Source organism: Phoenix dactylifera, chromosome 14, assembly GCF_009389715.1.
Source record: "Phoenix dactylifera cultivar Barhee BC4 chromosome 14, palm_55x_up_171113_PBpolish2nd_filt_p, whole genome shotgun sequence".
Classification (NCBI taxonomy): Eukaryota; Viridiplantae; Streptophyta; class Magnoliopsida; order Arecales; family Arecaceae; genus Phoenix; species Phoenix dactylifera.
Genome location: NC_052405.1, coordinates 12,431,973 through 12,504,061, shown reverse-complemented (window position 1 = coordinate 12,504,061; position 72,089 = coordinate 12,431,973). Strand labels below are relative to the sequence as shown.

At 39.6% G+C, this 72,089-nt stretch overlaps 5 protein-coding genes across 6 annotated transcripts in view; 3 read left to right on the top strand and 2 right to left on the bottom strand.

Moving 5' to 3' along the window:
• LOC103702926 (receptor protein kinase-like protein ZAR1) overlaps nucleotides 1-4,146 on the top strand; it is a 5,160-nt gene extending 1,014 nt beyond the window's left edge. The window contains exons 1-2 of the mRNA XM_008785567.3: nucleotides 1-701; nucleotides 3,062-4,146. The exon at nucleotides 1-701 is cut by the window's left edge and continues 1,014 nt beyond it. Coding sequence (XP_008783789.1) covers nucleotides 1-701; nucleotides 3,062-3,723 — 1,363 coding nt within the window. The 3' untranslated portion in view covers nucleotides 3,724-4,146. The remainder of the gene's footprint in view (nucleotides 702-3,061) is intronic.
• Nucleotides 4,147-5,273: 1,127 nt separating this feature from the next.
• Nucleotides 5,274-11,811, bottom strand: LOC103702925 (transcription factor bHLH129-like). Of its 2 annotated transcripts, none has more exons than XM_008785565.4 (6): nucleotides 11,235-11,811; nucleotides 7,910-8,250; nucleotides 7,347-7,478; nucleotides 7,163-7,228; nucleotides 6,829-6,897; nucleotides 5,274-5,830 (listed from the first exon to the last, which is right to left on the bottom strand). In XM_008785565.4, exons 1-6 carry the CDS (start codon nucleotides 11,689-11,691, stop codon nucleotides 5,774-5,776), a joined length of 1,122 nt encoding a protein of 373 aa, XP_008783787.2. In that variant the 5' UTR covers nucleotides 11,692-11,811; the 3' UTR covers nucleotides 5,274-5,773. The 2 variants fall into 2 exon arrangements, with proteins under 2 accessions (XP_008783787.2, XP_008783788.2); XM_008785566.4 differs by having other exon boundaries at nucleotides 7,910-8,241; nucleotides 11,235-11,810.
• A 19,392-nt stretch (nucleotides 11,812-31,203) lies between these two features.
• LOC103697981 lies at nucleotides 31,204-41,462 on the top strand. Its single transcript, XM_039133959.1, has 4 exons — nucleotides 31,204-31,406; nucleotides 35,601-35,694; nucleotides 39,212-40,201; nucleotides 41,403-41,462. The coding sequence occupies exons 1-4, from the start codon at nucleotides 31,204-31,206 to the stop codon at nucleotides 41,460-41,462; spliced, it is 1,347 nt and encodes a 448-aa protein (XP_038989887.1).
• A 446-nt stretch (nucleotides 41,463-41,908) lies between these two features.
• LOC120113149 (phosphatidylinositol transfer protein 3-like) lies at nucleotides 41,909-43,051 on the top strand. Its single transcript, XM_039133969.1, has 3 exons — nucleotides 41,909-41,994; nucleotides 42,278-42,454; nucleotides 42,903-43,051. The coding sequence occupies exons 1-3, from the start codon at nucleotides 41,926-41,928 to the stop codon at nucleotides 43,029-43,031; spliced, it is 375 nt and encodes a 124-aa protein (XP_038989897.1). The 5' UTR covers nucleotides 41,909-41,925; the 3' UTR covers nucleotides 43,032-43,051.
• A 4,279-nt stretch (nucleotides 43,052-47,330) lies between these two features.
• Nucleotides 47,331-48,720, bottom strand: LOC103703032 (galactolipase DONGLE, chloroplastic-like). Its single transcript, XM_008785731.2, has one exon. The coding sequence runs from the start codon at nucleotides 48,718-48,720 to the stop codon at nucleotides 47,392-47,394; it is 1,329 nt and encodes a 442-aa protein (XP_008783953.2). The 3' UTR covers nucleotides 47,331-47,391.
• Between the last annotated feature and the right edge of the window lie 23,369 nt (nucleotides 48,721-72,089).

The window sequence follows — 72,089 nt, the reverse complement described above, 5'->3', positions numbered from 1 at the left end:
GGGCCCGACGGCGTTTTTGAATAACCCGGGGTTATGCGGGTTCCCGCTGCAGATCCCGTGCCAGGACCGCCCGGCGGGGCCGCCGGGGCGGCAGGTGGCGCCGCGCGGGAAGGAGGCGGCGCGGGAGAGGAAGGGACTCCGAACGGGTCTCATCGTTATCATCTCGGTGGCGGACGCCGCCGGCGTCGCCTTGATCGGGCTGATCGTCGTCTATCTCTACTGGAAGCTGAAAGACCGCGACAAGTGCTGCAGCTGCACCGGGAAGAGCAAGTTGGGTGGAGAAGGGGAGAAAAGCGGGGGGTGCGGGTGTTGGTCGGCGGGGAGCGGCGGGACGGAGGAGGGGGAGTCGCAGAAGGACGCGGAGAGCGGCGGCGGCGGAGGGGAGGGGAATTTGGTGGCGATCGATAAGGGGTTTTCGTTCGAGCTGGATGAGCTTCTGAGGGCGTCGGCGTATGTACTGGGGAAGGGTGGGTTGGGGATAGTGTACAAGGTGGTGCTGGGAAATGGGGTTCCGGTGGCGGTGCGGCGGCTCGGGGAGGGCGGAGCGCAGAGGTACAAGGAGTTCGTGGCGGAGGTGCAGGCGATCGCGAGGGTGCGCCACCCGAATATTGTGAAGCTGAGGGCATACTACTGGGCGCAGGATGAGAAGCTGCTCATCACCGACTTCATCTCCAATGGCAACCTCGCCACCGCTCTCCGAGGTCAGTCTTTCCTCAACCTCCCCTCCCGATTCCCTCCCCAGCTAGCTATTGCCACGTGTCATGATATGATTGGTTGTTTTTGCCGCGAGGCGCGGTATGGGGCGTAGTGGTCGGTTGGCGTTAAGGTTAGGAGCACGCGGATGCTCGATTCCTCGGTGAGAAAACTGAATCCACCGTTGGATTGATGGATCCGTTCGTTTGTTCGAGGGCGGGGGTCTATTGATTGAACGGGGAGGATTTCATTTTCGGCACGAAAGTTGATGCAGGAGGATGGGACTTCGCGGGACGACATGCCCGTTGGAGGAGGGAATGCAGTGGGACGCGCTATAACTCGATCGGTCTTCTCGTAGTTTGCACTGCCGATGACGTGGCCACAGCCTATTACCGTTAGTAGTGGTGACTTGGTGATTAGAGGTACAGGGGAATACACCGAATGGAGCTGACCCTGTCCCTCTCATTGGCCAGGGTGTGTTCAATTACCGGCCGTCGATCACTGGATGGACGATGGCCATAATTTAAGTGAAAATATTTGAGGGTAGAAAAGTCAAGACCGCAGGAATTCTAGAAAAAAAATCGTTAACTTTGGCATGGCGCTATTTGCTTTACGTTAAAAAAAAAAACAGAGGTAAACAGTTTTCTTCCATCTTTTGGGAGACAGCCAAAAGGGAAGAAGAAAAGACTTCATCAAGAAGAGAAGGTCACCTTTGTGTATAGGAACCCAAGGACAAGACCATGCAAAGGTGCCTACACTTTTTGGAGTTTTCAGAAAACCTGTCCGTTAGTTGAGGAGAGCCGACGAGTCAATTCGCAAAAGACCAAAATCTCGAAAGTTCCAAGGGGACAAACTTAGCCTAATGTAATTATGTCAAATAGGTTGCGTGCTTGGTTTTTCTTGGCTTTTTCTATAAAAATGTTATATGCATTTCATTAAGCTCATGTTTGATTTGTCCAAAGTTTTTGAATATACAAATGAACATAAGGGGAGAGAAGAGAGAACAATGATGATAACTGCAGGTCTAGTCTCATGTTTGAATTTTTATCTTTATTGAGTGGCAATCGAAACTTTTCAATTTCCTTCCAATCCGACTTTGAAGGAGAAAATAAATTTTGGAATAAATTTAAATTTTATTTTTATAATATAATTAGTGAAATCTTTTATATTGGTTCATGGGTGTGATTTTTATCCAAGCTGCAGTATTCGTGTGGGCTTCCATCCATTTTAATTTTTGAAATGGAAAGAAATCTTATCAATTTTCTAAAGTAAAAAGAAGGTTTTTTATGATGAGTGGGCCGTGTAAGCCACTGTCGTAGAAGTGGGGACAATAGGGGCTCCTCATCAAGAGTGGAGGGTCCGTTAGGGTACCTAGCCAGCTCACTCTTGGAAGTTCTTCGTACTCTGCGGTCCGGTCAAAAGTTAATAAATCCACTTTTCTAGTGGAACTTGCAAGCTTAGGGATTCTACGGTCCCTCTATAATTTACATCACGTGGACCGCTATTATTCGGTCGGGGCTAATGGATCGTTTCTGGTTGTATCTTTCGCGAGGAAGAATGTTCGTTTTTAGAAGAATGTTTTTTTTTTTTTTTCCCACAACATCAATCGGTGGATCGCATTTTGCGCAAATTTTAAAACACTTTGATTTCTATCTTCCATCTGCACGAGATACGCAATTCCAATTTTAGTTGGATTACTTGATAGCTACTATTGGAACATAAATCTGGCTTCCCAAGTCTTAAGAATTTTGGACTACAGTACTCATATTAGATAATGGAGTTTTACTCTTTTTATGTCTCTAAAATAAATAAGATGCGAGCTGAATCCAAGTTGATCTCAGTTTGCTACAGTAATAAAAGAAAAATGCTTTATTGGTAGCACAGAAATCTTGCAGGAAAAAATTCTTTTTCTTGGTCGCGCTTTAAGGCTTATAGAAATCGGATAGGGAGATGGGGTGCAAGTGATTGACACGAATAATGAAGAGAGGAGAAAACCCCTTGTTTGCATTCGGACTGGATACTTTGGATAATATGCTCGCTCTTATTTTATCACTCGTTAAAAAAAAAAAAGAAACATTAGGTGTGCCATGTATGTCATCCGTTAGTCCATGGGTCATCATGTCTTGTGCGACAATTACCAGCTAACCTTTTCCATTATTACATTGGATCCTGAATCCAATTGAAAAGCATCTCTTAAATCCCTAAAATTCACGATCGTCAAATAGAGGCATGCAAAAACCAGTCGAAATTAAAAAAAAAAAAAAAAAAATTGCACATGAATGCATTGTTTTGAAGAATACCAAGTTGAAGCATGCAACTCAAGGTCTATTTTTATTTATTAATTTCAAAATATTTTCTGATTGGGCAGGCCGATCCGGTCAACCAACTCTCTCTTGGTCCATAAGGCTTCGGATAGCCAAGGGAGCGGCCCGTGGGCTGTCCTACCTCCACGAATACAGCCCACGAAAGTTCGTCCATGGCGACGTCAAGCCTTCCAACATCCTCCTCGACGGCGACTACAACCCCTACGTCTCCGACTTTGGTCTCATTCGCCTAATCAATATAGCCAGCAGTGACCCTTCCTCCTCTACGGGCGGCGGCGGCGGCGGCGGCGGCTTCATGGGCGGGGCCCTTCCTGCCATCAAGCCCACTCCACCGGATAAGCCCAATAACTACCGGGCTCCCGAGGCTCGAGCCTCCGGAAGCCGGCCCAACCAGAAGTGGGATGTCTTCTCCTTCGGCGTGGTCTTGCTTGAACTCGTGACCGGGAAGCCACCCGAGTTCTCGTCCCCCTCGTCATCTTCCATGCCGCTAGAGCATGTGCCGGAGCTGGTGAGGTGGGTGAGGAAGGGGTTCGACGATGCGAAGCCGCTCCAGGATTTAGTGGACCCGGTGCTCCTCCGCGAGGTTCATGCCAAGAAGGAGGTGATCTCCATGTTCCATATAGCTCTTGCATGCACCGAAGCAGACCCAGAGCAGCGGCCCAGGATGAAGGTAGTATCAGAGAATCTTGATAAAATTGGGACGTAGATAAGTTCATACCATGTACGAGAAACATGCATGGCATAGATGTAGGGAATGGTCAAGCAAAAAATGGCGAAAGGAAATAGATATTGCTGGTTTTGGACAACTTATTTTTTGGGTTGGTATGGGTGGATAAAGAAGATTGTTTTTTTTCCTGATCATTCCTGGTTTTCTGAGTGGGGCTTTACCTCCTTGAAAGTTGGTGGAGTTTTTTGTTGTTGTTAAAGGATGATGTAGCATGTAGCACATATAGGAGGTTGGTTCCGAATGGGGAATCTCTTCCCAGGTTAGCAGCTGGGCTGATCAGTGTTTGCTTCCATGATTAAGTATTCTTTTAAATTGTGTCTTTCAAATGAGAGTGCGATAAATCTTGTAATACCTTCCCCAATTTATTTAGTAATAATATGTCATATCTTTCTTGTTTATTAAGAATATTAGCAAACTTATCAGTAAAAGAATTATTGTGTACTCTGCAACAAATCTTTGATCAGAATAAGAATATCTAGCTATGACCTTCAGAAGCACATAAGAAGTCGCAATTTGTCTGAAGACCTTGTCCTGAACAATCTTAGGCATCAAAGTTCACTACTTGCACACTAATGGCAGATGCCAAGTATGTACCAGATTGCCATTTCAACGGTGCATCAGAATTTCTAATTGAACACCACCTCAATACCCTTAATTTATGTGATCTGTATATATTATGAGCGCCCTTCCCCTCTTTTTTTTTTTTTTCTTTAAAAGAAGGCTGGAAACTTCCGACGCAAAGACGTCATAAGGATTATGAAATCGAGGTTAAAGTACAAAAAATATTAATAAAGGAGTTATAGATGACTGCCTCTACTTCAAGAGAAAAGTTTTTAATACTTATCTAATATATTTTCCATATTTATTCAGTACTATTTAATATTTTTATTTTATTTTTATTTTTATTTTTAACATGTATTGCACAATGCTTATTTGCTAGTATATTATACATAGCAAGTCTTAAAGGAATAGTTGATATGATATCACAATGCTTGCTACTTAATAGTTTCATTATTTTTAATATCATATTGTTTTAAAGTAGATATTTATTGAATTATTTATTTTCAAATCATAGACATCGACAATTAACTCATATTGAATATTACTTATTACTATTTGATATTTCAAAATATTGTTAATTAGTTTATTACCAAAAATATCTTTTTCTTTTTATGTGAGAATCGCCTTTCTACAAATGAAGGAATCATGATTCCAAAAGAATTATAGTTCCATCCTCTGTTGTCATACCAAGCATCAGAACAAGGCCAAGTTAGAATCCCCTTTCCATTCCTATGTTCATTCCATGGAACCAAATATAACAGTGGTAATATACCAACATCACATGCTTGTAATTATTATAATATCATACAAATTGCAGAAAATAGAATCTTCCATGAACAATAAAGCACATTGATATCGCCCGGTGCTGTTATAGAATCTTATCTTTGCCTTGCATCTACACAATTTAGAATGTGATCTCTCCACGCAAATTTCCGTCATTCTATATTGCATTTCTAATAAAATTTCGATACTTGCTGCAAATCATATATTCAGATACAGACATAGGTTAAAGTATACTAATGTGATTTTACTCCCGGTTTTATCAGGATAGAATGCAAAAAGCAAAATACATCCAGAAATACAAAAAGGTCAATTGCTAAAGCATCAATTAAAAGAACAAACATCCTTTACACTATTCAACTCCAATAAGCAAACACAGATCTGAGAAGTATAAAACCTCAATAAAACATGGAATATTAGATTCTGGAGAAAGCCCTGGAACCTGAATATCTTTGTGCGATGAAGATGCTTTTCCTTTGCCCCCGAAAGCCCTCTTATAATCCAAATGATTCCAGAAGCCAGAAATTTGGGAAATACAGAACTGCCCTTCATTATTGCCTGTTGGACTGCCAAAGATCAAGGGAAATGATAATACACAAATGGGAACTACTCGCATGTTAATACCTCCTATCCATCTAACAAACAACAACCAACATAAATTCTTATATACATAAGCATGTCTGGTATCTTAATTGTTCTCTTGCTTGCTTGCACATATGCAGTTTTCACGTTCTTGGGTAAGAATCTGCACGTAAAAGCCCATGTTTATAATATCAGTGCATTATATTTATCTAGAAAAGCTTCAACATCAGCAAGAATAGTATATAGTATTTCATCTAGGTAGCTAAACAGACATACTGGAGCTGATCATCATTAGAGATCAATTTGTAAACACTATTAAAGGGAATGATGGCTAGATGAGACCAGAAGTTAACAAAAAAAAAATCAAAAGAAAATCAAAGTGTTGCAACAACATTTAAGTTTAAAAAGGTATCACATAGTCTGTCAGAGTGCCATAATATTTTCTCTGGACTTATCATCTCCTCAAAATATATAAATTGAATGCTGGAGTAATAGAATTGAAATACACTTGTAAGCATATTCCTCAACGAGTTCATATCTACTTAAATAAGCCCATTTTTCTTGTGGAAGTACTGTACATATTTAAAAAATTGATAAAACTAAAGGTGCTTTAGATTTGCTTACTGTGCAACAAGGAAATGGCCACTGACAATAGGAGAACCTACTTTGTTTACAGCTACGCATGCAAAAATACATAATGCTCCGGACTTCCAGTTGAAATATGGTAAATAATTGGAGAATTCTTCAAGTTGCACCTCTGTATCATTTCATGAGGGATGAAAATCACTATTGTCTTTTGCTTCTTTTAAAGAAATAAATCATAACCTTTACATTGTTATAACCCAATGGATTGTGTTATGCATTTCTCGAGTTAGTTTTCCAAACATTGAAATTAAAATCTTGATGTTTTCTTTCTCCCGAACTAAATGTATAGCTTATTTGGATAAAGGATGGGGTACAGAAGACAAAAAGATGATCTATACTGACTTAAACATAGAACATGCTTGACGTCTAGTATTTTGTTGCTTGCTATTGTATAGCTCACCTATGTTACAAGAAAATGAGAAAAAAAACAAGTCTCATTTTGGATAGTTCCAGGCATTAGATTGTTGGCAGCATTAGTTATAGTTTTATCATAAAATAATGCAATTTGATACACACCTCAACTTGGCTCTGCAGGGAGTTGATGTGCTGAACTGCCAAGTCTAACATGTCTGCCGTGTTTGTTTGCTGCAAAATATCAAAGAGGAAATTGTAAAATAATTATATATATCACTTCTGTCACAACAGTTTTTTTAGGAGAGGGGGTAAAATGATAAGCAAAGATTGTACAACTAGTATATGGCCATTGAGATTTATCCATTGTACAAAATTTTCTTTCGTGGTTGTTCTATGTACAGGGCTTCATACATTTCATACAGTAGTAGTGGCATGAAAATAATGACCTCTTTAACTCCATTTGATAAGGATTATTTCTGCTAAAGTTTGTTTGTACCTTGTCCATGTTAGGCACAAGTTCTTGCAGCTTTCTCAACTTCTCACTGATTCTTGTTCTTCTCTCCTGGCAAGTAAATAAAGAATAAAGCTTAGCCTGAGAATGAAGGCTCGATCTATGAGGCACGTACTGATACAGGATTGCAGATATACACAGATGCTTTATTAGATTGGCTTAAACTAACCCTTTCGGCAATGCTCCGTGGGTGTGTTGCACATCCACGCTTAGCTCGGATTTTGAATGGAACCTGGTCTTGTTGGATCTGGAGGAACTTCTCTACTGTAGCAATCTCTAGGGACGTTGTTGGCAAACTAAACTGAAAGATCAAGTACGACATATAATTTAAGACTGTGGATCAGATTTTTTAAAGATTAATATCAGTCACTAAAGCCAATAATTCGAGCTCAATGTAACAATAGATTACATGAAAAATGTCCCAAGATATCCAAATTGTTACCAACCGAGCACGTGACGCAAACAGTTGTCCTTAAAATTTTGCTAGATGGCAGCAAGCAAAATTTGAAATTTGTAATAACAATGTCAAAGATAAGTTTTTTTAATTTTAAAGAATGAAAGTTATTACAGAACCAAATAGTATTTAAGGTCAAAGGAATGTTTTGTTGATTTCCATATTTCCAAACCATTGCAGGACAAGTAGGAACCTGACATGTATATAGTAGATCACTGAAAAGGTTTTACTGGTTATTTGTATTGTTTTTGCTAGCATCACAAAATTATTGAAATTACCTGAGACTCAATGCTGCTAAGACTGGTTATTATGTCCCCATTGTTATCTTTTGCCCGCTTGCTTGGAGGTGCAGAGAACACAATCGAATTTGTATCATCCCATGAGCCTATCGAAAAATTGCTTGAAATGTATGACTGCCCAACATTCCCAGCCGTCCCAGTGGAGTTGTTACTGCCACCAACACTCTCTCCCACATCTGGGACACTTATCTCAGATATTTGAGACAATGTTCCTTGTCTAGAGAAGTTCATCTGGGATTTAAATCTTGTGCTTGGCATCGCATAGACACCATCCGTTCCTGGTTGAGAATAGCTTCCAGTGTCCCTTGTAACTGAAAAACCTGTCACATATCAGACCATAATGCCCATAACATTGTGTAAAACATGGAAGCAAGTCCTAAATAACCTGTATAACAGCCCCTAAGTTAGAACAGGATTCTTAAGTCCGAACGACAAATAAACTGCGATCTTCTTGTGAGATTTTGTTGCTCCGGTTTGCTATAAAGGGATCCATATCATAACAATCAAACTCCACATGATAAACGAAAAAAACAATACTCGAAGGACCAGAAAATTCATTTGTAGAAGCTAGAATTTCCCAATTCCACTCATTCTAAAAAGTATCTAGTCTAAAATATAAGCTAATATATTTCAAGCAATTCATTAGGATGTGAAACCAGGAAGTTCTTTTTTATTTTCTTCCGTACCACTTCTCTGACCTAATCTATACATTCTTCCCTCCAATCTTGTCAGATTTTTCATATATGCTTACATTGATTTTTCTCTTCAAGATTAATTGCTACAACCTATGGCTCTGCAGATTTAATTGAAAAAACAATTATATCGAGCGTCGGCCAGACAAATGCTCATTGAGCAAATTTTGTCTGATTAGATGTGTAGGCTTTGGCATATAACCAATACAACCCACTAGTGGGTCATTTTATATTATATTGATTTTTATTGTGGGGATGTCTCTAAGAGACAGCTCATGAAAGGGTGTCTTTTCATAAAAGAGTTGCATGGAGGAATGCTTCTGAAGGATCATGTCCTGTGGCATTGCACCCTTCTAAACCCATAACTAAGAGATCATATGGTAGAATCAGCAAGCAATCAGAGAAAGAAGATTATGAGAATTCCTTACTGTTTCTGTCCCCATTTTTAGTGTTATGGTTTATAATTTTCTTCCTAGAATTTAGGCTTAGACTAGTTCAGATACATTTTTATTAGGGTGCACATTAAGACGATCATGAAACGGTTTGTTGTATCTTGACAGCACACTGACATCAACTATTTACACATGGACAGAGAGAACTGTACTCTCAAGAGTGCATACACCATAACATGCCTCGGACCAGCGTGATATTCATCTCACTTATTTCAACATATTTTATACTTAATATTTCTTATGTGATATCAAGCATGAATCTTTTTTGTCCAACAGGTTTTAAATTGGAGGATTACAAGCTCTCTTGCAGCAACATCTCTACGGAACAAACAAAAAAACTCCATGATAACTTTTTCGACAATATAATTCAACTGTATTCAAGGCAATATGCTACTCAACTTCAACGAAGAGGATGACCAAATAATAATGATATAACAATGAAGAATACTGCTTACAGACAACTCCAATGAAACCAAGTTAGCACTTAATCAAGCTATGGATGACAGGGCCATGTGCCTGGTAAGGTCCATTTTCATGCAAATTTTCAAGCAGGCGAGGAGTATTTCACAACAGTTGTCCATGGAAGCTTTTCATTGCCAGCATCAGTTATTACTAAATAGTAACTAGTGTTCGATGCATTCATTTTATTGATAGGAAGAAATATAGTAGACATTCAGATTGATGCAACACTATGTGATATGCTAAGGAAGTCTTTCGCACATAGAGGCATGGCGCCATGATCCTGCCACAAAGAGATCACAGGAGCATATTCCGAACTCAACTCTCTAATGGATCTCAAAAAGCAAATTCATTCCAATCCTTCCAACTAGCTAATTTATAACTTAACTAGAGGTGGGCATGTTTGATGCACGATAGGGGAAGCATAGATGTCTGTGATTCATGTGAAAGGAAGCACTCATATTGATGTTTCCAACCCAAACAACTGCACTCCCGCTTTTAGCTAGTGAATTCCTCTTGTTTCACTCACTTTACTAGCAGAGCTAATTAAGGTGAACCTTCGATATAGATGGAACTAGCTATAGATCACTTAACAGCTGCACAGGTGGTAGGTTTTAGCATATTAGAGTCATCTACATAATGTCAAAACTAAGATTCATCGTCTTGGTACTGGTACCATGCTAGCACAATGTCGGTATGGTATAGTATGAAATTTTTTTAAGTATATCAAGTACCTTCGGTACGCCATCTGTACCGGATACCGGTACTGAACTGGTATGGTATGGCACGCTCTGTACCATCAAATAGATGGCAGTCTTCTTCATCGACTAAGGTGGAGAAACCAGGGGAGAAGGTTTCAAGAATTCACCTTATGGCAGTAGAGGTACAGTAATTTTCTTTTTAAACTTTTCTCTTAAGCCAGCTAGATTAATAGAATTGTGAGCACGAGAGATACCACATCTAGAGTGACATGAACAAAAAGAGGTGGGCCAAAGATGACATCCTCCTCCATTTGGCACGAGGAGAGAGGACACGCAAGGAATCCCCAAACGTAGAAGTCCACTGAACCCGGACACCCAAAACTCCAGTCCCATCACCCCAAACAGCTCATCTGGGCCACCCATTCAATGATACACCCACCCTTCTTATAGTAAAAACCATGAAACTAAACTCATGGAACCCCATCCACATCCAAGAAAAAGTTCAATGTTACCATCACTTAGCCTGCCACCATGACACTCGGGTTCGGATCCGGATCCGGATCCGGGCCCACCCATGGGCCGATGCAAAACACAGATCACTAAATTGGATGGACCCATTGATGTTCAAATACACGGAATGAAGGATATTCTAAATATTTTAACATAATTATAGCAAAAGTAAGATAAGGAGAGAAGACTAGCTACAAGCAACCGTACCTGTCGTAATTTGTCAGCTCTCACAGGCGTTCTCTAAAACGATAAAAAAATCCGAACCCCACTTTACGAACCCGAAACCCGCCGCGAACCACAGTTTCCCCACAAAACCGTGGTTTCCGTCTTTAGAAACGCGGTTCCCCGTTTCCTAGTGGAATCGACCGTCTTACGTTCTCCTCGGGATAAAATGGTGCGGATAGCAGCACATCTTTGGACTGAACGAAGCGTTTCCCGATTCGTTTCCCGACAAAGTTCAGAAAAGAAGAGAGGGGGAAAAAGAACTGACCGTTATCGACCATGAGATGAGATAAGAATCCGGCGGGCGAGCTGCTGTGACGAATCAACGGACTCCCGCCGCCCCTCGAACTCCCATCCGCCGCCGGCGCCGCCGGAAACGGTGGAGCGAGAGCGCCGACAGAGATCTTTCCCACGCCGTAGGACCGCGGCATACCGGACCCAATTCCGCCCCCGCCGCCGTCTTTGCTTAGGCAGGGATCGAGATCCGGCGATGCGGCGCCCGCGCCGGCCTTGCAGGTAGACTCCGACGTCAGGCACGACGACTCGCCGGAGAAGAACCTCCCCATCTGGAACTCTCCTCCTCCTCCGCCGCCGGCGACGACGGTGTCGGCGATGCTGCTGAGGAGCGATCCCGGTGCCGACACGTACCTCGCCAGCCCCGCAGGCGGCCCGGCCGCCGGAAACATCGCCATCCCCTTGCTCCCGTTCGGCGGCGACCGCTCCATACTACCCACTCTTTACAGAGAGCAGAGAAAGTCACTCGGTTTTGGACTGGATTGAGAAGTGGACGAGAGAGAGAGAGAGAGAGAGAGAGAGGGAATGGATGGAGAATGGGGGGAGGGGGGGATGAATGGAGGACTTTAGTCGCAATAAAGAAAGAGGCTTGTGATTCGTCCTTCGGGATGGTGGGGCCCAGTGTAAAATGTTGAAGGGGGGATTCTTGAGGGTTTATAACTTGATTAATCATAAAGCTTTGAGTTACGTGATGCTTGTGGGAATTAATTAGCGCTAAGATTCTGAGTTCCACTGTTCATCAACGTGGGATTCCTTTGAGTGGATCGATGTGAACCCTGAACCAGGGTTCCTAATTCTATTAGGGTTGCACCGCATAGCCATCCGCACCGCCGATCATAACCATTCATTCCTATAAATCTCATTCATCAAGCATTCGTATCGGTGCACAGCTGTAAAAATAAATGGCTGCGATTGGCGTCGTACATAGCTATATGAAGGTAAATTGACCACTTAGAAGTTTATGGCAAGAGTTAATTGTACTCCACTCTTATTCGAACCCAAGGTGGATCCTATTGGTGAAAAAGGATTTCTTTGCTTGCAAGAGAAATCATATGTCAACTAGAGGGATATCTCGATTTGATTTTTTACTTAAATTTGAGATACGAGAAGATCGCCTAGGATGCAAGTTAATGGTAATTTAAACCAACTTTAGATGGAAATTGGACTTTGAGATATGTTGATATGGTCCCACAAGTTGATAGACCCAATAAATATTATTTGTGATACAACCCTACCTTGTTGACTTTAATGGTTTGATAAATAAGTCTCTTGGCCTAATAAACATCCTATAATGATTGTGCTGTTAATTAGCTAGCAACAAGAAGACTGACACCTTTAAAATTTATTGCTTACTATTGCAGGTCAATGAGGGGTAGATAATGAAAGGGCTTGTTAATATGGCCATGTGGTTATTATTGACTATGATTTTTATATTTTTTTTCCATAATTGATTATTGTTTCTATTATATTTATATCATTCATTGTGATGGCTAGGTGAAATACCTAGAGATACTAAGAGTAGAATATGACTTTCCTAAAAAGTAGCTTAATAGTAGTAAAACTGCCAGTAATTCCTTGAGATTTCATGCTTTTGGTCAAATTCCTGGTCAATGGTTTATTGAGATTTCAAAAAAAAAGGCTTAACACTACCAAAAATAGACAACTTTGTGCTTTCTATACATATAATTTAGAAATTATACGGGAGAAGTTCTTTATACCCAATACTAATTGATGGTGGTATATGTTTTATGTATTAATTTGCATCCTAACCAAATTTATTCATTAGAGCTTATATACTAGTTTGTATTTTTGAAACTGTGTTAGGATAAGAGAGTAAGAGAGAACCCAAATCCAGTACTATCTATTGACATAAAAGTTTAGGTCAGAAATTTTGACCTATCTGATTCGAACTTAAAATCTCTTGACCCAATCCGACCCGAATAGGGTCAGGTCGGGTCGAGTTTTTCATTTTCGGCTAATTTTTCTTATTGATGACATCGATCATTAGATTTTTGGCTAGTATATCCATAGTATTAATCATATAATTAAATTTTCTAATCGTCACGGTTCTTTTATGCTGAAAACTGTGTCCATCTTATACACATCTGATGGCTCAAGGATAGTTGCCTTGTCACACAAAGGTTACAGAAATCTAGAGTAATATGCTGATTTTTGGCTGCAATACTCCATTCCTCATGAAAAGTCTTCCTTTAGCTCAATTTTGCGAATTTTGGGATATTCTTTTTGTTAGAGGCATGGTGGTTAGCAACATCATCTGCTTGTCTATGCGCATGCGAGGTGATGACTAAGATTTTCGCTGATGCATTGTGAAAGTTTTTAATGATTATTTTGTGGAAGTAGATTTCTTTCTGATTGCCAACTACTATGATGTTGTCATAATCAATCCAGTAGTATCGAAATATTTGATTACTTCGATATTGATATTTTTCATATTTATAGACTTTTGCAAACACAAGCATGTTGAGAAGACATGGAATGATCATGCTAAAACCTTGATGCCCATGCCCCAGAGTGTTCAACCCAATAGAAAACATTTGAAAAATTGGTTGTTGCTAACTCATGTTCGAACTAGTCTAAGACATACCTAGAGTTTATTGTATTGGTCAAAGTATGATCATAGAACAAGACTTTTTCTACTTTAGTGATCAAGTTTATGAAAATCATTATTCCCCAACATATAATTTAGGCCAACAATTGATGATAAGAAATATCAATTACTGCTAAATGCCCCATGGCATGGCACAGAGTAGAGTCTCTTGATAGTTTTATCAGAGGCCTACCTAGAGACATCCAAACTTCACTAGAATTTGGGTAGTTAGGCATCGGAGAAAAAAAAAAAAAAAAAAAAAAGGTTATAATAGCAATGTGGTGGAGGACTGCTAATGTGAGAACCCATGTGGGCATGTGTTTAGTCCCACATCGGTTATTCGTCGAGAAGATCTTGGGTACTTATACAAAACTAAGAACCTAAAAAAATGTCTTTTGACTAGCTTTTTTGGATAAGATCCTGGATTGTTACAAATTATATTAGAGCGAACTCGGTCCATAGCCTATGTGGATTAGAAAACACTACAATAGGGGTTAATGGAGGCTGACCACGGACCGATCATGGTGCTTATGATTAGATTTGAATAGATTTTGAACTCTTAGCCTGACGAGAACATTAGAGCTTCAACGGAGGAAATATGTATGGACCCATATAGGCGCGTATTTAGTCCCACATCGGTTATTCACCGAGAAGATCTTGGATATCGTTGTTACAGCTAATGTGCACTCGAGACCGGCTCGTTTAACTCTAAACATTTGAAATCACAATAAAACCCTTGGTTTAAAGCTTTCATCCATACATGATGCATGCCCCTTCTCCATGATTCTCCTTGTAAGTGTCCAATCAAACATGATAATAAATTTAGGGGATAGAGGGACGGCTGGTTGGTCTACATTGCCCAAAAGGCAAGTCACTGTTCTATAATTTCCTAAGCAGAACGTCACTTTCTGGAGCCATCAATTGGAGGAGATAGCATTCTTAGATCGATTCACTGGCAGGAGAAGCCCAAGCCTTGCGAGAAATGCCCGCTGCTCTCCGCCACGTCCCAATCGCGTCTGCACTGAAAGAATGCCTGCCTTCCCTTCATATGCCGTAGCCTTTATTATTGGAAAACTGCACCTGAAAGAGACTCTTGGTCGGCCGGAGCTTTCTGAGAGGCCACGAAAGCAAACGGCCTTTGAACCAAATGAGACTGTTTGATTGTTTAAGTATGATAAAACTTCCACTCCCTCTCTTTCCTTTTCTCCTTTCTCTTTCTTCTCTTTTGTTAATGTTATATGGCTAAAATATCCTTTTCTTTCTGCATTGAGCTTTCAAAAAGCAGATGGATACATGCCCTTCCATGATTATGATATCTACATGTTTTCCTTTTCTATCATGTGTTGGAGGATTTCAAAATTTTAAGCCTATCCTTTCTTTTCTCTTGTATACTTTTTTAGTCCCACATTGGAAAGAGATAGAAACTCAAATAGTCTTCAACCTTTCTAACTTGGTGAAACAAAGAATGTATGAAGCCCACACGCGCATGAGCGCAATTGAGGGCCAAATCTGAAAACGGGTTAATCAGGCGCGGGAGTTGGACTTGGCTTGTTTTTGCTTCTTTGAATTTAAATTTTTAGTAATCATCGTGTTCTTTTAAACACACCTCTTCCTTTTCTTTTTAAACCCTATCAGATCAAAGGATTAACTGATCTATATCTCATCCATATCTTCCTCTTCGTACTCTTCTCTGTTTGACTATTTTCTCTTTTCATTTATGAGCGAATCTGGGTTGTTTACTTGTCACTGCATCTACGAGTGTACGTTTGGAGTGACCCGGTTATTGTATCCTGAAGAATAGGCCGTCATTACCTGCTACACTGAGATTTGTTCTCCGAGAGGCGAGATCTATTCTTAAGGACAATGATAACATGCCTCAACCGACGATAAGTTTTCTTTCCATCTGTTCTTTTACTAACATTATGTTGCATTCATTTTCTTCCCCTATGCTCAGTTGAAATTTACTCAACTTGCTCCCTTAGTTATTTTGCTTGAAAATGCATATAATGTATTAAAAGTTTTGAGGGGCATGTGTGAAATTTCTTGCTGATGGCAACCTTGAGATTCTAAGGGGTAAATAGACAGTTTTCATTTTTTTTTTCAGAAGAATATATGCTAGTTTTGTTAGATTTCTAAAATGGAATTGGGAAAAGTTCAAGACTTTTTTTTTGTTGATAAAAGCAAGGTTTAGGACTTTTGGATGCGTATGTATGTACATTGCACTCAGTGCAGGATAAATAAGCAAATAACTAGATTTATTCCAAACTTAATGTCAAGTTTGAATTGATTTAAACTAGATTTAAGGTTATTAAACTGGTTAATTGGGCATGTATTCAGCTTGGTTTGAAATTAAAATCAAATTGAACTCGAAAAAATGTCAAACTTGGTCTTTGAGCTCGGTCTGAAAGTTAGTTTCAAACCAAGCATGGTTAGGTCTAGGCTTGATCAAGCTCAGCTCGATAACAACCCTAGTCTTCATCTCCATTTTTGGCCCTTCCACCCATCTAGGATATATGTATAAGTCCCTTAAGATGACTGAAAATGTCATAGTATTTTTCAGGAAAACAATCCAAATGATCAATGAATGAAATGACATATAAATATGCTATAACAAATACAAGCTATACAAAAGAATGTCTATCCTTCCCCTACCCACCCCCCAAGACTATACAGACATTAGCATCTTAATAGGAACAATAATTGAAACAATAAGGTCAAATAACATGAGATTATCCTCTGCAAGAATGGAAAATATGAATAGATTCTGGCTTGTATGTTGTCCAGAGTTACTGTCTCAACTCCCAATGAAGACAATTCTTGTTTGAGAGTATCCAGATTCCTGAAATGCAACCCAACCATGCCTGCATTCCCAACTGCCTCCACATTTGCCATCCTGAAATTTGTTAGCAACAATTACATCAGTAACATGCAAGATGTAAGGGAAAAGGAATCACAGGCTAGTAGATTGGTGAAAAGGAATTATAAGTAAAGCCTCTTTCCACATTAAACTCCAAAACCTTACTTGCTGTGGTGATACTTTTTCTGTTTTAGTTTTTTTGGAAAGCAACCGTGCTGACAGACAAGGATAATTCTTAATGCAATATTCTCCACTTTTTTAATGACTGACCAAGATTAGGGGTGACAATCGGGTTGCATCGGAACGGTGCTGGTCAGGTCGGATACAAGATAGGTCCATTAAATGAGTCAAAAATGCAGACCCAAACTTGACTATTTTATTAAGAGCCTGTTTGGAAAATCCGGCAAAATTGGACTGTATTTTCTATTGGATTCATAGAGTGGGCAGTCTATTTGGATAGGGAGCATATCAACCTAATACCGTTCCAGCCCAAAAAAAAAGACTTCCATGGGTCTTTTTTTTCTTCTTGCAGACCAACAGGCGCACAGATGAGATTTAGGATAAAACTAGGATGGGCTTTTAAAAGAATACGGGCTGTGTAGGCCAACAGACCCAATTCATGCAGGAAATAGGGCCCAATCCTACTGCATTTTTCAAACAGGCTCTAAACAGGTAACCTAACCTAATCTTCAACAGGCTGAATAAGTTAAATAGGTTAAACAGGTTAAGCATTGCCATCCCTACTGTAGATTTACAGTTTAAAAAGTGTTACTAAAAATAAAAACATAATCTACTTTGGGCCTATGTTCCAAGAAAAATATCATATCGGAGTACGGTGGAAATAGGACAGCTAGCAGGGTTGATAGGGGGGAAAAACTTGTCAGAAAAAAAAAGAAAACTGCTGTATTTTCTGTGCATGCTTGAAACTCAGTTCTTTGTTTGCTAAAACAATCTGCTGTTTCAGATCAGACTGAAACAATGCACCAGCAGTCATATCAGCACCTCACACAAGCCCTAGCAAATAGGTAGAGTGTGGTTTGACACTTGACACACACTACAGATAAGAAACCTCTGGATCCCATTTTCTGTTTCCATTCCTTCAATTCTCTTTTATCCTCTTAACCAAAAAGCAGTGTATTTCAACCAAAAAAAATAGCAAGAAAAATAAAAAGGAAAGAAAAGAACATCAAAAAATGAACTAAGCTTAATGAATGCATGTCTCAAGTGATGGCCTGCATAGGTGAGATTTGGATGCATGACTGCAGCTTTTATAGTGCAGACCTTGGTGCTCAGTCTACAATGTGAAAGAGTCTGACAGAAGATGAAATTAATAGCAGCCATAAAACAAAACAAAAGGGATACAACCAGCACTATAAACACACAAAAAAAGGGAAAAAAGTGAGCAACATACCAGAACCCACAGCATAAACTGTACTAAGTGTTGATATAGAGATTTATAGATGAAATATCAATCCATTATTCCCCACCAACATTGGTGTTGACACCAAGTATCCCTGGTTTATGTTGCAGTGTCCATGTATCAAATCGTTTTGTGACATGAAGTGTTAGAAAGTAGACACAACACTTGTGCTCAACAACGAGATTGCTATCCCATTAAATCAAGTTTATCTTTAGTACTCTTAGACCAAAAGTAAAACTCACTTAGTCACTGGTGCTATATATTTTCCTTTTGAATTCTTCAGATTCCATAATCTTCTTTTAGGTATATGTTTAATTTCATTAGTATCTACTTCCATTATTGTTAGGAGCAAGGATATAAATATCATGTGCTTGTGGCATATCGGACTGGTATTAGCACAATATTGTGCCATGTTGAGCCTTGCCAAAGGATGACAGGCACTGGCATGATAGCATGCCAAGTGCTATCATGCATCCAGTATCACAGCAATGCTACATGCAAGTATGGCACAGGAGTGGTACTCATGCATGTACTGTCATGCTAACCAGCACTTAAATTTTTGATTAGGAAATAATTGCTGAAAATTTGAATGATGGTCAACTAATGATATGAAAGGTAAAAGGTAAAAGTAGTAGTAAGAGTAAATACTCCAAAAATGCTAAAAAAAGGAAGAAAACACATTAATAACTAATCATCAACTAATGTGATATAGCAAAAGAATCTTTTGCCCTAGTATTGCAAACATACCTCATCAATCAACCCTGTCTCAAATTCAACCCATGCAGTAGGGTGCTTGCTTTCTAATAGTTCTTTAATGGACATCCTACAAAAGGAGATGTTTAGTCAAATGGAACTTCTAGATTACTAAATGAACTTCTTAATGAGAATATTACAAGAAATAAATTGAAGTAATCATATAAAAAATTAAGATTCTTAGATTTGTTCCATATGCTCGAGCAGAACAACCATCTTCACCGGGAAAAGAAAAATCTTACTACTAATCTATAGTAGTCAAGAGATACATTCATGCCCAAGAGAAACTGAACGATCAAAAATATTAGCAAGACACATGAATACATATCAATTATTTGCAGACTTGTGTATTTTTCATGTCAATGACCACCAGTTTCAACAAAATACCTATATCATGTGGTACCTAACCAACATGAGCACACTATTATTAATACCTATATTCATGATATTTTAATCCTTGATGATGAAGTCCTTTTCTTTTCTTGGTCCAATCTCCACATATTATGAGAACACTATTATTAATAAGATCAAATGTTCTTCTAGAAGAGTGTTCCAGTGCATAAGGCTTTTATCATTGCCGGGTCTAGGAAGGTTAAAATTATGCAGCACTACTCCCACGTGCAGAGAGGCTGTTTCTGTATTTTAAACATATGACACCTAGATCATAATAAAGCAATTTTACCTTTGCACCAAGACCTGCCTTCTATCAAACATTCTTTTAATTTCTTTATTATCTTACTCATCCTCAAGGGTCAAATGTTGTCTATATGAGATATGAGCTACCCATATAAGTAGAAGAAATTATCGCTAACTCTAGACATCCATCCATATAAGTTGATTCACTTAGTCAATCAGGGTGCGTTTGGTTCACGACCGGAATTGGAATCAGAATAAAAAACGGAATGATTGGAATGAAAATTGGAATGGCCATATTCTTCGATGCATTTGGTTCGTGATTAGAATTGGAAAATCAATTAAATAGAGGGATATTTTTGGAGAGTCAATTAAATAGAGGGGTATTTTTGAAAAATCAATTTTTGAAGTAAATCTGGCAGAATGGTAATTGAATATTAGGAGGAGAGTCGAGATTGAGTTTTGGAGGATTAGGGTATTTCCCATTTTCCTTGAGCATAGGGATGGGAATGGGACTCCTCTCCAACCAAACCACTGGAGTGGGAGTCACTCATTCCCATTCTTATTCCAGAGCCAAACTCCCCTCAACCAAGTATGTCATTGGAGTAGCCGATAACATGTTATAGTGACTATTGCACATTTTGATGTTATGCCTCCACTCTTGGAATGAGTTATGAGGATCCATAGAGGCTATTAACATCAATAATGATATGTATATACAACAAGCTTGTTTTAGCCTCAAACTAGTATGAAGTAGTAATGTTCCACATCTAGGCATCTATATCTTATTACAAATAGCCAACAAAATCCACTAATATATATTTGAAACAAGTTAGCTCTCAATTTTTTTTTAGATCATTATGCAACTAAGCATATAAAATTCCCTGATGTAGCTAACCATACTTCTCACCTCTTGATGATGTCTGATCAAATTTGCAACACATTGCTTGCAAGATCCATTGTGAAAAAAATCCACCAATGACCTGGTTTCATCTTTTCTCAGGATGCATTCTTAATGCTTTTTCGTCGAAGATGCGATCTTATGGATTTCATTCCGCTAAAGGTTGATGCATGGCTGCCTAGATGCTACCTCAAATTGCACACTATGCAAGTATCCAATACAAATGAGATTCTAATTGAATAAAACTAATGTAGTGTCAGATCCTTATTCCAAGTATCCTATTTTTTCTAAAATTTAAAAAACCTTGGAACGCTCCTTGGATATGCCCTAGATACTCTATGAACACCTCCATGGATAGGGAGGGTTTTTCATTCCTTTTCTTGATGAATGTTGACATTTCAATTGCGAATGGTTAGTTGTAAAGTTTTTGATGCTATGTTATTGTGAGAAGTATGCACTCTAGTAAATTGATTTAATGATTACTAAATAATGGAGTTTATGAATGTTCATGTTTCTGTGTGAAGCATGATCTATGTTCTTATGATAGGCCTGGTATGTTCTATGGATTTTTTTTATGCAAATGTAAAATTTATTTATTTGTTTATTTATTGCCATGTTGTAGGCATATCATGTTCTGTTTTCTAAATATTTTCTATAAATCATTATCTATGTTCTTATGATAGCCCTGGTATGTTCTATGGATTCTTTTTATGCAAATGTAAAATTTATTTAGTTGTTTATTTATTATCATGCTGTAAACATATCTTGTATCCATACCTACTAAAATTCACTCCCACAAGTTTCATATCTTGGCCTTCTTGAACCTCTCTTCAGTCAAATAACTTCTCAAAGTAGCAAGCCACTCAAGAAAAAGTATAGGGTAAGATGATCATGAAACACTAATTATCATTCTTTTTTGTCAGGCTAGAATAAATTGGATCTGGATGAAGAAACAACAAATCATGCGAAGTCAGGCTAACTAGTCCATGCCAGTGCCGGGTTTTCACCTTATGAATCCTATCATGCCAAGTCAGGCTAGTCTTTTGCCCAATGACATGGCAAGACTTTTGGGAACCAACAAAGGTTTGTGCCTGTGCATGCCACCAACTTAATACCTTTTTGGCATGGACCAGCAGGCATGATGCAAGAATGCATACTCCTGTACCAGCTGAATGCAACTTTATAAGGTTTTAAGGATCCAGAGTCTTATAGAACACCTCAGAAGTATCTCTTCACTTTGCCCACCCACTCTAGCTCTATTTGATAGATCTCCACTTATCTCTATTTTTTGATAGATTTCACACAAGATAGAGAAACAGATTGCAGTGTTATATTTCATGCATCTCCATTAAAATTGCATTATGTATCCTCAATTACTATTACCTTTTTGGAAAATATATAGTCTGAAATACTTATCAAGGAAAATGGAGATTAAACATAAACAGACAGAGACCTATATTATTAGGTTACATCTCGAAAATAAAGGTATAGGGTCAACTGAAGGCCAGGGTGTTAAGAGGATTTCTGCCGACGAGGAGAAAATGTGGTTTCATGGGAGAAGAGTAAAATGCATTGTAAATGCATCAAAATCTCTTAGTTCTCGAATTTAATTTACTGTTATAGCATATACAATTAATATGTCTGAAGTTTCATAAGTTGCACTGAACATTTAAGGACAGAGAAGAAATTAAGCAAAGGACCATGAAAGTGACAGTAAAAATATTAACCCTACCATTATCTCAACTTCTTCTCACTTTCTTACACTTTTCTTTTCTTTTTATTTTTCTCCTTTTTTTCACTGAACTTTATTTAAAATGACATGGTTACATCATGCAACATGAGTTTCAGGCCCTAACAACTGTCTCAACAATATTATAGACTAGCAAGTGTCAGCATAACTTGTAAGTCAACCAAAATTCCTGGTTCTATTCCAACTTATCTATTATTATTTTTTCCCTTCTCTTTCATCATTGCTACCTGTGCTAATAAAACAATTATTTGATAGAAATGCAATATCAAATAGAAGTTAATGTTTCTTCAACTCAGCAAGATCGTAACTCCATAGGCAAAGAGGAAAACTCAATCAACAAGAAAGGAGGGAAAGAGGGTAACGAACTGGAAGAAGGACGGGGATGGTGTCCAATGACATCAAAGAGCAGGACGGGGAGCCTCCGGTGCTCTGTGAGGCCGGAGGTCGAGCAGCTGGCGGCTAACGACGGGCGAGGCCTCGAGGATCCAGTCCACATATAAAAAGATGAACAAAATCGCAGATTGAATTATCTTTTTTGCTGCTCAGCATTCAGAAGAGGTCCTTTGAGAAAGTTATATAGCTGTCCCAAGGACTGTGAACATCCAGTCCACATACATATACACAACAAGCCCAACTACTTATCTTTTCTTGGTTATATCAGGCCGGGTTGTAGTTGGATTAGTGAGCCCATGTATGCATGCGAAAAGCCGGCCCATGCTTGATAGAAATTCTTTATCTCTTGCTTAGGCCCTCCTTGTGCCTCTCAAGGGAGCAACTCACAGCCATCTCTATATATTTAAAGAGCTGGATCCTAATCTCTCTCTCCTGAATTATAGGAGATATGTGCCACTTCGTGTTGTTACTTAGCTTATAAAAAATTAAGCTAGTTAAGTGTCCCATAATAAAGAAAGATTTTGAAGTAGTTCGACTAGATTTTTTTTTATAAAAAAAATAAACTAAATGATTCTGATTGTTATAAGAATATTTTTTTTTCCTTCGCCTTGGAATATCTGCTAAGAATTTCCAAATAAATCCACAAGTTTCCAAAATCAATGATATTCTGTAAAAAATTCTTGAGACCAAACTTTTGATTCTAGCTATTAAGAAAAAGAAAAGAAAAATTCTCACTTCCTCAGCTTTTATTTCCATGTATATTTGATTTTAGGCGAGACAAGCAGCAAGTAAATACATAGATTTCAAATAATTTAATTTCAATATTTAAAATATTTTATTTAAATAATAGTTTAGAATTTATACATGATATAATATTTTCTGTTAGATATTTACCTAGGATTTGGCATGGCCTGGCCCAACGTTCTGGCCTACCTTTCAGATCCAAGTCCATCCCCTTTATTTTCAAATTTTTTAAAATACTAAAACTGCTTAAAATACTTAAAAAAATACTGAATATAAACAACTAAATATTGCCGACAACCTACAATATATCTATTATTCTATTAAATTTACATATCAATAATAATCATTAATTCAATCTATGAATACATCGTATAAATAAAGAATGGAAGAAAAAAAAAATTGAGTAGAGTAGGACTTTGATCCTATGCCCGAGCCTGACCATACATCAAACATAAATAAATGATACAAATAAAAAAAAATCGGGGCAAACCCGACGTCATCTAGGATTTAATTCCAAGCCCGAGCTTGACCTAATCATTATTATTGCATGCATTCCAGAAAATCCAACAATCGAAGAAAACGGATGCATACGCCTACCATTGCAAGAGAAACATAGGAGGAAAGAGACCTATAGACTATTAATTTTGTGGATCGCGGTTTCAGAAGTCAAGTGCCAATTTGTCTCTTGGAACCCTTTACAGGTGTTAAAAGTTGAACGTACGATAGTTTAAGCCCCTTTTCTGCCTCTATACTGCAAGTCGCTTGTACTTTCGACCTTTTTTGAGCGTGGGGAGCTTCTGTACGAGAATCACAAGGCCCTACGGCTATTCTTCTAAAAATTTTGTCATATACCATCATGCCAACTTATTGCATGTTACCATGTGTTAAGAAGCTACGAAATGCAGCTATTTCACCACTTTGTATGGGTTGGACCAGCCTCAATTCCTCTCTCAGTCATTGATATAGATTTACAATAGCTGGATCAGCCTTAATTCCTCTCTCGGTCATGATAAAAGTTAAGAGCTTGCTCGAAAACAGCCCAACTAGAGGACTTTATTTTTTTTTTTTTGATGAATTGATTTAGGCGCCGACTCAAAGGTACATGCCGTAAGATCATGCCAAGAGAGTCGAAAAGCGAAGACTTGGAAAACGTTTCTAGTTGATGTGAACATAGAACTAGCACGACATATATATAGATGTTACTATAATATATAGGTGTGATGAGGAATATTTAACAATTCTCAGATCACCAACGATATTATAAATATTGCTATAGAAAACTGTGAGGACTCTTGTGGCTGCGTGTTTAGTTCTATATCTGTTATGTGTTGGGATAAATCTCGAGTACTTATACAAGACCAAAAAATTCAAATAATACATTCTTACTGATTTTTTTGGGTGAGGTTTTGGATGGTTATAAATAATATCAGAGAGAATCGAGTCCATTATCCATGTAGACTAGGAAACACTGCAGCATAGGTCAAAATCTTTATGTACTATAGAACACTGTAGAACAAGTGTAGTTGGATTGACGATGGGCTACTATGATGTTCAGAAAAGTATGCGAGGATTCATGCTGAGGTGTTTTTGATCTCATATTGACCATATGATATATAGATATTGAATACTTATACAAGTTAAAGAAACTCAAATAACATCTTTTGGCTAACTCTTTAGGCATAACATATTTTCAAGTACAAGGTTGAAATCGAAGAATGCAAATGTCGTCTACTCAATCCAAACTTGCATCACATCACTAGAAGACCACATAATTTCCCCAAAGAAATGCCAGCTAAATCAGCATTTTTGTAAGATCATCCTGCAGTGTCGACCGCAAATGAATCATGCTTTTCGGATAAATCTTAAAATGTCAGTTGCATTTACAATAACATTTGAGTGAAACCTCATGTTCCAGTTAATCTTAAATACTCCACATATATTTCATGGGCATGGGAGAACATGGAAGGAAAAGAATAACTACTCTATTACTTGTGCATATGCATGTATTCCCGATAAGCCAAATTTACTCTGAAGTGAAGAACGCATGCATTTGCTCAACATCAGAAGAAAAACATAAAGAAAACGATCTATAGCCATGGCGTATCCAAAAGTGACAACTAGTTTATTTTCATGCATATAATGGAGGCCAATCACCAAAGCATAAATTGTTCTCCAAGGCCTAACTTTTATCAATCAATCTCAGATGGCGTATTACACAAATCTAATATGAATACAGTCACAAAAATTAGAAAATAAAATATCTTTAAATGCTATGGATGCATGAGCCTTAGAAAGCCAACTCACTCTTTTAATGGCCGCAACGCATCGACTCTAAGTGTTTTCTTTGTCTCCTAGAACCATGAAGAAGTGTCAGGAGATACGTGAGATAGTTTTATATTACAAGCTGCTTCTAGCTACTGTGTACAAGAATTACATGGACCAAAGAATGCTATCGTAGACGTCTTAACTTATTCCAAGCTGCATTTTATGTTAATATTCCAACTTATCTTGCGGCTAATTGAACGTTATATGTACTTTGTACGAGAATCACATGGCCCAAAGAATAGTATGTACATACATCTTAACTTATTCCAAGTTGTTTTATGCTAATATTCCAACTTATCTTGTGGCCAATTCAACATTTTGTCCCCCTATCAAGATAAGGAAAAAAAGTTTGCAGTTGATGCGGACATAGAATTGGTCTTATGGAAGCATGACAGCAAGATGATACTACCTTGACTTTAATAGTTGTAGTTAGAAGATAGTTATGCCTTACAAGTCTCAATTGCCAATTACATCATGAATATTGTTACTAAGAACTTTGAGAAGTTATAAGGTTGGAAGAATGCAAATGACAATGCTATTCAGATCTAGACTAGGCAATGAAATGCAGCGTTAAACCCATCATATAGAATTCCACTTGACAAGATCAGTTGAAAAATCCGATAATTCTACTTCTAATTGGTGTTATCGCCACTGAATCATGCTTTACCAAAAAAATCTTAAAATACACTCTAGTTGCATTTTTAATAGGTTTTTTTTTTATGAATACCTTCTTAAATATCGAATTTTATATGAATACCCTTTCAAAATTAATATTTATATGTATACCTCGTAAAACACTTGTTTTACCATTCTACTCTTTTTTTTTTATTTTTGTTTTTGCATATGTACCCATATTATCTAATGGCGTTAAAAGATTAACAGTTTCAAATTAAAATGACTAAAATACCTTTAATGGGAGACATGCAAATAAATCGCGACCACGATAGTAAAAAAGAAAATAGAGACAATAGCGTAATTTTAAAATTTTATTTTTAATTAATATAAATATGATTTTTCTTAACACTGTTAGAACAACCGTTATACTACGAGCATTTGTACAATAACAGAGTTTTACAAGGGTATACACGTAAATATTAATTTTGGAAGGGTATTCATGCAAAATTTAATATTTAGAAGGATATCCATACAAAAAAACTCTTTTTAATAATGTTGCTGATTTCATTTCATGTTGGAATTTAAAGCTTATACCTACCTAACATATTCCTAATTATGAGGTTGGAACAATACAATTTCAATGCTAGGCTACACATCATCAGAATACCAAAAAAAAAAAAAAAGGTTGCGGCAGAAGAATGCAGCTAACATTTTATATAGGTTAGCCTGTAGTATTAAAATTGGTAAAAGAAGACATCTACTTGACATGAAAGTTGAACCTAATCATCTAAATGCATGAAGGCCGCAAAGGAACCTACTTTTTATATGGTTCATGACCAAATGCTAATGCTTTGCAGTCCACGCATCATAGCAGAATCGAACAGGATTTGCAGTGCTGGAAGAAACAGATCTAATATTGTTTATGGGTAAACAATTTTGAAATTGGCCTAGTCTTCTAGATGCGGGATGAAATACTATTATACTTGGGCCGGATTTTTTTTTAATGGGCAAGCCCAACATGTAAAATTTTTAATAATGGAATTAAAGAGTGCGAAAACAGGGTTCAAACTCAGGATCTCTGCTCTGATATTATGTTGAAATTACCACTTGTCCTACAAACTTAAGCTTATAGAATGAAGTAGATTTATGTATATATTTTATATTTTCTTACCTGTTTTAGTATATAAAAGCTCACATGCAATGCAAATGCAACCAACTTTGTCCAACATGCTACAAGATATATCCAACTTCCCCATCATCTACCTACCATTTGAGATTTTGACACCATCAATCTCTAAGCCATAAAAAGAGCAGGCCAAATCCACTACCTATGAATACCACTGCAGATCAGCGAGACCTGGATCAAAATACTCACATCTAATCTCGAATAACTTTAATTACTGAACCACTTAACACCTGCACTAAGTAATATTTAAAAAAGAAGAAAAAACTCAATTTCATGCTGCAGCGTGAGTGTTTGTGTTTCTTGTGAATGATCCATGTAAAATCTATGCACGTCAAGTCACATCCTATCACGTAAGCGCGATGTATGCTACTATTGGGCCACCTGGAGTTTTCTACGTGCAAAATCATTGACATAATTCCACAACAATAATAACTTTTGGCAACCACCGAAGTGGTAGCACGGTTGGAACGGAGCTAAGATTCCATCGGAGTGGCTCAGATTCAAAATGCACGGGCGTCGATTAAATACGGGGACCGAATGCTCTCCGACTGGTTTGTCCGGTAGAGTCGCCATCTAATCTGCCTGTACTTAGGTGGTGCTGGTGTGACTTACCCACATGTAGAAGGGGCTGCTACGTTAGTGAGGCTCTCTTGCGGATGGGGAGGGTATGAGTAAAACTTATCTGCCCTATTGAACATTTTTCAGTGAGAAGAGGGCCCAGTGGGGGTTGCTATGCGGGTGAGGTCGTTCTCACCCCCTCTTTTCTTTTTCAAAGCAAAAAAAAAGAAGAAAAAAACTTTTGGCATATATATTTTTTGCATTATAGTATAAATACTTTCTTTCAGTAAGTGATTTTTTATTAGTGGTACTTTATTGTAAATATCGCTATAAATTTATACTCTACAATATATAACTTGAAGCGCTGCGGACTAGAACTATTATTATGGCATTTAACTAATATACGAGTCAATAATATCATACTTCGTGAAATTTTAAAAGATTGTAGCTAAATCTTAAATTATTAATCTTTATATAGAGCTTGGATAGTTTGGATTTGGTTACACTGGGGTCATCAACATATTATCATACGCAATGTGGAGGTTGTCGAATCTCTCATGATTGAAACTCTTTGAGGTGAATATTTACAGCAAGTTAGCATATCATCTTAGTATTATTGTATATAGAGCACTGGTTCGTTCGAACTTGTATTAAAATATTAAGAATCAAAAATTATTAAAGATAAAATTATAACATCATAATATTAACATTTTCTTACATCAAAAATCGTTACTACATTTTATTATAACATAAATAAAAATAATCATGAATCAAATATGATTAATTAGAGAGTTTCTGGAAAAAAAATTATATATGAATATGGTGACATGCAAAAGTTAATTTTAAAACATTTTTAATAATAAAATTCTGAAAATATCATAAAGAACAAAAATAGATAAGTTCATTTTTTTATTTTTGTGAATTTTTTAGAAAACTAATGATTAAAATATGAAATATTAAAATGTACATCATATAATTATTTGATGATATGAATATATGTTAATAAGCTTAATAAATCGTTCTTGTACAAGTTATAGTTATTCAAACAAGAGATCACTTGTTTGAAAAAAAAAATGGTATTCTTGCTTAAATGCTGACTAGTCTTTGACAGGAGTTTTGTCCAGAACGAGGAAAATGAGAGGCAAAGAGATGTAGACGGACATAGACGTCTGTTCTGAATAATGACTAATAACATTTATGAACAAATTACTACGCCATGCATGCGTGATCTATGAACGCGGTCTCTTTGATTTCATAGAAAGCTTTGCAAAGCCTTGGCAAATGATCCATTTGGGACTTTAGTCCACCCTAGGCTAGGTCTGACCAAAGAATTAATTTTAAGATTGAAACTATGAATTGCCAGGTCTTGGACAGACATATGTTGAGGTCTAGTCTGAACTTATGGTGAGAATTCTGAGATGGATCTAGTTGGCCATTGTTTTTATGGAGGGAATATATGCTTCCTTGTGACATTAAGCAGGTTTGAAATGTTCTTGGATATGTTCCCAAGATTGGCTTAATTAGATGAGTTGCAGTAGGAATAATTAGCAAGCTTTGGTTGATTAACTTGGAAAGGAGTTGAAGACATTAGAATTTAGGTTCGCTAAAGACTTTTAATCACCTGATTTGTATGGTATAAGCCCATGTGTTAATAAGTGTGCTAGCTAGAAAACAGCCACCATCATCGCTATATATAGAGCTTGGATATATTATTGGTCGTAATAATCACTGTTTTTCCATGTATATCCATGAACTGTATAAAGTGGTTTAATTTCCCAATTTTCAGGTCCTTTGCAAGATGATTTGGCTAGACTAAATTTTTACCATTCAAGTTTCTATATATTTAAACAAATCCAAATGCAGAGGCATGTATGTCAACTTTTTACCAACAAATATGAAAAAAGCAATTCTGCAGGTATACATGCGTACATGCGCGCGCGTACACACACATGCATATATATATATATATATATATGAAAAAAATCATTACTTTGATCATTAGGGCTATACTGCATTTTGATAAATGCCTAACAAACTTTTATTACACTTAAAATAAATGCTTAACAAACACTTATCCAAAAAATTGCTTCACAAACAAGTGGCAAAAATGAAAATGCCTTAGCACATCACCATGAAAAATATGAGCAATTCTAGCATATATAGCACAAATATTTTAAAAAATATTATGGAATATAATTATCTTATTGCTTCAATTAATTTCACTAATTATCAGGTTTTATCTACATGCTCTTGTCAGCAAATGGACAAGGTATATTGGCAATTATCCGTAAATGAGTGAAGAAATAAGTGGGTTGCACATTGGTAATATTGCCTGATTACGCGTTAAGGTTATAACCAAGATTCGACCTGTATATCATTTTATTTTTACAAAAAAATTTTTTCCCCTACTAATATATATTCTTTTTAGATTTGGGGAAGGCCTTAAATATATCATTTAACACATCACGTACTTATATTTTAAGCAACGATTCAAGTGCCAACCAACCAGAAGCTATGTTGTACTTCTTCCATTAATACAATATCAATTCTTGCTTTACATATATATATATATATATATATATATATATATATATATATATATATATATATAAAAGACAATTTTTATATCGATGGCTATGCATCATGAGAGTCACAATCTAATCAAGACCTACTCTCGACCCCGACACTACCTTGATATATGGAATAAATCATGCAACGAAGTGAAACATGGCGGCTGACACTACGAATAAATTTTGTGATGTATAACAATTTTCATATATATATATATATATATATATATATATATATATATATATATGATGGGGGGCGAAATAAGTCGTTATGCCCATAATGAAAGGGCCACCTAATTTCGGCCCAATAGACACCAACGCCAGCCAGACGAAACTTCGGTCTGGCTTAGAACCAGCTCCATCGACCTCGGGTATTCACCGACTTGCCCCGACCAAGCTCAGGGCACCTTCTGTATTCGCCGACTCGCCTCGACCGAGCTCGGGGCGCCCTCTCTAATGATACGCCCCGGCCCTTGAGCTCGGGGCGCTTCACCGAGCACACCTTGGAACTCGGGATACTAGGATGGCCTCAGCACCTGTCTAGCCGACCTCGCCAAACGTCTGACACGACCTCTCGACGAGCTCGACCTCATCAATGGTCGTATCATGTGCATGCCTACGCCCTCCTATATGGCCGTACATTGCGACGCCACCACGCCATGCTACTCCGGCTATATCCTGCTACAGCTGTCAATGCCTTACCGTTTCCAAGAACGGACTCTACTGCGCGCTACAAGTAAGCTCTGGCTCCGCGCCACTCCCACTCATGAAGGGAACGGGCTATACCTCCGCCACCTAAGAGCTCTTACTAGGACTATAAAGAACCTCAACAGGTAACGCTTAAGAGACTTTTGGCTGGACCAACAGAGTTCCACACTAACTTGTTCATCGGAGGGCCTTCACTGAAAACACCGGTGAGGCTTTGTGTAGGTACACCACCGACCATGGAAGGCGGCTCTCATCCTCTTCTTCCACACTTCGGCGGCTCATCTGACTCCTCCGGCGTGGTCAATCTCTCTCAGGCCAGATTTGAACCACGACAATATATATGTGGCTTCCAAACAAAAATCATTATTCCTGCAGTACAGTTCTTGAGATGTATATGTCGTGACATCAAACAAAGCCAGTTGACAAATATGAGCCACATGCTCCTTTTGTATCCTATAATAAGCATAGGCATATCCATAGCTCTTATCCCAATACCTGATCTACTATTTCTTGACATACACATTCCTTATTATTTAAGGTTTGTTTGGATGATTGGGCTGAAAAATCCTATAATTCGTAGATTGAGCCAGTGCAATCAGTAAGATTATAGAATTACAGGCTGGGCTAGGTCTATATTCATAAATACCTAGAAATAGTTTTGGTGTGAGTCAGCCCGAATCCTATAAAGAGAAAAAAAAACTTATTGGTTGTACTGGCCCAATCCATGAATCATATAGGATTCGTGCTATAATTTTTTTTTCTCCGTATAGGACTCGAGCCGGCCCATTCCAAAGCTATTCTTAAATATTGATGAATATAGGTCTAACCTAGCCTGTAATACTGTGATCTTGCTGCTTGTACTAGCCAATTAATCCACAAATTCTATAGAATTTTTAGCCCAATCATCCAAACAGACCTTGATGGGATAAAAATCTACGCATTAATCAACAATGATTGATAAGATAATTGTACGACAATTAGCAGAAAGTAACCCTTAAATGTTGGCATCTGACCACCTTGTGAAAGTACATTGGCTTATAGAACGCAAGTTCTTATTTGCTGCAGATGCCATAAAATCCTTGCATTAATACGCATCATGCAATCTACTTACGATATATGTCAATCCTTAAATGCAACACATGTATACCTTAGTTGTAACAATTATGTTCGAGGCCATTTAACACAAGCTAAGAGAGCCAACCATCATGTCCATTTCCTATCTGATAGACGACCAGTCCCACTCCTTTTTTTTTTTTTTTCCTAATGACCAGTCCCACTCCTCAACAGCACTTGCCCCTTTCAGCCTGCCATGAGCAACTGTAGGTCAAATGTTGGACCACGACTTGCTTGGCTTGTTGCCTCCCATGCATGCAGAGGCTATCGTTTAGCCTTCCAACTCCCTTCTATGTCGATGTCATCCTTTTTTTTTATATGGAGATCTCAATGTACGTAGGTCCCAAAGAAAAAAAAAGAGAGAAAAAAAACAAGTCCACAAATTTGAAACATTGGAAGAGCCACCCAATCCATACAGTACTTCTGCTAGGGTGAAGAAACGTGGCTAAGTAATGGGAGGGGAGATTAATTATTTTGTCCTGAATTCTATTGTTCCAAGAATGGTGCAACCAGCTTATTACGAGTTGTGGCCATTATAGTTGTTTGAAAGCCTGCATGCTGCTTATTTTTAATGAAATGGCAAACCGAAAAATGGCATGACACAAGAGGGAGACATCGAGCCGAAAGTAGCAGGATAAAATTAATGATAGAGCTGCAGTCCACAAGAGTAATTAACCAACAGTTTATGCCATGACTAGGCTGACTTAGAAAAACCTCACAAGATGAAAGCTCCTTCTCTCTCCAAGATCTACAAACAGCAACGGTAACTGTTGGTTATCCATATCGGCTTTCAGTTTTTTTATTATTATTTTTTAAATTTGCTCTCTCTTTCCAATGATCCAGATAAGGCGAAGATGTGAGAAAGTGAACAAAACTTCAACTTTTAGGGAAAGGTATGGCCATTCGAGCCACTCACTGCTGCATTTAGTGTCCAATTATAACGGATTTGGAGCAAAATAAAAGTGTAACAACCGAGGACCTCATCCAAAATGGCTAGCAGGAAGTTATTATTTGGGTTCCTTGATCCTGTATAAGTACCCAAGATATACACAGCGAATAACCGATGTGGGACTAAACACACGCCCGCACGGATCCTCACATACTCCCCCCGTTCAAGCCCTGACGTCCTCGTCATGCTAAGGGTTCATATATATTCAAATCAAATCATAAACACCACGATTGATCCGTGGTCAGCCCCAATGGATCCGTGCTGCAGTGTTCCCTAGTCCACATAGGTTATGGGCCGGGTCCGCTCTGATACCATTTGTAACAACCCAGGACCTCACCCAAAATGGCTAGCCGGAAGTTATTATTTGGATTCCTTGATCCTGTATAAGTACCCAAGATCTACCCAGCGAATAATCGATGTGGGACTAAACACACGCTCGCACGGGTCCTCACGAAAAGGATGTAGATATGGGCGTAATTATAATAAACTAAGTATGACAACAACTTTATTAGTTAATATCACAAGTTGTTACATTAACATATAGCCAACTAAGAATATTTGAGGCTTACATGTAAGGTTCAGTCCTGCATGGAATAATTAATTTCATAGAGTGGCTCTAATTATTGGAGAAGGATGTCCTTTAGAGAGAAAAGGATTGATGTTGGAGCTAGAAAGAGATGGTTAGCTTTACTTGTATTTTCGTTATAGTGCTTATGAGGATCACATGTAAGGTTTATTTCCGCTACTTAATGGCAAGTTATATTTATAATTTGAATTATTGATATCGTGAGTGTTATCACATCTATATGTAGTAGTTTGAGAATCGTATATGTTGAAATTATCGATATATAACATGCATGCATCATCAATAGCATGTTCGTGAAGTACAAGAAAATGATAAATGGCCCATAAATAATTAACAGTATTTAGTGGGATTTAATTACTTGACAAGGATAGCCTTTGGAGAGAGGGATTGTCAAATAAAGCTAGAAAGAAATGGTTAGCTCCATTTGTATTTTCCTTACATTACAGGCGTAATCGAAGAAGTGCCAGCTACAATTTTGAATTTTACTGCAGGCTAACCGTTGGTGCAACCATACCATCCTTTGGCAATTTTGTGGCTTTGATGTTTCGATGGAGTAATAATTTTCAGCTACTTAACGGCAAGCAATACTTCGAGTTTGAATTACTGATATTGGTGAGTGTGCCATGTTTACTGTGGAAGTTTGAGGGACTCGTATATTGAAATCATCAACAAATAACACAAATACACTGTACCAAAAAAGATGTTCCTGGAGTACAAGAAACAATATGTGCCTCACAAGTACCTCAGATGTGGAAAGAAGTCATTGCCCTAACATTAGAGTTCACTCACCTAAGAAGTGTTTCTTTTTTATTCCAATTGTTAGCATCAAAATAAATATGAAAAAAGGACCAACATGACCAAACAAACTAGTACATTCAGCAGAAAGGACCAAAAGACTAATTTGATTGTTTAATCCATCTTGGTGTACATCTATACTATTCAACTTTTGGGTTACCGCATATAAATCAGTTTTTTTAGAATTGTAATTTGAGGACTCGTTTCTAATCCCGGAGGATTCTTAGACTTGATGTAGATTACTTTGACCACTATGACTAGGGCTGGATAATGTTCAAAAATGAGATCAGCTACATCTAGAAGCCGAGTCGTGGTTAAACTTTTGGAGGCCATAATTTGGTCATACGATCTTCGATTGAGATGATTTTTTTTTAAGATTTACAATTAAGAGGTTGAATTGAGATGTAATTCCACTGTTAGATCCCAAAATGGGCAGATCAAACTGAAAGTTTTTTTTTTTAGATAAGACTTTGATCAAGCGTAGCTCTCTATCCGAGAAGAATCAGCCAGAGCGACAGAAAGTAGAGTTGATGTAAAAGTTGAGATCTACCTTCTTGAGATTTTTAGCTTTTTTTTACTAAATAAGTCTATTTTAGAAAAAAGAGTTATGCTAGAATTAAGAAGAGGAATCCAATCCAAATTGTGTTAAGACGGACCTCACATTATAAATAGAGAATATATATCTCAATTTTTCAAGAATTAATGAAAGAAATGAGGACTTAAGTCATTCTTTCGAGATTTCTCTATTATTTTTTTTTTTGAGAGAGAGATTCGAGTTGAGTGGGTTGAAGAAAATTTTCTTTCTCCTCGATCGGATCAAGTTGGTATCAGATCTCTGGTCTTCTATATCTGTGGGGAACTATGTTCATGATCCAGATGCATGAGCAATACAAGCAATCAGGAGAAGGGCTATACGTACTTCAAGTACATCGAAGGACAAAGGTTATGGCCGCTAGTTCTTCCTCGATGGGTGATGAGGAGATAAAGAGATGTCTCATACAACTAGAGGAGAAGATTGCCCAACTTACTGAGATCGTTTTTTAATTGGCAATACCTTCAGCACAAGCACCAACTGCTCGTATTGTGAACCTGTCTCCCACGGCTCGAGATGAAGATCTACCATCCAACGAGGAGGTTGAAAATGAGCAACCTACAAGTATGAAAAATCTCTCTATTCAACCATTTAAAATTGAGGCTCGAATTGAGATCCTAATATATGATGGGGTTGTTGATGCAGAAAGGCTAGATAACTGGCTAGACTAGTTAGAGATATATTTTACTATTTATGGATATTCTAGTATTCAGAAGGTAGCTGTCGCCCATGTCAAGCTTTCTAGCCATGCTCTTATGTGATGGAATTTGTACATGAGGAAAAATGATGTTTCGAATCTGAAATTGAATAAATTCAAGAGCCTAATCAAGAAGCAGTTCTACCTAATTGGCTACGAGGAGGATCAGCGATCAAGTGGCAGTAGGTATAGCAAAAGTATGATCAGTCTGTCCAGAGCTACACCACTGAGTTTCACAAGAAAATAATATCATTCAGAATCTCCATCGATGATTATATAGATTTTATGAAATACATCAAAGATCTTCATGAGAGCATTCGAAGGAGTTGAAACTCTTCAAAGTTGAAGACGTCAGCAAAGCCAGCTTGAAGGCCATGAGGATTGAGCAGAAGAATCAGCTTAGAGAAGGTCAAAAGGCTGACAAGTTCAGAAAAAATAGCAAAAATCTATGTCAAGAGAGGGAGTAAGAAAAGAAGCACGACAACACATCTCAGAAAAAATTATTGTGATCATTGTAACCTGCGTGGACAGACGAAGGAGAAGTATTGAAAACTTTATCCCGAGCCACAGCAGAAAAGAAAGACGCAGGAGGATAAGGATTCCAGAAAGAAGAAAAAAGTGATTCTCAATACTGCAGAAGTTGAGAAGTTGCCTGACCTCGAGCAAACAGACTCTAAATTAAGCCTAATGACGAGAAAAATCGAGACAGCTACTAAAGCAGATTTAGAAATGCAAGAGGAACTCTTTCGCTTGAAGATTTAGGTAAATTAGAGTGTCATTGAGGCTATTGTAGATACTAGAAGCCAGAAGAATCTCATCTCTGAAAATTTGGTTCATAAGCTGGGGTTGTAGATTAAGCCTCATCCACGTCCTTATTCTCTTGGTTGGATTCAGAAGGATGTTGAATTGAAGATTAATAAGCAATGTACCTTTTTTTGCCAGTACGATATATTACACAGACCTTGTATGAATACAACCCTAAAAATCAGAAAGTAAAGCATCCCTAAACCTACTAGGTACATGAGTCTCCAAAGTCCAAGGTAGTCATCTCGAATGGTCCACCACAAAAAAGGCCATCCACTCCACCACACTATTGGCCTCTCTATAAATATGCCTTGCCACAAAGGCAGAGCGGCCAGCCGCCTGACGCCAAATGTCCTGAATTAGGGGGTTAGAATCCACAGCTCCTACCTGCCCCTAGATCTAATTGATCACAGTTGCTAAGTCACCCTCCAATATAATACTATCAATCCTTAGAAAGCTCCGCGCGTGTTTGAGTCTAGCCCAAGTAGCCCTCAACTCTGCCCCATGAACAAAATAGTTGTATAACTGACACCTACCTACTGCAACCAGTCTGAAATTAGAGCCCCTAATAACGAAGCCATCCCCACCACTCATAAGCAATACACCTTCAAATTTGCTATAATTGAGAGGCATATCAACGAGGTAACTTGTGAAGTTGTTTCTTTGGATGTTTGCCGAGTTATCCTTGGGAGCCTATATCTTTAGGATCGAGATGCAGTCTTTTACCAGCGTCTGAAGAAGTATTAGTTCATGAAAAACGAGAAGAAGTTTATAATCAACGCCTTCAAAATACAAAAAAATGTAGACCTTTAAATTACTGCGCAAGCAAAGCAAGTTGTTAATGCTTGCAATAAGTTGGTGATGATAGTACAAAAATTTGATACTACTTATGAGAGGCCAAGCTCATGCTCTTTGATTTTATTGATCGATCTACTGAGATTAAGATCGAGGAGTCGTTGTAGTCATTATCGACGACGAAAGAGAGCAAGGAGCATACCTATTATGAAGTATAGATGCAAGAGCAAAGAAAGTGGTTTATTGAGACTCGAGAGTGAAAAAGAGCCAAGCCAAAAACCATCTCTCAACTAAGCTAGATAGTTCAACCATGAGATGGGAAAGCAGACATTTATCCACCTTTAGCTCTAATTTAGCGGGAGCTAAATATCCTAAACAGGAGGAGCCCTGATCCAGAGGATCTTCAGACTCAATATGGACCACTTTGACCACTACGAGCGAGACTGGACAGGGTTCAAGAGCGAAATCTGCTAATCAAAAAGCCGAGTCATAGCCAAACTTTCAGAGGCCATAACTTGGTCATACGATGTCCGATTAAGATATTTTTTTCTAAAATTGAGTATCTTTTCGAGATATGCAACTAGAAGATTAAATTGGGATAAAATTCTGCTCTTAGACCCCAAAACAGGTTGGTCAAACCAATTTTTTTTCAAATAAGACTTTGACTGGGTGTAGCTCTCTATCCGAAAAGAATGAGGCATAGCGACAGATGCAGAGTTGATGTAGAAGTCGAGACCTACCTCCTCGAATTTTTTAGATTTTTTTTACTAGAGATGTCTATTTTAGGAAAAAGAGTACTACTAGGATTAGAAAAAAAAATCCGGCCCAAATTATGTTAGAGCGGACCTCACATTATAAATAGAAGTTATATATCTCATTTTTTAAAGAATTAATAGAAACTTAAGCCCTACTTTCGATATTCCTCTATCTTCTTTTTTTTTTTTCGAGAGAGAGATTTGAGTTAAGCGGGTTGATGGAAATCTTTCTTCTTTTTGATTAGATCAGTTTTCTAGCAAATTTTTTGCAGGTAGCATGAAAGATCTTATAATCTTGTAGCATACTGATATGTAGGACTTGAATTGTTGCTTTATATTGGCAAAAGCTACCATGGTTACCTAGCTAATAAATGTTTGAGAATCTTTATATGCTGAAATCATCAACATACCACATGCATGCGTTGCACAACAGTTGTTTGCAAGAAACGGCATCCACCGGTCATTTGAAGGATCTGTTTCTATTTCACATGTGCCTCACAAGTGTCCTGCAATCACGCACTACAAGAATATTGGGCATTAGCGACGCGTTTTTTGGCCTTTAGCGACGCTTTTAAGCGTCGCTAAAAACCATCCCGACGCTTTCCTAAGCGTCGGTAAAGCGTCGCCTATGCTACAGTGGAGAAAATATTTTCCGACGCTTCGAAAAGTGTTGAAAATTAGCGACGCTTTACCAACGCTTTTTAACGTCTGTAATTTCGAGAATTGGAATTTAACGACGCTTTATAGCGTCGGCAAAACTTGCTCTAACGATGCTTTAAAGCGTCGTTAGAATTAATTTTTTTAAAAAATAAAAAAAATTGAATTATTATCTGCGGCATAATAGTTCCTCTCCTCCGTCGGCGGCGGCGGAGGCGGCTTCCCTTCCGACTCGCCCGACGCCTCCGTCGCCAGCTCCTTTGAGTTTGAATTCTCCGTCCGATTCCCCTCCGCCGCCGCCTTCGCCATCGGATCCATGACCTCCACCGATGAGCTCTTCCTTAACGACCAGATCCGCCCCATGAAGCTATACTCCCACCTCCAGCGGCCCCAGGTCCTCGATCTCAACGAAGAAGAAGACGACGACGACGAATCCGAGCGTCACCCGCCGGAAATGGCCGCGAGGGGGCGGGATCTGAAGCTCCGGAGCCGATCGATTCGTCGGAGGGCCAGATCTCATTCCCCGCTTCGGAACGCGCCACTCCATTGGCAAATGGAGGTCGAAGAACGAGAGGATAGAGCGAAAGATGTAGAGCCGGTTCCAGATCCGAAGCAGATCGAGGCGGAGTCGGCCACTCTATTCGTCTCGGCTTCGTCCTCCCGGTCCTCCTCCACATCCTCCTCCTCCTCCTCCTCCTCTGGAAGAACCTCCAAGAAGTGGATCTTCCTCAAAGATCTCCTCTATAGAAGCAAGAGCGAGGGAAGAGAGAGAGGAAACACCAAAGAGAAGTTCTGGCACTCGATTTCTTTCTCCCAATCCAAATCCAAGTCCAAACCTCCGCCGCCGATTCCTCCTCCCTCCGCCTCGGCTGTCGCTGCTGCTGACTCCTCTTCTTCCACCAATCCTCTGCCTATCGCTGCGATCTCGGGGGTGGAGAAGGCAAAATCGAAGGATCCATCGCCACCGGTCAGCTGGCGCTGGCGCTGGCGGAGGAGGGCGGCGGAGAACTGGGTGGGGCGGCGGAGGGCGCTGGCGCCGTCTCCGCACGAGCGGCACTACACGGCGAACCAGGTGCAGACGGAGGAGATGCGGCGGAAGACGTTCTTGCCTTACCGCCAGGGCCTGCTCGGTTGCCTGGGCTTCACTTTCCGCAGCTATCACAACCAGAAAATACGCGTATAGTGACGGAAAATTAGTGACGGCCCATTATCAGTCACTATTTGTGACGAATTAGTGACAGACAGAAATTTGGTCACCGTGGCGTAAACTTAGTGACAGATTAGTGACCGACCGGTCACAAAATATGCGGGTAGGGCGGGCGCCAAAACTTAGTGACCACCGTAGTGACGGGATATCTGTCACAAAATTGGTAACCGAAATTGCAACGAGACAGTGACAAATTCACCCGTCACAAAAATTGCAACCCAAATGTTTATAAATTTTTAAAAGATTATTTTTGATAGTGACGGATTATTGACAGAAATTTTCGTCACCAAATTTAATTTATAATTCCAAAAATATTAAAAATAATATTTTTGAGTAATTATAAATAAAAAAAGATAAAAGATAAAAGGAGGAAATCTAAGTGCCACGCTTAATTTCTAATCCCCCCCCGACCCGCCCGCCCGCCCGCCCGGCGCCAACACCAAAATTCTAATCCCCCTAAACCCTAGCCCCTGCAGCCGCCCCTCAACCCCCCCACACCACACCCACACCCCCCCCCCCTCGGGTGATCCCTAACCCCTCCTCCTCCCCCCAACCCAAATCCAACAAATTCCTAACCGGAAGGCTGTCCACGGCAGGGATGACCGTCCGGATTTCCTAACCCCTTCTCCTCCTTCCTACGCCGACGAGAGCTACCTGATCTTCTTCGAGTCTCCTCGAATGCGGATTCTCGCTTCGAGAGCTCACGTCCGAGGCCAGCATCGCGGGATTTCGTTCTGTATCTCTCGTGAAATGCTCGAGATCGGGGCGGTCTTTCTGATAAGATCTCTTCGCCTCGGATTTTTGATGAAATGCTTGTGATATTGCTTGAGGTACCCGTGCTTGTCCCTTTGTTACTATTTTTATATTTTTTTTGGGTGATTTCGGTGTCTGGTTCATATAAAATGGTGGAATGTAAGCTTAATTTATTGGGGTTTTTTTTCTTGTGATGCGATTTGTGGATATACAGCAGAGATTTGGATGATTCTGTGGTTTTTGATGTAATGGGATAATTTTTTGGTTGAAGAAAAAGGTCTCCGCCGCTTCCAGGAGGCTGCAATTTGTGGATATACAGCAGAGATTTTTGTTTAGCTCTATAGTTCATACTTCTAGGGTTTTCCGCCCTCATGATTTGTTCTTTATTTGTTTGTTTTTCTTTTGATTTTGTGCACAGGTGTTGATTCCGATACCAAAACCTACTGGTTTCACTGGTGCCGATCCTTACAAGATGTAAGTCTAATTGAATGTTCGTGTTTTTCTTAATTTGTCTAACATGTCATTTGAATATGCTTCTCTTTAGTCAATTTACTGTATCTGTGTAAGAATTGATGGCTGTATAATTTTCTCTCTTTATAATTGATTCTAAACATTTCATTGCTTTGTTGGAAAAATAATCTCAGCACAAGATAGATAAGCCCTGAATCATGTAAAACATATATCTAACAGCATCATGTACATCAATGAAACTTAATTTCTTTTTCTTCCAGATAGGCTACATTTGGGTATTTAAAGTTATTTACATAGGAGCTAGACTCTCTTCTATGAAATAAAATTTATTGATTCTGCTGATTTATTTAGCTATAAATTTCCCTCACAGGCAAATTCAATCTTTGTTATTGATCTTCTTACTGGTATACAGATGTACTCATTTTAATTTAATTTTTAGATCTTCCAAAAGTTTGCTAAATTATATAACAATGCCTTTGAGAAAATCAAGATCGAGTGCTGTTGAGAAAGCCTTGTCTCCTGAAGAACAGCAAGCAAAGGTAAACATACTCATTTTAACCAACTAAATGCTTCTATTTATGCCTCTTAAGTTTTATGCATCACATCTTCATTCCGAATTTTGGTTATCACTTGAAGCATCTTATAGTGTTCACTTGAAAAGCATCCTATAGTTTTCACTTGAAGAGCATCTTAAGCTCCTTCCTTTTTCTGAGAAAGCATGTTAAGATCTTTATGGAATATTATGTCTCACAACATTGTTAAGGGGTTCCTGTTGTATCATGCTTATCATATATAGGTAATGTTGATGCCTTTTCCAAGCAGATAAATGAAGTTCGAAGGATGATTGGTCCATCGTCGGAAGCACTGCCAGACTTCTGTTCAGATGCTTCAATATCAAGGTACCTCTGGTCAAGAAACTGGAATGCAGAAAAGGCAAGTAAAATGCTGAAAGAGACTGTGAAATGGAGATTGAAATACAAGCCAGAAGCCATTCGCTGGGTATGAGTAGAGTTCTTTATGTTCTTGAAGAACTGTAGTTTAACACAAGTTGGTCACTGACCAATCAAATTATTTCTGAATTTTAACTCCTCACAAATCTAAGAAGAGGCTAGATTTATTAAAACATTAAATCAAAAAGACACAATGACCATTTGCCCACATTTGGCAAGAGCGAAACAAAAATTGACAGAACGCAAAGATTAAGTGATCTACCTCCTTCATTTAGTTTATTAGTGTGCCATCATTCAACTGTAAGAAGGAAGAATCTGCATCAAATTTTTATATCTCCAAAGCCCTTATTTTGAAAGAAAGTGCAGATAAGTTGCTATTTATGAACTGCATAGAATTTTTAGAGTCCACTCATTCTTGATATTTTGGTAAAGCCTACATGATTACAAGTTTGTTTGTAGCTTTCTGTTTCCTGATGTAATTTCTTGTTGACTACTAGGAAGATGTTGCCCATGAAGCTGCTACTGGAAAGATTTACCGGGCTGATTACTTTGACAAATATGGAAGATCTGTTCTTGTTATGAGGCCTGGATTTCAGGTGGGAGGGAAATATAAGAGAAAATTGTGAATATTTAATAGATTTCTTCATCATCTGACTCCAAGTTTCTGCATGACATGAAAGCCATATTGTGACTTTTTGCTTTTAATTTTGTATACGTAGTGGTTTTCTCCTTGAAAAAAGAATGAATGAAAAAACAAAGCCGTGTGGGCCACGTTCATTAGCGTTTCATCGTTCGAGTGTTACTTTATAATTGTACCAGTAGGTTGTGGTGATAATTTTCAAAAACAAAAGTTCTGAACTGGTGGACCAAAATTTTTCCTGTGTCTTTCATTTTTGGGATTATAGGTCTTGCTCGCATGTTATGTTTTAACAAGAAGGAACATGTCAGAGATAACGACCTTTTATATATTACTGTCTTAGGGATTGGGAACCATTTAGTGAGATTATCAGGCTTGTAATTGTTGGTTCTTTTGTTTTGTTTTGTTTTTCCAGTTCGAGTTTTGTAATTTCAACCTACTTATATTAATTCAAAAGGTTTCACTGTTTTTGTCTTCCTATCTTCTTTTTTTTTTTGGTGCTGCAGAAGGAAGGGAAGCTCTCGTCAACTGAGTCTACAGTGAGGAAGGTAGAGGATGTGGTGAGCAGCATGCTGGCCAAGGGTTTTGTCCTGAGCAAGGATGCCCTCAAGAGAGCAATCCTAGGATAGGTCTTTGCATTCCTAGGAGGAATGAAATCTCTGTTATGACATACTTTTTGTACTTTGATTTTGATGGATTTAGGACATGTTGATGCCTATTTTGAATGACATGTTAAAAAACTTTTGCGTAATGTTGAATGCCTTTACTATTAATGATATTATTATTATTGTTATGAGCCAATCAATGTACCAAATGTACCAGGTTATTGGAATGTGATCAGTGACTAAATATGGTTATTGAATTGTTTACCAAGTATTGTGACGAGCAGCCATAAATTTAGTGTCAGAATTTTGGTTACTAAAAATTGATTCTGCTCAGTGAGTTGTGATAAATTAGTGACAGTAACCTTGTCACTAGATCAATGACGGAATTAATAACAAATTTAGTGACAAAATTTGTGACCATGTCTGTGACGACAAAATTTGTCACTGAAGGTTGTGACAGATCAGTGATCAAATTTGTGACCGAATTCTGTGACAAAATCAGTGACCAAGTTACCTTCGTCACTAACTCAATGACTGGTTAGTGACGGAAAATACATAATTTCTTAAATATTTAATTTTTGGATTTGTAATGGTTTAGTGACGGTGAGTCTGTCACGGAGTTTAGTGATGGGAATCGGCGCCGTCACTGAAAATTAGTGACGCGTGTTTTTGTAACCAATTCAGTGACGGGAGCTCCGGTCACAAATTCCGTATTAGTGACCGGAAACATGGTATAGTGACGGAAATTTCCGTCACTATACGCGTGTTTTCTGGTAGTGTATGGCGCCATTAACGGCATCGCCCGTACCCTTCACCCCGTCTCTTCCAAGTAAGCCATAGATTCATGCCGCAGATTTTTACGACGACGTTTTGTAAAGCGTCGTGGGAAAAAAAAAGGTGACTGGGTTGTAAGGCTTCCGACAACGCTTTTGAGAGTCGTAGCATTCTGACGATGCTCAAAAGCGTCGTCTAATCTATTTTTTTCCAACCCTACTATAACGCGTCGGCAACCTTGCATGGGGTGCCCAATTTTCCGACGCTTTTTTCTTGCGTCGGTGGGTAAGAGTCGGCGAAACCCCCTTTTGTTGTAGTGACGTATAAATCACCTAGATATTCTTCTCATTTTTGGGAATGCTAGGAGGCATGACATTGTAGTCCACTTTTGTTAACTTCAAAAGAAATATGGACCAACATGGCCAAACAATCCAATATATATCCAGCAGAAAGGACCCTAGTTAATACGAGTTGTTTGATCCATCATACACCATGTTCGACTTCTGGCATTATATATAGGGACGGGCCATATCTTTTGTGTGATAAAAGAATTCATCTTGTTTCGTACAAATCCACCATTGCATTATACAATAGTCGCTTTGAGATCTATACAGAAGGATGAATAAAAGAGTTCAAAATGCTTAAAGATCAATACAGAGCACAATCTGGTTGACATCGTAAAAAAAGATCAATCATTCTTTTGCGCAAAAGATACAATTCAAACACTATGTATAGTCACAATATACCAACCTCTTTGATTTCCAAAGTCTTAGTTGGGGACTGATTTCCTGCAAGCACGCTAGTGCCTCCCACAAAGTTAGGAGTGGGCTTGCTTTTCTCAATATTAGAATACACTTTTTTGAGCAAAACTGAATAGGACACATTGCCAAAAAGAACACAAACTCAAGTTACCGTGATTAATTTCTTCATATGTAATTAATTATAGGGATATTTTACATGTCACATCTCTCACTCTCTCTCTCTCTCTCGTGCCTATGTTATTGTTTTGGTTCTGTCAACCACAATGTCTATTACCCACAATGCAACGTGGCAAGGGCTGAAAAGACGTGGAAAACGACGAGACGGTTTGCTTGCCTTCTCAGGCTTCTCTACCCGTACCTCTCTCTTTCTCTCTTTCCCCTACGGGCCACCGGCCACCCCAAAACACCACAAACCCCCGACCGGCCGGAGGCTCCGGAAAAAGTAGAAGCTCATCCGTCCCAGCCGCCGAGTACCGACTCCTGGGCGATTTGGCCACCTTTTACGTCGTTCGACCCCACGCTGTCTCGCCCCCTCGTTTTGTACTTTTGTGGCTTTTGCCTTGGAGAAAGGTCGGAGGGAGACGTCATCGCTCGCGCATATAAAGCTACGTCAGTGTTAGAACGGTCAATCATCTACTAATTTCACGTGTTCTCATGTGGTCGGTACCTCATGCCACCCAAATATCTCACGAGATGTACCCGTTCCCGTTTCTCAACATAATATATCCGCCCATTCCATCCATCCATTACGTACATATATAGTATCCATTATATCCACGTTGTTTCCCATGACTAACGCATATTCTGCTCATGACAATTTATTTCTTTGTTATTTATTGCTTGAACTACATAAAGTGGACATAACATCAATCGGAAGATTTCATGCAATTAATTTTGCCATAAAACTCAGCACATTTGCCTTCAAAAGCTAAAGAATGGGCAGTAACTCGTATGTAAAAGTTGATGCCTCACAGAAAAAAAAAATTTAAGAGATAGGCCGATGGTTATAAGGCTATTGAATGTCGGAGGAGTGCAAAGCCTAGAGAGAGGGAGTATGGTAGCATGAGAAGCAAAAATGTTATATTATTATTTTTGAAAGAACGGATAAATAGAGTCAACTGCTTAGCCAACTTTCATAAGTAAATACTATCACTATATGGATAACTCTTAGTGTGAAAAGAACTATTACTATATAATCAATTTGTAGAGCCAATGAGTGTGAACGCTTGCTGGTAGTTTGAGCTACCTTTCTTCCTTCGTGAATAAGGCAATGGCATGTTTTGCCGCGATGGATCACACTGCTTGACTATAATAATAATGAGCAAAATGTGTATCCATTTTGTGAAGGTGTTCAGATTACTCAATTAAAAAAAACTAATTGGTTAACAAAAAAAGTAAATCTACTTATCAATTGTGCTAGATTAAATATTAGAAATAGTTATCTTGCTAAGATTTTAGTGACTTTGACTTTCTGACTGGATCAAAGGTTCTAAAACAGATGTTTCCTATACCTGCAAGAAAACTAAATAAGTAGTCTGACACCAAATGTCATGACTGAGAGTACTAAAGTTCAACAAGGCTAACATTGAATATCAGAAATGGAAGACTAATGGTATGAAAACATAGACTAAGAATGTCAGATATTTCAACAGTAAATTTCCTTTTTCTTCTTGAAGACACAAGTAACCACCACACCGGATGAGTTGAAAGTATGCAATGCGAGACCAACTAAAGTTGTTTTCCTTTGATGCATTCAGAACAGACTGAATTAAGCACGAACAGGAACCCTAGTTTCTGTAATTTGCTCCAAATCTAGTTCTCTTGTAGAGAAAATTTAATTGACAGACTTGTTGGTGATAGGCAACAGTAGAATAAACTGTTATGGTACTTAATCCGCACATCAACAATCCTAAATAAATTTCCCAAAAAAGGGGCATTGCTAAGATTTGTAACATTTTTCCTGTGCATGCATGCAAAATTTTTAATGCACTTCAGACACCATGAACTACTTCTGTCCAATTCTCGACTGCAAAAGTGCATCAATATAAGGATTAACCAAGTTCAATTGTTGTCTATTTCTTTCAATCTAGAGGTTGCAAAAATCCCATTGGAATGTATATAATCTTAAAGAATGTGTTAATCTGTAAGTGAAAATGTACAGATATGAGTGAATCATCCGCTATACACGGGGCCCTGATTTTGTTAGTTCTCATATTATTCCCAGAGATTGCACCAAGTCACCAACGTGCCATGCGACATCTTGCCATCGCCATGCATCGATCTTCTGCAAGTTTAAAAACTCTTTCGCCTGGTCGAGAAGATTTGCCCCATCCATCTTAACTTGCGCTGCCATCTTCGGGCACTTCAACAGCCCGATATAAGCATCGATGTCATGAACGCATGCAGGGTTCTTCATCTTAAAGAAGTCCAGAGCCAGTTCGACTCCCACATGAGCATAGCACGAGCAGCTCCATGGGAGCTTATATCTCCCCGCGAGGACCTGGGAGTTCTCATTGAGAAAGACCCCGGGCAGCTTCGTGACGGGATCGTTGACGTTAACCACCCTCAATACCTTCACCCCGAGCTCTTCGCACCTCTCCTTGAAGCCCGAATTGCCGACCCGAGGGCCGGCAAACGAGTACACCGTGATGGGCACGTCTCGGTTCGATCCATCTCTATTCAATCCAAGCTCGGCGAGGTCGTAGCCAAGTAGAAGAGCTAGAGAGCTTCCCATGCTGTGTCCAGCCAATGTGATGCTGAGCTCCTCATCTTTGTACTTGTTGATGATCCGAGAGACCTCGGATAGCAGCTGCTCTCTGCAGCTGCCACTGCTGAACTTGCAGCTGCTTTCATCTGATGTGTAGAGGCTGAGGAAGCCGGATTCGACCTTCACGTCGGGGCGGGGCTCGTGGGGGTCCAATCTTGCCGGAGTGAGCGAGCATTTCAAGTTGGCGATCCACTCCGTGTTGGTGACGGTCCCCCGGAAGGACACCAGGATGTCCCTCCTCCCGAGCCTCCGCACCTCCTCATCCTTCGAGACGGCGACGTACCCAACCCACCGGCTGCGGCACGTGCCACCCTGCGTCGGGATATCGATGTCGGGCGTCGCGTAGACGTACTTTGTGACCTCATAGCCCGAGCTCTCCATCCCAACCTCCCGGAGCATGCTCCTCTTCCCATACTTGCAATTCAAGTATCGCTTCGAGCTCGGGTCGAGGTCGAAGGCCTTGTAGCAGGCGGCGACGAACTCCCCGTACCGCACGATCTCCTGGCGGAGGAGGGGGTTCAGCGGCTCGACGAGGTCCTCCCAGTCGTCGGAGCCCTGAATCTCCCTCCACACGCTAGCGAGAGGGGGCTTCGCGCCGACCGCCGTGGCGGCGGTGGTTTTAAGTGTTGTCGTGGGGGTGGCGACTGACGTCAATGGCCGGGCTGCGACAGCGGATGTCGCGGCCAATGAGGCACTCACCGGCTTCCGGCCGTGAGTGCGACTTTTATGCGAAATGAGGGGCGGCTTCGGTATCAAGATGCTCGACGCCATTCCGAAATGGAAGCTATGGAAGGGGGAGGGATCGAGTAAGGGTAGAGAAGATCACCCGGAAGCCAAACCTCTTTGGAAGCGCGGGGGGAGTGGGAGGGTATATATAGACGCGGTTGAGAGGACTTCGCTACCGGGGGCATATTGATATATGTTGGACCGTGAAGCATGTTCGGCGAGGTGTTTGACCGTTCATAGAATATTTTCTCTCATTTTATTTCTCCAATAAAGTGGTCGGCTGGTCCACCCACCTGTGGCTGGGTTCCTCGTTGATTTTATTTTATTTATTTATTTATTTATACGGTGCTACACTTTCACCAGGACGCCCATAAGAGCCGTAAAAAAAATAAATAAATAAAAAAGAAAAAGATGAACTCAAAATTTTTTTATAAATTTTTTTTTCATATTGTTCGTCCTCCGCAATACATAAATAAACTGAAAAGCTGCAAACTTTGGAAGAGGGGGAAAAAACGGTAGTTATATCTTCCAGAGATATATAGAGAGAGACTCTTTTGATGATTTCATCAGGGTTGACGCATAACCCCGCGAGAAAAATACATGGGAGAATTTTCTTTTGTCACACGAAGCTTCCAGCCCCAAGAATGCCACCAAAAGGTTATTCTCCCCCAAATGGCGCAAGGGGTTTGGCGCAAATCAAATGTGGTCCCGTACGCAGCCAGCCAATTTGCGACGCGCGGAAGTAGAAATGGTTGGTACGAAAGTTTGGTATCCGAAGCATTCGAGAGTTTGGCGTCCTTCGGGGCAATTGTGAATTTTATTATATTTTTACTATATCCATGGTTTGGGACGTTCAACGCGGCGAGAGGGGAGGGAAAGATCTGGCCGTTGATTTGGGTGTGGACGGATGAGGAGATTGGCCGTCATTCTGATGACGGTGGTCTCTTGGTCTCCCTCCGGCCATGCATCCTGTTGCTTTCGCTTCCGCTTTCGCTCCTGGCCTTCGGTGCGTGGGACCCAGCAAAAATAATGCCCTCCCCAGTCTTATCGTGGTGATGGATGGGGCCGCGGATGATCCGACGGCTTCTGATGCTTTTAGACGGTACAATTCTGAACGATACTGGATCTTCTTTCTCGTCCATCCGTGCTGCCTCAAATTCAAAAATGCCGAGTAAAAAAAAAACGTCAACGCGGAACAGTATGTTCCAAAGCAGAGAGTATTTGATAGACTTATCGACCAGTCAAATATTTGACTCTGTTCTGGGTAAAATCGCTGTCTATTCCAAAAAAAATAAAAAATATTTCTTTAATATTTTGGAAAATATGTGAAGATACTCGTAGTACATGTTGGGAAAATACTGTTCCAGAAAATTTTAAATCTATAATACTCTACTTCAACAAATAATAGGCAGAAATAGGCTTATAGAAAATAAATAGAGAAAGTGGAAAAATAGAACCCGAGATGCTGAGGCGTGGTATGTTGGTCACTTTCCTTGAAATAGATTTCGCCGCCTTATAGTGCATTAGGCTTGGATGGCGTTCTACTCCTGAGATACAACAGCCTCTCGCACTGTTCCTTCTGCCTCAATGATTTGCACGGATCAAAGAAGCTTTCGAACCCAGAATCAGTATGCAGCAAGCCCGTTGATTGAAAGAAAAACAGCAAACAGGAAGAATAGAAGTTCTCCGTTTTCAATTTTCTATATACTGTCTAATCCGAAGAGGTCTATTTATAGACTTCTTCGGGACAGACGCGACCCAAAAACGATCCAACGGTCGAAACCGGTAAGAAAGTTTGAAAAAACACTGGGAGTATGGCCAGCGGATGCGAGGTCGGTTGCGAAGAGGTGCTATCGAGGAAGCGACGTGGCTCCTCGTGCTAAGGGTGCGAAGCACGACTCATGCGCCTCTTGGCTCATCGCACCTGTTGTCCGACCTCGGCTCCTCTGGGCTCATTGCACCTGTGGTCCGACCTCAACCTCGGCACCTCGGACGAGCACAGGCACAAGGAACCTCGGACGAGCAGGGCCTCAGTCTCTTGGACGACCTCAGCTCTGGGTCGCACAGGTGCAAGGAACCTCGGACGAGCAGGGCCGACGAGCAGAGGCACGAGCGCAAGGAAACTCGGACGAGCAGGGCACATGCGCAAAGAACCTCTGGTCGCACAGGCACAAGGAACCTTGGACGAGCAGGGCCTGTGAGGCGCAAGTAACCTCGGACGAGCAGGGCCGAGCGAGCACAGGCTCGAGCGCAAAGACCGTCGGGTCGGACGAGCACAGGCACAGAACCGAGCCTTCACGTAAATAAATCCTCCATATGAGAGATTTAAAAAAGGAGGGAACAGAGATTCGAACCACCTACCTCAAGCACCTCAAGCGGGCACACCAACCATCCACACCACACTCCCTTCTTAACATATATACATAATATATATGTTTTAAGTATGAAAACTTTTAATTATTATTTAATAAAAATCTAACATTCCCCCACCTGATTAAAATGTTTTCAAAAACTATATAAAATAAAAAATAGTCAAACTGGGCTTGTTTATGTCACGACTTCAATAAAGGTAGCTTGCGGCTTTGAACCTTTACCTAGTGAAAGTATATTTTCATCTGAAAGGTATAGTGGTAGCTAAAAAGCTTTGAACCAAATCCTTTGGTTCAGATTTCTATATACTTCACCCATGACAAATGCAAATACTGGGTTCATTATAGGTGGTGCTTTTTCTGGCCTTATGCACCAATATCTCAGTTTCATGAGTGCTCTAGGGGTTAAACCCTTATCCCCATAGACTGCGGCCACACAGTCACACTCACATAGGTGAGTCCTCTAAGGGTGCTCGCAGCACAGCACCTTACCATAGTCTCGGACTCATTCAGAGTTTTAAACTCTTCCGTATACCTCTGCTGTATTTAGCACTCACATCACAGGGAGAGACCAAATGACATAAAGTCATTTTATTATAGTGCTAACTAATCATTAAACAACTTGTTTTTCCCGTTGAACCGTTCGTCTTGGGATCTCCAGTCAGAAAAGGTTGGGTTGCCATTGTCAATGATTCCTTATGGGTTTCAGTCCCATCCCCTTTGATGTTTCTATGACTTTGCTTCTAGCCAGTCCTTTAGTTAAAGGATCTGCTAGGTTATCTTTAGATCCAACAAATTCCAAAGTTATGATACCATTTTTAATTAGGTATCTAATAGTCTTATGTCTCACACTAATGTGTCTTCTGTTTCTCTTATTATACTCAGTATTTCTACAAGTATTAATTGCAGCTTCATTATCACATAACAAAGAGATAGCAGGTATAGGCTTTTCCATAATAGGTATTTCAGACATAAGATTCTTAAACAATTCTGCTTCTTGACTTGCAGAATCTAAGGCTACAATCTCAGCCTCCATAGTGGATCTTGTGATCACAGTTTGTTTGGATGATCTCCAAGCAACAGCTGCACCACCCAACATGAATATGTATCCACTAGTTCCTTTTCGATTCACTGAATCAGTGATCCAACTAGCATCACTGTATCCTTCAAGTACAGCGGGAAATCTTGAGTAATGTAAACCATAATACATGGTACCTCTCAAGTATCTAAGTACTCTATCCAGTGCTTCCCAGTGACTAAGACTAGGGCAACTATTAAACCTACTGAGCTTTCCTATAGCATAAGAAATGTCAGGTCTACTTGTATTTGCAACATACATCAGTGTCCCAATAATTTGAGCATATTTCTCTTGGGCCACTGGATCACCTTTATTGCACTTCAAGTTCAAACCATGCTCATAAGGTGTACTCACTGGTTTACAGTTGTACTTATCAAATTTCTTCAATATTTTCTCAATATATTGTGATTGATCAAAAATTATACCATCAGGTATTCTGGTAATCCTGTTACCAAGAATTATCTCTGCCTGACCTAAATCTTTCATATCAAAATTATTAGACAAGAAAGTTTTGATATCAGTCACCATATTCATATCAGTACCAAAAATTAAAATATCATCAACATATAAACACTTATCTGATTCATTTGCTTTAAAGCCATAAGAAACAATTATTTTATCAAATTTCCTATGCCATTGCTTAGGAGCTTGTTTTAAACCATAGAGGGATTTGACTAACCTACAAACTTTTCTTTCCTGTCCTTGAGCCACAAATCCCTCTGGCTGATCCATATAGATCTCTTCCTCTAAATCACCATGAAGGAAGGCAGTCTTGACATCCATTTGATGAATTATCAAATTATGGATTGAAGCCAGTGCAATTAAAGTACGAATTATGGTTATCCTAGTTACAGGAGAATATGTATCAAAGTAGTCAATACCCTCTTTCTGAGAAAAGCCCTTAGCAACTAATCTTGCTTTATATTTTTCAATAGAACCATCAGGTCTTAATTTCTTCTTAAATATCCATTTACAACCTATAGCCTTACTACCATGTGGTAAGTCAGTTAAAAACCATGTTTTATTAGTCATAAGTGAATTCATTTCACTATTAATAGCTTCCTTCCAAAACATAGAATCTAATGAGTTCATAGCATCTTTATAAGTTTTAGGATCATCTTCAACCATAAAAGTATAGAAATCAGATCCAAAATCTTTCTTTTTCCTAATTCTTTTCCCTTTACCAAGTTCATTAATATCATTAAGTTCATTTTCATTTTCATTATTAGGAATAATTAGAGAATTAGATGGCGAACTACAAGATGCATCATTAGATCTATCTATTACATGCTTTTCTATTTTATCCTTAAATGGAAAAATGTCTTCAAAGAAAGAAGCATCTTTAGATTCAATTATAGTATTCTTTTCTATGCCATTAATATCAGAACTAATGACTAAGAACCTATAAGTAACACTATTAAGAGAATAACCAAGAAACACAGCATCAAAAGTATTAGGTCCTAATTTTCTTTTCTTGATTAAAGGAATATTAACCTTAGCCAAACAACCCCAAACTTTTACAAAGTTTAGGTTAGGTTTTCTTCCTTTCCAAAATTCATAAGGAGATTCATTAGAACCTTTAAATGGAACCCTATTAAGCAGGAAACATGCAGTAAGCATTGCTTCCCCCCACCAAACATCAGGTAAACCTGAGTTGGCAAGCAAAGATCTTACCATATCTTGCAGAGTCCTATTTTTCCTTTCAGCCACTCCATTAGACTGAGGTGAATAGGGAGGTGTAACTTCATGTAGAATTCCATTAACTCTACAGAATTCATTCAAGTCATTAGAGGTGTATTCTCCTCCTCTGTCTGACCTGAGAATCTTTATTCTCTTGTCAAGTTGATTTTCTACTAAAGATTTATAAGTCTTAAACATCTCAAATGCTTCATCTTTAGATTTCATTAAATAAACTTGACAATACTTAGAATAATCATCTATGAAGGTAATGAAATACCTTCTACCCCCTTTAGTCAAAGTTCCATTTAGATCACATACATCTGAATGTATTAATTCTAATAAAGTTGAATTTCTATTTATTATTTTAAATGGTTTTCTAGGTTGTTTAGATTGAACACAAATTTGGCACCTTTCCTTTTCATTTAATGAAACATTAGGTAATAAACCAGAGCTAATCATTCTTTTAATAGTATTATTATTCACATGTCCTAATCTAGCATGCCAAAGAGATGAAGAACATATTGAAAGCACAATTTTATTATTATTATCAGAAGGAAAATCCAAAGATACATTATTTATTACATACAAGCCATCACACTCATAGCCTTTGCCTACAAATGTTCCATTCTTTGTTATAATCACTTTCTTAGATTGAAATAACAAAGAATAACCACTTCTATTTAGAAGAGATCCACTGATCAGATTCCTCCTTCCATCGGGCACATGGTACACATTAAATAGTGTAAGCACATTCCCAGACGTAAGCCTTAGAAGTACTTTTCCAGTTCCAAGCACTCGTGCCGAGGTGGCGTTCCCCATAGTTACTGTTAGGCCGCTCCGGACCTGATAAGTAGTAAAAAGGGTATGATCAGTACACATATGAACATTCGCACCTGTATCCACTAACCAATCGGTAGAGCAAATTGCCAAATTTAATTCTGGACTTAAAGTTACATACCGATCATCAGTACTAGTAGGACCAGTACTGGATAGCACCATGTTGGTTTGTGGATTTGCAGGTTGAGAAGGCGCATGTTCATAGTTCTGATACTTCTTCTTCTTCATCCGGCATACTCGAGCCATATGACCGAGTTTCCTACAATTGTAGCAAATCGGCTTCCGATCATTCTTATTGATATGGTGTTTTGGCTTTATAGGTTTTCTTTTGTTTCTAGGTCCACCCTTTTCAAATTTGGAGTTCTTGAACTTATGGGTCTTATTTTGGCTTTCTACAAAGTTCACCTTGGTTAGAAGCTCAGGATTCATGAGTTGCTCATTATCTTTCTCAAGGTGTTGTTCTTGGATCCTAATGGCAGACAATAGAGTTTTCATTGTCATATCCTCGGTTTTATGTTTCAGGGATAACCCAAAGTCTTTCCAAGAAGGTGGGAGCTTGTCAATGGTACAAGCAACTTGAAGGCTCTCAGTTATTCCCATTCCCCTTTGTCACGACCCCCGCCCCGTTCTCGGCGGGCCGCCGCGACGGTCCTAGGGTGCGGGTAGGCATAAGGCCACCAGCCACCGCATAGAACCCTACTACCTATCAATCATCAATAAATCTTCAAAAATTTGGCATGATGCATGCACAAAATGATCACTTTTCCTATAGTGACCTGTCAGGATTATCTCAATACATACAACACACTACCTGTCAGAGCAGCAATCACATAATCTGTCACATAATAAACCTGGACAATATATAGCAATACATTATCACAGGCACACAATTGATCTGCACACATATATATATATACCTGCTTCCCAATCCATCCATGGTCAAACCCATATCCACAACAGGATCTATGACTGTAACTATGCACTATATACAATAGAAGGTTTATAATACACCAAAAGATATAAACCTCTATCTACATTATACTATACTATACTATGGAGCGGCACAGCTAGCAGGCAACCACTAATCCTGCTCCTCTCTATACAATACCTTTCCTGCAATCAAAAACATCAAACTGGGGAGTGAGTATATAAATACTCAGTGAGTGGAGTAGAGAGTACTATGCACATGAGACAAGATATAATCATGGCTCGAGGTAAAATCTCAAGATCAATAACAAGATGAACATGAACTCAACATAAAGAATATGGAGTAAATCATCAATATCACCACAATCAATATCAACTCATCTGAAGCATATATGGAATAATCAAGTCAACATATATGCTACTCATGAATATGTTCAACAGGTCATAGTACTGAATCATATAAATCAGGTGTCAATAGGCTGAATCATCAACAAGACAGCTATCGGGAGGTGGGTTTTACGCCCCAGGCGAACCAGCAACAACTCCCTACTGCCATATGCATACATCGAATATGACACCACACCAATATGTAAATCATCACTAGACAGCTGTCGGAAGGTGGGTTTTACGCCCCAGGCGAACCAGCAACAACTCCCTACTGTCACATGCATATGCAGGATAAGACACCATACCGATAACATAAATGCTAGACAGCTATCGGGAGGTGGGTTTTACGCCCCAGGCGAACCAGCAACAACTCCCTACTGTCACATGCATATGCAGGATAAGACACCACACTGATCATATAAATGCTGGCCAGTATCCAGAACAGAAATCCATCTCACATCTACATACTAAACGGCACCTCGCGGGAATTCTACATCCGCGGAAAGCCATACTGCACCTCGCGGGGTCTTACTATGCCCGGCGGCAAGCAGAATATAAGTCGTAGGACCGGCCGATCCTACGCCTAGGGCCGTGTCCCCCCCTAGGAAGGGACTGGGCTCCGCCCACCCAGAAGGCTACTATGTGCACAAAGGCCGATGTTCAACCCCCATCGACTATAGGTGTCCTGCAGATACTGCCAAGCCATGCATAAATGCCATAATGCACCCTCCCAATACTCTACTAAAAAGGAGTATGATCAAGACTACCACTCACTCGACTCCGACCCAATCATAAACTAACATCAGGGTTAGGAGTGAGGGTCAAGGAAGTGCAATACAACTCAATATACCACTAAAAAGGCTCTACAAATCTTTGAAATGGAGGAAATGAAATCAATTTACAAAAGAAGTTATTTCACAATTTGGAACCAATTTAATTACTCATAAAAGAGTATAATCAAGCTACGACTCACAAGTCTTTAAAATAGAGGAAATGAAATCAATTTACAAAAGAAATCATTTCACAATTCGGAATCAATTTGATTACTCATCAACCCCTCGTAATTCCTCTCAATGTTCCCTCAAATGCATGTATAGAATAATCAAGCATAGAGAATCAAGATTATAGAGAAATCTACTACAATATCAATCAATATGCTCAAGTGGAATCAATTCACACTTGGCGACATTCATGAAAATGAATTAAGGATGCTCATGGTGCAAAGTACATGACTCCCACTCACTTGTCAATCTGGCACAGCCCTGATACGCCTCCAAAAATCTACAGCAGGCAGTGGGGAACTTCTTCCTCTTGTTCCCTAGCTTCTTGCCCAACTGTGACATGCATTTATAATACATTTAGTCCTGTATCAAGGGCTATAATCTACGTGCCATTTATAATATAGGGAACTTTAATTGATTCAACTCCCCCGTTCCCTAAATCTTTTCTTTTCTTTCTTCTTTTCCTTTTTAATTAATTAACTTACCATTTATATGTATTAGGGACTCCCTTGCATGAGTACAAGGTCCCTTTTTGCTTGATCTAGGCTTAATACCCTATTATAGCATGAAATCTCCTATTTTCCACCCGGATGAACAGTAACTCGAACCGACAGCCGGTTACTTCATCCTGGGTTTGATCCACTTTCCAAACTCCAAATTTGATGAAATTTTTACCTAACATTCTACACTCATAGAGGATTCCAAAGAGATAACATGCATCATCATCGGAGGCCGTTTGACCCCCTAAATAATTCGCCGAAGTTGGGACTTCGACACAGTTTTTCCGTAGTGCCGGAAAAATTTGTCAAAATCCGATTCTTCTTCTTTTAACCGCCTCTACAACCCTTATCCGACCCCTCTAGACTATATCCACCCTTTGTATAGCCTAATGTCATCAAAAGACTAGATAGAGACGGATATTTACCTTTTTCTTTTTGGAAATCGAGGTCCTTGCGTAGAGGGGAAGGAGATCTACGTTTTTCCCTTCAGCTGGAAGTACAACCGGGATCTCTTTCCTCCTCGAATCCTCTTCCTCTTCTTCTTTCTTCTTCTTCTTCTTCTCTTTTTCTTTCTTTCTTTCTTTCTTTCCTCCGTTTCACGCCTGAGAACCCCCTCCCTCTTTCTCTCGGTTTCATTCCAAAAGCCAGCTCAAACCCTCCAATTAAATCACATCAAGACACTATTCACCCTTTGTTTAATATTATTAAATTCCCGTTTTGCCCCTAACACTTCAACATATCTACGGTTATGCCATTAACTTTTGATTCCTTCCAATTTTACCCCTTATATCAATTTTAAAGGACTATTCTATCCCTTTTTATATATAAAAAAAAAAAATTTGGGGTTATTACATCCTCCCCTCCTTATATAAAATTCGTCCTCGAATTTAAAAGAGTAAATTACCTGATTACTCAAAGGGGTGAGTGTATTTGCTTTTCATATTCTGCTCGGTGTGGTATTGGAAATCAAATAAATTGGGAGTGTTTTACCTTCTATCTCTACCACATAGGTAGGATACACATACTTCGCTTCTATACTATCCCCTACATGTGTACTAATAGCTAAGGGAATATGCATTAATATCTTATCCTTAGCTAACTTTTTAGCAAAATAAGGGGACTGAATGGGTAGCTCCAGAATCAAATAACACTCTAGCTTTAATCTTATCAATGAGGAGCATACCTGTCACAGCTGCATTTGATGCCTGTGCCTCCTGTGGATTTACCGTGAACACCCTTCCTTGCCCTCTGCCTACTGGAGCTGACAGTTGAGATGGTCCAGCACTCTGCTGTGATGTTTGTGCTTGACCTCTACCTCTGCCTACAGGCTCCCTACTACTAGGCCTGTCCATCTGCACAGAAGGGTAGGATGTTAAAGGCACAAACTGCTGGGTGGCACCCTGCGGGCATTCTCTGACAAAATGACCCGGCTGTCCACATCTGTAGCACACTCCCTGACCCATTCTGCATCTGCCAGGGTGCTGCTTCCCACATATGCCACATACTGGCCATGATTGGAACCTAGATTCAGTTCTGGCCATAGTGACTGGAGGACGAGGTACTGATGGTAGAAAAGTATCTTGTGATTGACCTCTTTCCCTCCATTTCCTCTTACGTGGGGCAGGTGGAGCTGAGCATACAGACTGCTCCGTCGGGTCCTCCAAGAGATCTACTCCCTCAGATCTACCTCTACTGCTTTGCTCCTTCCCCACACTCATTTTTCTCTGTTCTCTTTCAGCTCTTTCTTCTTTGTTTCTGGTCTCCCACTGTTTTGCTTTATCTATCAGCCTAGACAAGGTGGGGACCTCTACTGCCAGTACTGCATTATAAAGCAGGGAAATCAGACCCCGCCTGAATCTTTCTATCCTGGCAGCTTCAGTGGGGATGATGTAAGGAGCATACTTCTCCAATCTAGTGAACTCACGAGCATACTCAGATACGCTCATTCCGGGCATCTGCTTCAGCCTCTCAAACTGAAGAGCCCGATTTTGCCTCTCAGCCGGAGACAAAAACTCATCCATCACTGCTTGCCTGAACTCTTCCCAGGTTGGAGGATTCCTACTGTACAATCTGTCCTCCATATGCCTCTGGTACCAGTCCCAGGCATCTTCCTTCATTGTAAGCCCTACAAGTTCTATAGCTCTTGCATCAGAACAGGGCAGTCTCCGTATCATCTTTTCAGTCTCCTCCAGGAATCTTTGAGGATCTTCACCTTGATCTTCACCTTCTTCCCCCTTAAACTCCGGGGTTCTAAGCCTCAGAAATTCTTGTACAGTAATCCCCTCATCATTTAGAGCCCGCCTGGCCAAACTTCTTGGCACAGGTACAGGAGGTGGGATGGATACTACTGACGGGGCAGGAGATTTCCCCCGAGCAATCTGCTCCCTCAGAGCCTGATTCTCCGCCAGTAACTGTTCCATCAATGCATCTCTACTTCCTACATCTCCTTGATCATTAACCCTCCGTCTATCAGCAGGAGGAGATTTTTCTCTTTGGGGCTCGACATGTGCAGAACCCGCATCCAATACTATATCTGGCTCCATCCTCCTTCCAGGACGAGCAGGTCCTCTCCTTGGAGGTATTCTTTATATCTCTCTAAAAAGTCAAAAAGAGAGGATGGTCGTTACACACTGAGTCATGATATATTTTACTGAGTTGTAAATGACTCATAAAATAACATACAGAAAAATCCTATGCTCCATAGTATAATCCTATACTTAATCCTGACTCATCCTATTGCTCTGACAGGACTCTTCTTAACCTTTGCTCTGATACCAAGCTTTGTCACGACCCCCGCCCCGTTCTCGGCGGGCCGCCGCGACGGTCCTAGGGTGCGGGTAGGCATAAGGCCACCAGCCACCGCATAGAACCCTACTACCTATCAATCATCAATAAATCTTCAAAAATTTGGCATGATGCATGCACAAAATGATCACTTTTCCTATAGTGACCTGTCAGGATTATCTCAATACATACAACACACTACCTGTCAGAGCAGCAATCACATAATCTGTCACATAATAAACCTGGACAATATATAGCAATACATTATCACAGGCACACAATTGATCTGCACACATATATATATATACCTGCTTCCCAATCCATCCATGGTCAAACCCATATCCACAACAGGATCTATGACTGTAACTATGCACTATATACAATAGAAGGTTTATAATACACCAAAAGATATAAACCTCTATCTACATTATACTATACTATACTATGGAGCGGCACAGCTAGCAGGCAACCACTAATCCTGCTCCTCTCTATACAATACCTTTCCTGCAATCAAAAACATCAAACTGGGGAGTGAGTATATAAATACTCAGTGAGTGGAGTAGAGAGTACTATACACATGAGACAAGATATAATCATGGCTCGAGGTAAAATCTCAAGATCAATAACAAGATGAACATGAACTCAACATAAAGAATATGGAGTAAATCATCAATATCACCACAATCAATATCAACTCATCTGAAGCATATATGGAATAATCAAGTCAACATATATGCTACTCATGAATATGTTCAACAGGTCATAGTACTGAATCATATAAATCAGGTGTCAATAGGCTGAATCATCAACAAGACAGCTATCGGGAGGTGGGTTTTACGCCCCAGGCGAACCAGCAACAACTCCCTACTGCCATATGCATACATCGAATATGACACCACACCAATATGTAAATCATCACTAGACAGCTGTCGGAAGGTGGGTTTTACGCCCCAGGCGAACCAGCAACAACTCCCTACTGTCACATGCATATGCAGGATAAGACACCATACCGATAACATAAATGCTAGACAGCTATCGGGAGGTGGGTTTTACGCCCCAGGCGAACCAGCAACAACTCCCTACTGTCACATGCATATGCAGGATAAGACACCACACTGATCATATAAATGCTGGCCAGTATCCAGAACAGAAATCCATCTCACATCTACATACTAAACGGCACCTCGCGGGAATTCTACATCCGCGGAAAGCCATACTGCACCTCGCGGGGTCTTACTATGCCCGGCGGCAAGCAGAATATAAGTCGTAGGACCGGCCGATCCTACGCCTAGGGCCGTGTCCCCCCTAGGAAGGGACTGGGCTCCGCCCACCCAGAAGGCTACTATGTGCACAAAGGCCGATGTTCAACCCCCATCGACTATAGGTGTCCTGCAGATACTGCCAAGCCATGCATAAATGCCATAATGCACCCTCCCAATACTCTACTAAAAAGGAGTATGATCAAGACTACCACTCACTCGACTCCGACCCAATCATAAACTAACATCAGGGTTAGGAGTGAGGGTCAAGGAAGTGCAATACAACTCAATATACCACTAAAAAGGCTCTACAAATCTTTGAAATGGAGGAAATGAAATCAATTTACAAAAGAAGTTATTTCACAATTTGGAACCAATTTAATTACTCATAAAAGAGTATAATCAAGCTACGACTCACAAGTCTTTAAAATAGAGGAAATGAAATCAATTTACAAAAGAAATCATTTCACAATTCGGAATCAATTTGATTACTCATCAACCCCTCGTAATTCCTCTCAATGTTCCCTCAAATGCATGTATAGAATAATCAAGCATAGAGAATCAAGATTATAGAGAAATCTACTACAATATCAATCAATATGCTCAAGTGGAATCAATTCACACTTGGCGACATTCATGAAAATGAATTAAGGATGCTCATGGTGCAAAGTACATGACTCCCACTCACTTGTCAATCTGGCACAGCCCTGATACGCCTCCAAAAATCTACAGCAGGCAGTGGAGAACTTCTTCCTCTTGTTCCCTAGCTTCTTGCCCAACTGTGACATGCATTTATAATACATTTAGTCCTGTATCAAGGGCTATAATCTACGTGCCATTTATAATATAGGGAACTTTAATTGATTCAACTCCCCCGTTCCCTAAATCTTTTCTTTTCTTTCTTCTTTTCCTTTTTAATTAATTAACTTACCATTTATATGTATTAGGGACTCCCTTGCATGAGTACAAGGTCCCTTTTTGCTTGATCTAGGCTTAATACCCTATTATAGCATGAAATCCCCTATTTTCCACCCGGATGAACAGTAACTCAAACCGACAGCCGGTTACTTCATCCTGGGTTTGATCCACTTTCCAAACTCCAAATTTGATGAAATTTTTACCTAACATTCTACACTCATAGAGGATTCCAAAGAGATAACATGCATCATCATCGGAGGCCGTTTGACCCCCTAAATAATTCGCCGAAGTTGGGACTTCGACACAGTTTTTCCGTAGTGCCGGAAAAATTTGTCAAAATCCGATTCTTCTTCTTTTAACCGCCTCTACAACCCTTATCCGACCCCTCTAGACTATATCCACCCTTTGTATAGCCTAATGTCATCAAAAGACTAGATAGAGACGGATATTTACCTTTTTCTTTTTGGAAATCGAGGTCCTTGCGTAGAGGGGAAGGAGATCTACGTTTTTCCCTTCAGCTGGAAGTACAACCGGGATCTCTTTCCTCCTCGAATCCTCTTCCTCTTCTTCTTTCTTCTTCTTCTTCTTCTCTTTTTCTTTCTTTCTTTCTTTCTTTCCTCCGTTTCACGCCTGAGAACCCCCTCCCTCTTTCTCTCGGTTTCATTCCAAAAGCCAGCTCAAACCCTCCAATTAAATCACATCAAGACACTATTCACCCTTTGTTTAATATTATTAAATTCCCGTTTTGCCCCTAACACTTCAACATATCTACGGTTATGCCATTAACTTTTGATTCCTTCCAATTTTACCCCTTATATCAATTTTAAAGGACTATTCTATCCCTTTTTATATATAAAAAAAAAAATTTGGGGTTATTACATCCTCCCCTCCTTATATAAAATTCGTCCTCGAATTTAAAAGAGTAAATTACCTGATTACTCAAAGGGGTGAGTGTATTTGCTTTTCATATTCTGCTCGGTGTGGTATTGGAAATCAAATAAATTGGGAGTGTTTTACCTTCTATCTCTACCACATAGGTAGGATACACATACTTCGCTTCTATACTATCCCCTACATGTGTACTAATAGCTAAGGGAATATGCATTAATATCTTATCCTTAGCTAACTTTTTAGCAAAATAAGGGGACTGAATGGGTAGCTCCAGAATCAAATAACACTCTAGCTTTAATCTTATCAATGAGGAGCATACCTGTCACAGCTGCATTTGATGCCTGTGCCTCCTGTGGATTTACCGTGAACACCCTTCCTTGCCCTCTGCCTACTGGAGCTGACAGTTGAGATGGTCCAGCACTCTGCTGTGATGTTTGTGCTTGACCTCTACCTCTGCCTACAGGCTCCCTACTACTAGGCCTGTCCATCTGCACAGAAGGGTAGGATGTTAAAGGCACAAACTGCTGGGTGGCACCCTGCGGGCATTCTCTGACAAAATGACCCGGCTGTCCACATCTGTAGCACACTCCCTGACCCATTCTGCATCTGCCAGGGTGCTGCTTCCCACATATGCCACATACTGGCCATGATTGGAACCTAGATTCAGTTCTGGCCATAGTGACTGGAGGACGAGGTACTGATGGTAGAAAAGTATCTTGTGATTGACCTCTTTCCCTCCATTTCCTCTTACGTGGGGCAGGTGGAGCTGAGCATACAGACTGCTCCGTCGGGTCCTCCAAGAGATCTACTCCCTCAGATCTACCTCTACTGCTTTGCTCCTTCCCCACACTCATTTTTCTCTGTTCTCTTTCAGCTCTTTCTTCTTTGTTTCTGGTCTCCCACTGTTTTGCTTTATCTATCAGCCTAGACAAGGTGGGGACCTCTACTGCCAGTACTGCATTATAAAGCAGGGAAATCAGACCCCGCCTGAATCTTTCTATCCTGGCAGCTTCAGTGGGGATGATGTAAGGAGCATACTTCTCCAATCTAGTGAACTCACGAGCATACTCAGATACGCTCATTCCGGGCATCTGCTTCAGCCTCTCAAACTGAAGAGCCCGATTTTGCCTCTCAGCCGGAGACAAAAACTCATCCATCACTGCTTGCCTGAACTCTTCCCAGGTTGGAGGATTCCTACTGTACAATCTGTCCTCCATATGCCTCTGGTACCAGTCCCAGGCATCTTCCTTCATTGTAAGCCCTACAAGTTCTATAGCTCTTGCATCAGAACAGGGCAGTCTCCGTATCATCTTTTCAGTCTCCTCCAGGAATCTTTGAGGATCTTCACCTTGATCTTCACCTTCTTCCCCCTTAAACTCCGGGGTTCTAAGCCTCAGAAATTCTTGTACAGTAATCCCCTCATCATTTAGAGCCCGCCTGGCCAAACTTCTTGGCACAGGTACAGGAGGTGGGATGGATACTACTGACGGGGCAGGAGATTTCCCCCGAGCAATCTGCTCCCTCAGAGCCTGATTCTCCGCCAGTAACTGTTCCATCAATGCATCTCTACTTCCTACATCTCCTTGATCATTAACCCTCCGTCTATCAGCAGGAGGAGATTTTTCTCTTTGGGGCTCGACATGTGCAGAACCCGCATCCAATACTATATCTGGCTCCATCCTCCTTCCAGAACGAGCAGGTCCTCTCCTTGGAGGTATTCTTTATATCTCTCTAAAAAGTCAAAAAGAGAGGATGGTCGTTACACACTGAGTCATGATATATTTTACTGAGTTGTAAATGACTCATAAAATAACATACAGAAAAATCCTATGCTCCATAGTATAATCCTATACTTAATCCTGACTCATCCTATTGCTCTGACAGGACTCTTCTTAACCTTTGCTCTGATACCAAGCTTTGTCACGACCCCCGCCCCGTTCTCGGCGGGCCGCCGCGACGGTCCTAGGGTGCGGGTAGGCATAAGGCCACCAGCCACCGCATAGAACCCTACTACCTATCAATCATCAATAAATCTTCAAAAATTTGGCATGATGCATGCACAAAATGATCACTTTTCCTATAGTGACCTGTCAGGATTATCTCAATACATACAACACACTACCTGTCAGAGCAGCAATCACATAATCTGTCACATAATAAACCTGGACAATATATAGCAATACATTATCACAGGCACACAATTGATCTGCACACATATATATATATACCTGCTTCCCAATCCATCCATGGTCAAACCCATATCCACAACAGGATCTATGACTGTAACTATGCACTATATACAATAGAAGGTTTATAATACACCAAAAGATATAAACCTCTATCTACATTATACTATACTATACTATGGAGCGGCACAGCTAGCAGGCAACCACTAATCCTGCTCCTCTCTATACAATACCTTTCCTGCAATCAAAAACATCAAACTGGGGAGTGAGTATATAAATACTCAGTGAGTGGAGTAGAGAGTACTATACACATGAGACAAGATATAATCATGGCTCGAGGTAAAATCTCAAGATCAATAACAAGATGAACATGAACTCAACATAAAGAATATGGAGTAAATCATCAATATCACCACAATCAATATCAACTCATCTGAAGCATATATGGAATAATCAAGTCAACATATATGCTACTCATGAATATGTTCAACAGGTCATAGTACTGAATCATATAAATCAGGTGTCAATAGGCTGAATCATCAACAAGACAGCTATCGGGAGGTGGGTTTTACGCCCCAGGCGAACCAGCAACAACTCCCTACTGCCATATGCATACATCGAATATGACACCACACCAATATGTAAATCATCACTAGACAGCTGTCGGAAGGTGGGTTTTACGCCCCAGGCGAACCAGCAACAACTCCCTACTGTCACATGCATATGCAGGATAAGACACCATACCGATAACATAAATGCTAGACAGCTATCGGGAGGTGGGTTTTACGCCCCAGGCGAACCAGCAACAACTCCCTACTGTCACATGCATATGCAGGATAAGACACCACACTGATCATATAAATGCTGGCCAGTATCCAGAACAGAAATCCATCTCACATCTACATACTAAACGGCACCTCGCGGGAATTCTACATCCGCGGAAAGCCATACTGCACCTCGCGGGGTCTTACTATGCCCGGCGGCAAGCAGAATATAAGTCGTAGGACCGGCCGATCCTACGCCTAGGGCCGTGCCCCCCCTAGGAAGGGACTGGGCTCCGCCCACCCAGAAGGCTACTATGTGCACAAAGGCCGATGTTCAACCCCCATCGACTATAGGTGTCCTGCAGATACTGCCAAGCCATGCATAAATGCCATAATGCACCCTCCCAATACTCTACTAAAAAGGAGTATGATCAAGACTACCACTCACTCGACTCCGACCCAATCATAAACTAACATCAGGGTTAGGAGTGAGGGTCAAGGAAGTGCAATACAACTCAATATACCACTAAAAAGGCTCTACAAATCTTTGAAATGGAGGAAATGAAATCAATTTACAAAAGAAGTTATTTCACAATTTGGAACCAATTTAATTACTCATAAAAGAGTATAATCAAGCTACGACTCACAAGTCTTTAAAATAGAGGAAATGAAATCAATTTACAAAAGAAATCATTTCACAATTCGGAATCAATTTGATTACTCATCAACCCCTCGTAATTCCTCTCAATGTTCCCTCAAATGCATGTATAGAATAATCAAGCATAGAGAATCAAGATTATAGAGAAATCTACTACAATATCAATCAATATGCTCAAGTGGAATCAATTCACACTTGGCGACATTCATGAAAATGAATTAAGGATGCTCATGGTGCAAAGTACATGACTCCCACTCACTTGTCAATCTGGCACAGCCCTGATACGCCTCCAAAAATCTACAGCAGGCAGTGGGGAACTTCTTCCTCTTGTTCCCTAGCTTCTTGCCCAACTGTGACATGCATTTATAATACATTTAGTCCTGTATCAAGGGCTATAATCTACGTGCCATTTATAATATAGGGAACTTTAATTGATTCAACTCCCCCGTTCCCTAAATCTTTTCTTTTCTTTCTTCTTTTTCTTTTTAATTAATTAACTTACCATTTATATGTATTAGGGACTCTCTTGCATGAGTACAAGGTCCCTTTTTGCTTGATCTAGGCTTAATACCCTATTATAGCATGAAATCCCCTATTTTCCACCCGGATGAACAGTAACTCGAACCGACAGCCGGTTACTTCATCCTGGGTTTGATCCACTTTCCAAACTCCAAATTTGATGAAATTTTTACCTAACATTCTACACTCATAGAGGATTCCAAAGAGATAACATGCATCATCATCGGAGGCCGTTTGACCCCCTAAATAATTCGCCGAAATTGGGACTTCGACACAGTTTTTCCGTAGTGCCGGAAAAATTTGTCAAAATCCGATTCTTCTTCTTTTAACCGCCTCTACAACCCTTATCCGACCCCTCTAGACTATATCCACCCTTTGTATAGCCTAATGTCATCAAAAGACTAGATAGAGACGGATATTTACCTTTTTCTTTTTGGAAATCGAGGTCCTTGCGTAGAGGGGAAGGAGATCTACGTTTTTCCCTTCAGCTGGAAGTACAACCGGGATCTCTTTCCTCCTCGAATCCTCTTCCTCTTCTTCTTTCTTCTTCTTCTTCTTCTCTTTTTCTTTCTTTCTTTCTTTCTTTCCTCCGTTTCACGCCTGAGAACCCCCTCCCTCTTTCTCTCGGTTTCATTCCAAAAGCCAGCTCAAACCCTCCAATTAAATCACATCAAGACACTATTCACCCTTTGTTTAATATTATTAAATTCCCGTTTTGCCCCTAACACTTCAACATATCTACGGTTATGCCATTAACTTTTGATTCCTTCCAATTTTACCCCTTATATCAATTTTAAAGGACTATTCTATCCCTTTTTATATATAAAAAAAAAAATTTGGGGTTATTACACCCTTAAGCCTAACTCATGATAAATCACTGTTAACTCATGGGCTTGGTCAACTACGGGCTTGGTGTCAACCATCTTATAAGACAGGAATTGACTAGCAGCATACTTGTCCATTCCGGCATCTTGGATACCATATTTCTTATTAAGATCATCCCAAATCTCCTTGGAGGTTTTAAAAGTGCAGTAGACATCAAAAAGGGGATCAGTAAGATAGGACAGAATCCTTCCCCTACACAGGTAGTCTTTCTTCTTAAATTCCTCCAAATTACAAGTTCTAGCTAGTTCATTCTCTTCCTCATTTGGAGGAGAGTCAAAGATTATGGAAAATAACCCAAGTGTGGTTAAGAAGATTTCCATCTTCTGTCTCCAACGCTTAAAGTTATTTCCATTAAATTTTTCAGGAGGAACCGGGTCACTTGCATTGGCCATTGGGGTAACTCTAAGTACTAGCCTATTATATGTAGGAAGAAATCTACTTCAAGAATGTTGGAAAAATACTGTCCCAGAAAATTTTAAATCTATAATACTCTACTTCAACAAATAATAGGCAGAAATAGGCTTATAGAAAATAAATAGAGAAAGTGGAAAAATGGAACCCGAGATGCTGAGGCGTGGTATGTTGGTCACTTTTCTTGAAGTAGATTTCGCCGCCTTACAGTGCACTAGGCTTGGATGGCGTTCTACTCCTGAGATACAACAGCCTCTCGCACTGTTCCTTCTGCCTCAATGATTTGCACGGATCAAAGAAGCTTTCGAACCCAGAATCAGTATGCAGCAAGCCCGTTGATTGAAAGAAAAACAGCAAACAGGAAGAATAGAAGTTCTCCGTTTTCAATTTTCTATATACTGTCTAATCCGAAGAGGTCTATTTATAGACTTCTTCGGGGCAGACGCGACCCAAAAACGATCCAACGGTCGAAACCGGTAAGAAAGTTTGAAAAAACACTGGGAGTATGGCCAGCGGATGCGAGGTCGGTTGCGAAGAGGTGCTATCGAGGAAGCGACGTGGCTCCTCGTGCTAAGGGTGCGAAGCACGACTCATGCGCCTCTTGGCTCATCGCACCTGTTGTCCGACCTCGGCTCCTCTGGGCTCATTGCACCTGTGGTCCGACCTCAACCTCGGCACCTCGGACGAGCACAGGCACAAGGAACCTCGGACGAGCAGGGCCTCAGTCTCTTGGACGACCTCAGCTCTGGGTCGCACAGGTGCAAGGAACCTCGGACGAGCAGGGCCGACGAGCAGAGGCACGAGCGCAAGGAAACTCGGACGAGCAGGGCACATGCGCAAAGAACCTCTGGTCGCACAGGCACAAGGAACCTTGGACGAGCAGGGCCTGTGAGGCGCAAGTAACCTCGGACGAGCAGGGCCGAGCGAGCACAGGCTCGAGCGCAAAGACCGTCGGGTCGGACGAGCACAGGCACAGAACCGAGCCTTCACGTAAATAAATCCTCCATATGAGAGATTAAAAAAAAGGAGGGAACAGAGATTCGAACCACCTACCTCAAGCACCTCAAGCGGGCACACCAACCATCCACACCACACTCCCTTCTTAACATATATACATAATATATATGTTTTAAGTATGAAAACTTTTAATTATTATTTAATAAAAATCTAACAGTACATCCTTACTAACACATTATGAAAAAAATTTGCACACAATCAACTCAATTTATTCTAGTACACAAGCTTAAATCTAAAATATAAAATAAGATAATATATTGGAGAGACTAAAGAGAGAGGGGAGACATATAGAGAGAGTGGGTGTTGGAGAGTTTATAACCACATAATGGAAAGTATGCTAGAAACAAGATTCGATATGGTACTCCGCAAAATGTTAAAAAAAAAAGAATGAACTATGAGATTAAACATCAAATGTTGTGTCTTAATCTAGATATTTTCTGTCTCTAATAATGTTGTTGCTCAAATTAGTGCATTAAGAAATTGGGAACACTCAAAGAGAGGAGACATGTAGAGAGAGAGTGGTGGAGAGATAATAATTATATAATATGAAACATACTTGAAACGATGTTTTTATAGGACACCAAAGAGAGTGTTGAGATATTTAAGAGATCGAGATCATGAGCATTGGGATAAGGAGAGAAAAGAGAAGAAAAGATAAATTGAGTAGGGGAAGAGGAGGCATGCGTGTGAAAGAAAGAGGCCATCAGTCCAAGTATAAAAAAATGTATTAAGAGATGAATTAAATTAGATAAATTAGAATTGTAAGTTGGCCTAAATAGAAATTATGGAAGAAAGAAGGAATCACTCATCTTATCCAAGTATATAAAATCCATTTCTTTTTGAGAGTAAGGGTCATTCATCCAACGGTGGCAAGGAAGTAACTTAATGAAATGTGTTAACTTATTAGGCTAGTAAAGTTCTTGGTTGTTAGGCCAAGTGACTTGAGATCATTTTTGTGGGATTAGAGATAATTGGAGAAAAGGCTACTCCATTGTTCAACTTATTGCCTATAAACCTTTCTATGAGGAAAAAAAAGAGATAAAATTATTACATAGTTAAGACATTTCTTTCATTAGCTTGGAAATTTTGCAACAGTTTCTAACTATACAAGTGATATATATACCTATGGAAATATTATTCTCAAAACTACTCAAATTTATAGTTATCATCTAATAAAATTTTATTTGCCAATAAACTAATTTTTCACATACTAATGGTAAATTCGACAAATCCAAAAATCTCCTTAATTTCACTCATTTTAGTATAGTGCATCCTTATGTGTATGCACATAAGATATATAATATTTACTATTGTCATTGATTATAGAATTTAATTTTTTATACTATTAATTTTCAGAAAATTAAAATATTATTATTATTTATTACCAAAAACTATCCAAATTTAAAGTATTCGTATCTACTGTTTTGTTTCTTGCAAGCAATTATTCCAGCTATTCCAAAAACGATTTCTAGTCTAATAAGACTCTATTATAACATTTATTTAATCCCATGATAGTTTTAGGGCATCCATCGAGATAATTGGTATCTATAGTATTTATGCAAAGAGAACAAGAGAGAGAGATGGGGGTCTCTCTCTTTGTGTGGATGCCTTCTCTCTGTACCACTCCTCCCTCCCTCCCACGCGTGGACTTGTTAAGGCTTCACTCCTGAAATCCGGCTTCTTGTGACCAATTTCAGGATCAGATCAGTTCTCTGCTTGTCATCAAAAATAATAAGTTTCCTGTCCAAACGACAAACTAGGTGGAGTCTCTAAAATATATCCTTAGTGATAAAGATTAGCAATATATACTAGTAAACAAATGGGGCAAGACCTAGTAAAGTATGGGGACTTAGCCCTACTATACTCGATCGATAGGAACAACCTTGCCAAATTAATGGTCTATTATGTGGAAGACATGCGAAATTCCATAACTTTGACCACCAAAATGTATCTAGATCAGCATTGCTTTTGTAAGAAAAATGTTTATCTAAATCTACCAGCATATCATGATATAATACAGAATATTATAGCAAACAACCTTGATAATCTAATGTGTTTGTGTATGTGTGTCTCTTTATGTGGTGTTATGTTTATGTGTGTCTACTGCAGTGCTTGAATCTCCTCGTCCTCCTATGCCTTAGAGAGGGTCCCCAATCCTAGCCTTCCCCTTAGACTTTCGATCTTCCCTTTTTTGAATGGGCCAAGGTTTTAGTGCTTTATTTCGGGATATTAATTATGATGCACTTCCCGAGCCTCAGGTTAAACATGAGTTTTTAGATGCTACTGTTCAGGTCTATTAATTGTACATATGAACCCATTGTTGAGTCTTTCATTAAAAATTGA

What these genes read in the sequence shown, in the direction of transcription:
- LOC103703032 (XM_008785731.2), bottom strand. Translation starts at nt 48,720, where the DNA reads ATGGCGTCGAGCATCTTGATACCGAAGCCGCCCCTCATTTCGCATAAA.
- LOC120113149 (XM_039133969.1), top strand. Translation starts at nt 41,926, where the DNA reads ATGCCTTTGAGAAAATCAAGATCGAGTGCTGTTGAGAAAGCCTTGTCT. An exon ending in CTGAAGAACAGCAAGCAAAG is followed by an intron (nt 41,995 to 42,277) that starts GTAAACATACTC and finishes TTTTCCAAGCAG; the next exon opens with ATAAATGAAGTTCGAAGGAT. An exon ending in AGCCAGAAGCCATTCGCTGG is followed by an intron (nt 42,455 to 42,902) that starts GTATGAGTAGAG and finishes GTTGACTACTAG; the next exon opens with GAAGATGTTGCCCATGAAGC.
- LOC103702925 (XM_008785565.4), bottom strand. Translation starts at nt 11,691, where the DNA reads ATGGAGCGGTCGCCGCCGAACGGGAGCAAGGGGATGGCGATGTTTCCG. An exon ending in CACGGAGCATTGCCGAAAGG is followed by an intron (nt 7,229 to 7,346) that starts GTTAGTTTAAGC and finishes TTTACTTGCCAG; the next exon opens with GAGAGAAGAACAAGAATCAG. An exon ending in TTGTGCCTAACATGGACAAG is followed by an intron (nt 6,898 to 7,162) that starts GTACAAACAAAC and finishes GATATTTTGCAG; the next exon opens with CAAACAAACACGGCAGACAT.
- LOC103697981 (XM_039133959.1), top strand. Translation starts at nt 31,204, where the DNA reads ATGGCCGTACATTGCGACGCCACCACGCCATGCTACTCCGGCTATATC. An exon ending in ACTATAAAGAACCTCAACAG is followed by an intron (nt 31,407 to 35,600) that starts GTAACGCTTAAG and finishes TTCATGATCCAG; the next exon opens with ATGCATGAGCAATACAAGCA. An exon ending in CGCTAGTTCTTCCTCGATGG is followed by an intron (nt 35,695 to 39,211) that starts GTGATGAGGAGA and finishes GCGGCATAATAG; the next exon opens with TTCCTCTCCTCCGTCGGCGG.